The sequence below is a fragment of the Populus nigra genome, chromosome 6, assembly GCF_951802175.1.
Source record: "Populus nigra chromosome 6, ddPopNigr1.1, whole genome shotgun sequence".
Lineage (NCBI taxonomy): Eukaryota > Viridiplantae > Streptophyta > Magnoliopsida > Malpighiales > Salicaceae > Populus > Populus nigra.
This window is the reverse complement of record NC_084857.1, coordinates 21737067-21809155: the sequence shown is the minus strand read 5'-3', so window position 1 is coordinate 21809155 and position 72089 is coordinate 21737067. Positions and strand designations below refer to the sequence as shown.

The following is a 72089-nucleotide window of genomic DNA, read 5'->3' as shown; positions in this document are numbered from 1 at the left end:
AACATGTTGTAAAACCTTATTTTTATAACGTAATATTTTGGAACATGAAATATTTATTCTTTTTTAATTGTCAGCTCCTGTTATTGTGCTGTGTGTGATCTAAGTGTGCAGGAGGATAGAAGAAAATTCATGTAGAAGCCGCATAAATATCGACTGTTTTATCGACGGAACTCACCGATGAAATAGTTCCGTTGGTATTTCACAAAGAGTTGGAAAACAATTACGGGCTTGTGCCACAATTACCGATGGCATCACCGATGGAACTATTCCGTCGGTATCTCACAGAGAGTTGGGAAACAATTACGGGTTTGTGCCACAATTGCCGACGGAATCACCGATGGCTATTACCGACGGAAATTACTGACGGAATGGTGACAGAAATCACACGTCCCAAAGCGCACGCTGTCAAAGGCACACTATTATCGAAGGAATTGTAGGCCGTCGGTAATTCCCGACAGTTAAAAACAAAAGGCGGCAGTTTCGAAAATTTTGGTGCGCATTTCAATTTATTTCCCGTCGGAATTACCGACGGAAATAAATGCCACCGAAAAAAATTAATGTTCCGTCAGTAATTCCGACGGAAATATTGGCATATAAAAACCCCCCCTCCCCCCTACTCATGCTAATTTCCGACAAAACTAGAAATTATAGCCCTCTGGCGACGAGTTGTCGTGTAGGTTTTGAGCTCTTGCCTCTTGCTTACTTGATTTATCCCACAAAAGTGTTTTACATCAATGAACTTAAAATTTTAAATATCTTAAATTTAAATAAATAAACTATACTTTTTTGAAACCACTATCATTGTATTCATTTATCGTGTAATAATTGGTGAAATTGACAACTGGAAAATAAACACCATTTATAAAATTGAACAAAACCCACACAAATAGTCTACCCTATGGATAACTTCAATTAAAACTACTAATTAAATCTTTGAAATCAAATTCAAGTTGTCAAGCTAAAATGAGATTACATGTCCAAGTATTCTAAAAATGTTTTGGTCAATTTCTTTGCACTAGACACTTCGGGAGACTTGATTAATCAATAATCTAGGTTAGTTTGCTTCAATAACTGTTTTAATCCTAAAGCTTTGTTTTTACACCGTAACATATTTTAACCACATCATGATTATTAAGTGATAATCATTGATGTTGGAAGCTTGATTATGATTCGTTGAATGATTCCCATCATGTCTATGCCTTTGTTTTTGTTGTATCTGGTCAGATTTGAAATTCACATTGCTGTGTTTACTTTGCATGTTCTTCTTGTTCTTGAGTTTTCTAGCTTTTGATTCGTTTTTGACAAACAAAAAACTTGTGTTTTTATGTTTTTTTACAAGTTTAATCTGTTTTGAGTTTTGGTTTGTTTTTTCGGGTCAAACTAGTGATCTTCAGATCGATTTATGGTCGAATTAAAGATTTCAAGTCAACCTGATTTGGTCAAATTCGAGTTAGATGTGCAAGGCCCTGTTTGGGTTTTCAACCTTTTTGATAAAGGAATTTTTAGCTTAAAGGTGTGTTTAGAAAACACGTCCTTAAGCTTATTTTGGTAGTTTTATATAAATAAAAAAAGGGTTTTGCCAAATAAATCATCTAAAAAATAATATTTGTTTTTAAAAAAATAAAAGAAGTTTCTTAGTATATAGCCAAAAATCCTCAAAAAATATCTGAGCATTTTTATAATAAAAAAATTCAATACTTTAGCATGTTTTGAAAACTATTACATGGATTTCACAACAAGTTTGTAAAATTCCAAAGGATTTTGGCCTTAATTTAAAAAAAATTAAAAACTTATTTGAGGCAAAAAAAAAACATATATTATTCACTTTTGATATAAAGGATAAAAAAAACCTACAAAAGAGTTAATACCAAAAATATTATTAGATATAGTAATTTACCTATTACTCACCTTTAATATAAGGATAAAAAATCTGTATGAGGTCAGTATCAAAAATATTATTGGTAGCAATACAATTCATTCATTTCTAATATAAAATAAAAAACTGCAAAGAATTTAATCTGAAATATTATTTGAGAATGACGTGACAACCAAAAACAAGATTTTCAGTTTTCCCTTGAAAAAAGCCTCAACAATAATTGATGATATTTCACCTTACTAAATGAAGTTCCTGACATAGAAAATTAGGATTCGTTTATTGTAGTAGACTTGTCATAGCAAGTCAGTAGAGATAGACTTCATCAAACCATAACAAACAAATAAAAAATGATGCAGCTTACCTCAGGTATGACATGTTAGGGGTGTTAATATATTCTCTTTACGCAACGAGTCCCTTACCTAGAATTTCTAAAAAAAAACTATTGATCAATGCAGCTAAAATATGAGCAATAATCACAAATTTGTCAATCTATAACACAACAAATATAAACTTATTTCTTAAATCAATGTAAAACATCAAGCTAAAAAATATTACCACCCCTATCTAAGACCCTAAACTCCGACCTTCACAAAAAGATCAGCTTTCACCTACCAATACCAATCATAACCACGTTTTGAATCTGTGAAGATATACTTTGAAAGATTTCCTTGATAGCTTCAGTATGAACCCCTAAGAAGATCCTTCATTAAATTTGGAGAGGTTAAGGACTTGTTCATTTCTCGCAAAAGGAACCGAGTGGGAGAAGGTTTGTGGACATCAAAATATGTCGATTTTAATAAATTTCCGATATTTGTTAAAATTGATTAATTGACCAATATATCAATAGGACCTAAAAACCTATTAAAATTTGCAAAAAACAATAGCCATGAAAACTGACATTTGGTTCCGAACATTTAGATCAAGCAACAAACGAAGTATAAATATGGAAACGCCATGAAAAAAAACCAAGGAAAAGCCAAAGCTAAAAAGCTTCTTATTTATTTTAGTTTTATTTATGCCTAACACATGATAGTAGTCAATCGAACTCCGTCATACTGGATTGCAGCAGATAATATTACTGATCAATATCATTCTGACACCATTTTAGGTGCTCTCTATGCATCTGGTTCAAACATCACAAGAACAGGGTCGACATTGGGAGCCAAGTGCTTGTCACTGTTGACGCCTACTGGGACCAATGAGCATTCACAGAAGGGTTCGGATATTGGACAAAAAGAAAGCTGATAAAAACTATTATCACCTTCATACTTGGTGATCTTAAACCGATTCAATCTATCAACACCTCCTGTGGTCACAACGAATCCTTCCGATTCAATCATCCCAATAGTGTTTTACTCGTGCTGACCTTCGACAAAACTACAAATTATAGTCCTTTAGCAAAGACTTGTCGTATAGGTTTTGAGCTCTTGCCTCTTGCTTGATTTATCCAAAAAAAGTGTTTTACTCGTGCTTTATAGGTTATATAATTGATCCTATCAATTAGCTTAAAATTTAAATCTTTTAAATATAAATAAATATACTATATTCTTTTGAGATGACAGTTGTTTTAATCATTAATAGTGTAATAATTGGTGAGCTTGACAACTCGAAAATAAACAAAATAGTCTACTCTATAAATAACTTCAATTAAAACTACTAATTAACCTTACAAATAAAATTCAAGATAAAATTCAAGTTGTGAAGCCCATAATCGGTCCTAGTATAAAATGATGATTTTTTAATAATTGTTTTAAAAAATTATTCCTATTTTCTTGCACTAAAAACTATTTCAAAAAAATGATATCTAAAAATTTATTGATTTGATAGAAGTTTAGTGATCTTCATTGTTGAGATCAGTATCAATTAGTTGTCCTAATATTTTGTCCTCTAGTTCATGTGTTGAAAGAGTGCACGCATTTGTAGATGTTCGACAAAACTACAAATTATAGTCCTGCGGCAAAGAGTTGTCGTTTAGGTTTTGAGCTTTTGGACCACTTTATTTACTCGTGCTTAATAGTTTATAAGATTCCATCAATTAAAATATTTCTCATCTTATTTTAAGATAGGTACTGCCATATATATTCACTACAATTATTTTTTCCCACTAACTTTTTAAAATGATTAATGTAATGTTTTAAAAACAACTCATATTTTATTGATGAGTTGATAGAATGCACCGAGAGCATAGATTTGAGTACCTGGTGTGCATTGAAAGAATGACAGATTTTGTCTGCATTCGCTGTATATCCTTTCTGCAAATATTTAAATTGAAAGTGGCATGCACAACACAATAACAACAGTTCACATAAAAATTATAAAATAAATATTTATTTGTACATAATTTCATCCATAAATATTAGATTATAAAAAATTGCATTACATTTTTATGTTCTAATAGTTAGTTAGAATTATCTTCTTCTTCAATTGAATTAGCATTAGCTCCATCACAATTTTCAACTTTAATAACATTGTTATCATCATTTTAATCGACTTGTGCTTGTTCGCTGGAGATTAGAACAACAACTAACTTCTTAGCTTCAACATCAATAAGACTATTATCGAAGACATGAAAATTTAATTTTTTTTAAGTCAATGATATTGCAATTCAATGACCCCTTTTAATTTACCATCATACTCGATTTCAAACTCACTACAAGTCGATCCCTTAACACAAACACCACTGTTATCCCGAACCAGACTGTTAGGACCGACTATGACCGTATATAAAAACATGAACTCCAGCCTCATACACAAAATTTTGTTAGAGGATGAAGTCAAGCCAATAGTAGAGCATCAGAGAAGGCTTAACCCTGTTGCACGTCCCCGCCCGGCATCGATGGCGATTTTCATTTGTTTGTTTGTTCTTAGGAGTCGCCACCTAATATTTGGTTCAGGGTCACTAGAAAACCCGACTATGCTGGTCTTTGTTAGAGATTCACGGGTAAGGGACTGGTTGTGGCTAGGGAAGGGATAGCAGTCGTGAGACGTGCCCCCTGATTGAAGTAGCTCCACTGTTCTTTACTGGTAACATCTTTACTGCCTTCACTGCCAAAACCATAATTGATGAAGAAGACAATGAATAGTTGTCAAGGAAACGACACCATTTCAAAATTCAAAATGAATATTTCTGATTCGGTCATTGGATTGTTTTGTAATTTTGTAATCAAGCCCCCGGATAAATTGTAATTGGATTCCTTATTTTAACATCATTTACAAGACAGTCTTCGGTTTTGGATTCATGTGATTTGACCCTTAATTGATCAATAAACTTCTGATTTCTTCAATTGAACCCCTGACTTGGTCAATTTCAGCCCCTCTATTTACAAATCTCTTCCAGTTTGGTTCTTGGTTTTGGATTTTATCAATCAAGTCCCTAATTCGCCATCAAACTTCAATAATTATGCAATTGAGCCCCTGATTTGACCAAATCAACTCTTTAAAATTGTAATGACCCTAGAAATTTAATTTCTTCCAATAAAAGCCTAAATTGACTTAAAAATTAATTTTTCTTGCAATCAAACCCTCCATAAATTCAATTAAACCTTAGATAAAATTTAATTGGGTCCATAAACATCTGAATTTGGATTTTTTTTTTCAAATTGAATTTCCTTTGTCAATAGGGCTCTCACTAGTCAACGATATACTATCAAATTTCAATCTTTGCATTTTTTAACCTCTTCAACCAATTTTTGGCCCTTTTTTTTGTGCTTCGACATCTTTTCTCACTACTACATATTTTTTTATTTTCTTTTTTCCAAACTTTTTACGACTTTTTTTTGTTTTTTCTCCTTTTTGTATGGGGACCTAAAAATAGGTAACAATAGATGCCCCCTCTTTGCAATTCTTACGGAGCAAAGACTTTGTGTAGTAAGTTTTGTAAAGATAAACAAAACTAAACTTCCAAAACTGATCTCATCAAAACTTTGTTGACCAGAAACTCTGTCTTTACAACAATCTTCTATCAATCAGGAACTAACGATCAAAACTATGTGTAACTCGATTATCTTGAGAACCTGATCTTGGCGCCCCTCTAAATTCTGTCTTCTTCCTTTTCTTTTCTTTTATTTTTTTTAAACCTGAAATTCCATCTAGCAATTTCCTTTAACCAAAGCAAAAATATGTATTGCGATTGGAATAACCTAAGATCCCTTTTGGTGATCCCCTTTAACCAGAACCAAAATCCTCTGCATGGTTGGGCTAACTTGAGATCCCTCCTAGCGATTGCCTTTAACTAGAACCAATGTTTGAGTGTGGTTAAGCTAACCTGAGATCACTTATGGCGATCCCCATTAACTATTACCAAAAATCTTCTTCGTGGTTGGGCTAACCTGAGATCCCTCCTAACGATCCCTTTAACCAGAACTAATGTCTTCTGTATGGTTGGGCTAAGCTAAGATCCTTTCCGGTGATCCCCTTTAACCAGAACCAAAATCCTCTATGTGGTTTGGCTAACCTGAGATCCCATCTGGCGATTCTTTTTAACCAGAACCCAAAGTCTGTGTGTGGTTAGGCTAACCTAAGATCCCATCTAGCGATTCCCTTTAACCAGAACCAAAGTCTGCATGGTTGGGCTAACCTGAGATCCTATCTTCCCCTTTAACCAGAACCAAAGTCTGCTTGGTTAGGCTAACCTAAGATCCCTTCTAGCGATCCCCTTTAACCAGAACCAAAATCCTCTACATGGTTGGGCTAACCTGAGATCCCATATGGCGATCTCCTTTAACCACAACCAAAGTCGGTTTGTGGTTCGGCTAACCTGAGATCCCATTTGGCGATCCCTTTAACCAGAACCAAAGTCTATGTATGGTTGGGCTAACCTGAGATCCCATCTGGCAATCCCTTTTAACTAGAACCAAAATCTGTGTAGTTAGGCTAACTTGAGATCCCATATGGCAATCCCCTTTAACCAAAACCAATATCCTCTGTGTGGTTGGCTAACTTGAGATCCCATCTGGCAATCCCTTTTAACCAGAATCAAAGTTTGTGTGTGGTTGGCTAACCCGAGATCTCATCCGGTGATCCCCTTTAATCAGAACCAAAAATTGTGTGGTTGGGCTAACCTGAGATCCCATATGGCGATCCCCTTTAACTAGAACCAATATCCTCTATGTGGTTGGGCTAACCTGAGATTGCATTTGGGAATCCCATTTAACCAGAACTAAAATCTATGTGGTTAGGCTAACCTGAGATACCCATCTAGCGATCCCTTTTAACCAGAACAAAAATCTATGTGGTTGGGCTAACCTGAGATCTTATATGACGATCCCCTTTAACCAGAACCAATATCCTCTGTATGGTTGGGCTAACCTGAGATACCATCTGGCGATCCCCTTAACTAGAACCAAAATCTGTGGTTGGGCTAACCTAAGATCCCATCTGACGATCCCTTTTAACCAAAATCAAAATCCATGTATTTTTCTTGATAGCTGGGTTTGAACTAAAGACTATTCTTGATGGCAAGGTTGATCTTCTCATTTCTTTGAGACTTTCTTAATGGTATGATTCATCTCATCTTCTTCTCGTTCTAAGGTCATAACCATGATTCTTTGTTATTATTAGCTCAATGATTCTTTTTTTTTGTCCTCAATCTTGCTGGACTTTTTTGAGGATTTTTCTGTAATGAATAAAAAATATATATGCAATGCTTTGAGGTTAGATGACATACATACATCCTTACCTGATTTGAAATATAGGTCCCCCATCTTTGATGTTCTATTGTCATAGGGTGTCTTTGTTTGCTATCCAAAGCCTTCTTTGCTTTTTCAATGTACTGGCTCATTCATTTGTTAGTCATCCACTCAATTGTAAATGTAGTGCCTATCCTAGGTTGTCTTCGATGATTACTGTTTTCGCTATTTATCAAGCATGACTATGCCCCCAAATGTGGTGTTGTTTGATTCGTCATGAAGGAGCTTAACAAATCATTCATCTGCTGGATTCTCTCAAGAATTGTTCTTTGATTAGCTGTGTGCATCCTACCATACTCATCAAAAGGTTTATTAGTGTTGTCCTCATCTTAGATTGCTAATCAGCCATAGACTTGCCTCTAGTTCAAACAATACTTTTCAAGTATATGTTATCATCAACCTTCTTGGAAACTATCCAATAGTACAGACATGCATCTCATAGCTTGCAGTAAAAGGCTCTTGGTTATAGGCTTCATGTTTTTCTCAATAGATCTCTTTCATCTCGTCTAATCAGATTGTGAAAAGGAATGCATTGGAATTATCAATGATGTTCAATCTATCACCCATATTCATGCGGTGAAGTGCACCTTCGAGCCTCAAAACAGATGGTCCCACAGTCAGTCCTGGTGGGTGCATCCTTTCACATTTATCCAAATGCGACTATGCGATAACATCGTTCAAAAGTCATAGCCATGTTGGAGGGTAAACCCCAGATGACAATATGAAGATGTCCTTCAAGTACATCTTTACTCGCAATTATTGTCGGGGTTTACTGGTTCATAGACTGTTCTAGAACATCATTGCCCTTAACAAATCCGAGTGTGCTCGTTCACTGATTCATCATTTGATCATCTTTCTTTACCCCCTAGCTGATCTGAATATTACTTGTTTTCCTTCTGAGGGTCCACTATATTGCCCTCAGGTGGTCAACTATTTAAGGAGTGTCGAGAAGTGTTGATGTCACTTCTGTCAAGGATTTTGCAAATCCGATCGATGCTCTTCTTTCTTAACAATCTTTCTTGTTCTATAATTAAATCCCATGTTTCAAAGATCATATCTATTCAAAGTCTTATTTTTGAAACGAAATTAAAGAAATGTCAATGTTTGAAAGTATTTTTTAAAATCAAGTTTCTTCAATTAAAGATCCAACACACGCCATGCCATTCAATGTAGTCTTTTGATTATCTGATATTTTGAAAACAAAAATTGACCCGTTGTAAAATAGCTTTTTCTATAGTTTTTTTGTATCCATTGTAAACTCTGACTTTGGGTATGTCTTTTGATGGTCTATAATGAGGTGACCTTTTTATGAATTTCAAAGAAACAAGATGCTCAAATCAAAACTTAAGGCTTTACCAAGAAAGATTGTTTCCCTTTTTAGCACTAATTGTGTCAACATGTATAATAACCAGTAGCTTGATTCATGAAGTCACAATCCTTATGGAAAAGCTTTTCAAGTTTTGAGAGCGTCATTTATCTGTTCAAATTGCTTACTTGATTAAAAAAGGCTTTTAGAAGCATGTAATGTAGGCTATGGTTTATGGTTATGAAAGAAAGGGAATTCACAAGCTCAAAAAGGTGTTTGAGGGTTTCAAAGACTTAGGATCAACATCAACTATTCATCAATTCTCTTTCTCTTGTTGTTTTTGTAGAGAAAGTGGCATATAACCTTATTAACCGTAAATATCAGAAGTCTCTTAACATAGATCATAATGCAAATCCAACTTTTTCTTTGATTAATAATCAGTCTAATCGCTTGAAGACATCAGATGCTTTATCATGGATACTAAAAGTCATGTTTGTAGCTTAGTATTTTTTATGGTATTGACCTTTGGCGTTTGTTGTGCCTTTTTTTTTTTTTGCAATGGCTTTTACATAGCCTTCCTCATAGTTTTCTAACATGGCCTAGTCTATGTCTTCTTTCTTTTAGCTCTCTCTCAAACGTTGGACTTTTGTTCTTAGCCTTCTTTTTACCATTGATTTCACTTTTGTCTTCTTCCTTTTCTAATAAAAATCTCTTATTTGCCCCGGTGTGGGGTGTGATCTTGGTCAGGGTTTTTTTTAAAAGGAATATTCTATCAGGCTTAAAATGGGATTACAGGGGATATATTTCAAGTATTGTGAAAGGATAAAACAAAGATAGCCTTTTTTTCATTTCAAGCAAAGTCAGTTAGAACCGATAAATTTTAACCTCGTCTAGTGTAATGATTGGGACTTGTAAAAGTCAATGATTCATAAGTCTATAACTACCAAATCCACTACATGTCATTATGCATACTACTAAAACTTAGTTACATGGTGGGTGGTTCAGTTTCATATGTGAGCTCAAAATATGTTTGGTCACCCTATATTGTTCATCTTGCCATTTTAACAAACATTGAGTCATTTCTGCAATCAAAACACTTTTAATCTTCAAGATTGATTAGCTTTAATTTTGCATGTTGGAGTTTGATCAAAATATTTTGTCAAAAATAAAATGTTAAACATCTCCTGACTTCAGAACAACAATGAGGCAAAGAAAAAGACATGTTTCGTTAAAGGATGAGAAGTGATCCCAAAAAAAATGCAGAAGGGCAAAAATTCATAACAAAATGATTGACAGTTTAACACCTTTCTTGGATCAGCTTTTCTAGCAATATCAGTGTTTTGCCAAGCATTTTCGATTACTTGTCAATCTGAGGATGTCTTGGTGACAATATGGCCAATGAGATCATCTTTCATAAACACAACTCGCCTCTTGCTCACTATCCTCTGGACTCGATTCTTGAAATTCTTGCAACTGTTCAAATGAATGGCCCAGGACCCCACCATGATATTCACATCTCTTGTCTAGATTATACCATATAAGAAACGGTGGTTGCATGAGATTTGACAAACTCGAGTGGCAAAGGAATGTCAACCTTTGACAAAGACATTTAAGCTGTTGATGCTATAACGAGACCTGACTAGACCACATAAATAAGGTTTCCCACCTTCAGAGTAATCTCTTATCATTGTTGTGGAATCCATGACAGAACCTTCAATCTTTCCCCTCTTCATAGCTTATTCAATTCTTTCAGCAATCCTCACAACTTCATGGAAATGTTGAGCTGAGCTTTCTATTAAATGCTCATAATAAAAGGAGTGAAAGGTGTTGGCAAACAACATCACCATTTATGTATCCATCAGTGGAGGTTGAACATATGTTGCCTTATCTTGCCATCTTTGCACATGTCGCACGTGTGCGGCATCGTGGTGATCATCCACCCTTTCAAGGAAAATTTGAAATGGTCTATCTACCAAATGTGGAGAGATAAGGAATTCTTGTCTTTTATCAGTGTAAAATTTGAATGGGAGTCGCCACCTAGTATTCTAGTCACTAGGAACCCTAACTAGTCTTAGAGATGGGGTACGGAGACTGCTTGCGTAAAGGGAAGGTATTAGTACCCCAAATACACCCTACCTAAGGTAAGCTACATTATTTTATTGTCAGATAAAATCTAAGGTCTTGTTGTGGTTTGTAATTGTTGGTCCTGTCTGTCTAAGATTTAAGAAAAGCTCTCCTCTCTAAGGAGGTTCTTATCTTAATGGGGAAAAATCTAACTGTTCTATGTTAATAAAAATACCTTTATAATATCGGGAATACATTTTACGTAAAAATTTGTAATTCCTAATACTAAAACAAAACAAAATAAAATTTTTGTTGTTTTTGAAATTTTGGCCAATGTTCTCTTGACTTTAATAAACTGGTTATCAAAGTCAAAATGCATGCTAAAACATTGTTTTTAGTGTATGAAAAACACGATGATTTTTTAGCTTTGAGACACTTGGCCATATGCACAAAAACATTTTTTTTTCAATTTGTTTTGTATTTTTGGAAGTTTTGATGAAAACCAAGTATTTTAATACTAGATTCGTATTTTTTTGAAATGACAAAAAAACAGATTGAGATTAAACAAAACAACGTAAAACAATACACGCAGGGAAATCACAAATATTTAAACATATATTTATTTTTTTTGCTAGGCCGAACCCGGCCCACCATTGTTGGGTTGGACTGGACTCAGCTGAATATCCATGAGCCCAGCCCACCTTAGCAGGTTACTGTGCATGAGCATAGTAACCAGCTTCACCTCGCCTACAAAGACGTGCACCATGCACGTTCTGCATGGCGAGGGAAGAAACAAAGCATAAGAAAAAGGGGCAAAGTTTTTATCCGGAGAAGTGAAATGCAGCCTCAGTTGTCAGTGATGGCCAGCGGTGGCGGTGGTTCTAGCAGGGGCGGTGTTGGTGGCAGCTCCTTTATTTTTTTCTTCTTCCTTTTTCTCTTCTTTCTTCCTTTTCGGGTCTTCTTCTTTTTTCTTTCTTTTAGTCTGTCCACCCTCTCTTTTTTGTGTGTTCCACTTTTGTGCTCTCCCCCTCTGTATTTATAGGTAAAGCAGAGGGGAGAGAAAGGCAAGGGTGGCCACTGTGCAACCGCCCCACAACCACCCAAGGGGTGCATCCCCTCTATTTTTATTTACCTCGTGGTAGGCCACGGGTCAGAACTTAGGCATGTGGGGTACTTTTGGTCGGCGTCTTTTTGGTGGTTTCGGAGAAAGAGGGAACATGCAAAGCAGGGGAGAAAAGTCTTCTTCTTCCCCAGTCTCAAAATGATAGCTCATGGATGAGCCCAGTTCAAGTTGTGCCAAAGAAAGGAGGAATGACAGTGGTAAGGGATGTAGATAGCAAACTAATACCTACTAGAATGGTAATTGGATGGAGGATTTGCATGGATTACGGAAAGCTCAACAAGGCAACTCGCAAAGATCACTTCCCCCTACCATTCATTGATCAGATGTTTGACAGGTTAGCCGGGCATGAATACTATTGTTTCCTAGATGGTTATTTAGGATACAACCAAATAGCCATCGCACCTGAGGACTAAGAGAAGACCACTTTCACTGCCCTTATGGTACTTTTGCTTTCAAAAGAATGCCTTTTGGGTTGTGTAATGCACTAGCTACCTTTCAGAGGTGCATGATGGCTATGTTTTCAGATATGGTGGAGCAGATCATTTAGGTCTTCATGGATGACTTTTCTGTATTTGGAACCTCTTTTGATGACTGCCTTGCAAAGTTGGCATTGGTTTTGGAAGACAAACTTGATATTGAACTGGGAAAAATATCACTTCATGGTAAAGAAAGGTATAGTGTTGGGGCACCGAATTTCAGAAAAAGGAATAGAGGTAGGCAGAGCTAAAATAGAGGCAATAGACAAGCTTCTGCTGCCAACTACAATAAAAAAGGTTAGGAGTTTCCTTGGCCATGCAGGATTTTATAGGAGGTTCATCACAGACTTCTCTAAAATATCCAAACCACTATGCAATTTGCTGCTAAAAGACACGAAGTTTCAGTTTGACGAACAATGCATGACAGCCTTTATGCTATTGAAAGAGAAGTTAGTGACAATTCCTATTGTAAGTACACCGGATTGGGAGAAACCATTTGAGCTAATGTAGGATGCAAGTGATTATGCAATTGGGGCAGTGAAAAAAACAACGTGTTTCACACATATACTATGCCAGTAGAACATTCAATGATGCCCAGCTTAATTATGCCACAACTAAAAAAGAGTTGCTTGCTGTGGTCTATGCCTTTGATAAGTTTTAGCTTTATCTAATGGGAAACAAGGTGCTGGTGTATACTGATCATATTGCAATTAGACACCTAGTTTCCAAGAAAGATGCCAAGCCCAGACTTATCCGTTGGATCCTGTTCCTGCAAGAATTTGATGTAGAAATTAAAGATAAAAAGGGGACTGAGAACGTGGTGGCAGATCATCTTTCACGGCTGGAATTGGCACAGCAACTAGAGCTTAAATTCATGGTTATAAATGAAAGCCTTACTGATGAAAGAATCTTAGCAATTTCCACTAACAATTTCATTCCTTGGTATGCAGATTATGTCAATTTTCTTGCAGGTAAGATCATCCCGCCAGAGTTTTCTTACCAACAAAAGAAGAAATTTCTTGCTAAAGTTAAACACTATTTATGGGAGGAGCCGATACTTTATCGGCATTATGCAGATCAAGTCATCAGGAGGTGCGTTCTAGAAGAGGAAATGACAAACTCACTAAAGCACTGCCACACACTTTAATATGGGGGGCACTTTGGAGCACCACACACTGCAACCCAAACAGGTTTTTATTGGCCCACTATGTTTAAAAATGCTAATGCTTTTGTTACTGCTTGTGATAGATGTCAACATACTGGGAATATATCTTGCCGAAATGAAATGCCATTGTAGAATATCCTAAAAGTTGAGTTATTTGACATTTAGGGCATTGATTTCATGGGACCTTTTCCTTCATCTTACAACAATAAATATATTCTCTTAGCAGTGGATTATGTATCAAAGTGGATAGAAGCAATTGTAATGCCTACAAATGATGGCAAGGTGGTACTTAATTTTCTAGAGAAGAACATCTTTACCAGATTTGGTACTACTAGAGCCATCATCAATGATGAAGGAACTCATTTTGCAATAAGCAGTTTGAAGCATTGTTATCTATGTATGGAGTCAGACACAAGAGAGCATTAGCTTATCACCCTAAAAAAAATGGCCAAACAAAGGTGTCAAATAGAGAAGTGAAGCAGATTCTAGAAAAGACAGTGAATAACTCTTGAAAAGACTAGGCAAGAAAGCTAAATGATGCACCATAGGCGTATAGGACAACATTCAAAACACCTTTGGGAATGTCTCCATATCAATTAGTTTTTGGGAAATCATGCCATCTTCCCATTGAATTAGAGCATAAGGCATCTTGGGCAATGAAACAATTGAACTTGGATCTGCAAGTTGCAGGTGAGAAAAGAATCCTGCAACTTAACGAGATGGATGAATTTTGAAATGAGTCTTATGAGAATGCTAAGATATACAAGGAAAGAACCAAGACATGGCATGACAAGCACATTGCATGTAAGGAGTTTGTCCCTGGTCAACAAGTATTGCTCTTCAATTCATGGCTTCGCTTGTTTCCTGGCAAGCTTAAATCACAGCGGTCAGGACCATTTACAGTTGTTAAGGTGTTTTCTTATGGAGTAGTGGATGTCACGCATGATGAAAAGGGAACATTCTTAGTGATTCTCTCCCCCTCGTCTCTATTTCTCGTTTCATCTTCTTGCATGCAAAATAATTACTCGGTTACTATGCATGAGCACAGTAACCAGCTAATTATAATGGATTGGTTACTGTGCATGGGCACAGGAACTAGTCCGAGTTGGATCACCAGCCCAGTCCACGCAGCTGGGCTGAGTCCAGCCTAATATAAGATAGATTGTATTTTTATTTTGGGCTGATCTTGGCCCAGTTTCTTTTTGGGTCGGGTCCGGCCCATTCCAAAAAAATTTAAAAATATTTTTCAAAAAAAAATTTGTGATTTTCTCGTGTATTTTTGTTATCCATTATGGTTAATATCAGTTTGTATTTTTATACCGTAAAGATATAAATCCATGATTAAAATACCTGGTTTTCGTCGAAAGAAAAAAAAATGGTTTCATGCATACGACCAAGTCCCTCAAAGCTAAAAAAATCATATTGTATTTTCATACAAGAAAAAAAACTTCAAAAAAATATGTTTTAGCATGCATTTTGACTTTAATAACTATGTTATTCAAGACACGAGAACTTGGCCAATATTTCAAAAAATCCAAAGAAAATATTTTTTTTTGTTTTAGTATCAGGGATTATGAATTTATACGTAAAACATATTTCCGATGTTAAAAAGGTAGTTCTTTTGTTGACGTTAGAACGACTAGGTTTTACCTGATAAGATAAGGATCTCCTTACCGAGGAGAGCTTTTCTTAAACCGTAGACAGACCAATAATTAGAAATACGATGAAGCCTTAGCATATATCAGACAATAAAACAATGCAGCTTACCTTAGGTAGGGTGTAGTTGGGGTGTTAATACATTTTCTTTATGAAACCAGTCCCCGTACTCGATCTTTGAGACCAGTTGGGGTTTCTAGTGACCAAATACTAGGTGACAACTTCCATTCCATTTTCCACTGATAAAAGATAAAAATTTATTGTCTTTCCATATTTGCTAGATAGATACCATATACATACCTGAGGGTGAACAATCATCGGGACGTCGTACACCTGCGACACAAGGTTCATTGTAATTTCTATGGAAATTTCAGCACAGTCTCCCTATATTGGGAAGTCTCAAGTTATCGACCAACAACCTGTACACTTCTATTAATCATTGTCCAATCACGACCTAATTGTCCTGGGTTTTAATCCAATATTTATCGCTCCAACCACAATTTCTCAAATATCTATATTTTAAGAATAAGTAAATAAGAAAAACACACGTGCATGACAAGTATGAATACATGATAGTATAAATTACATTCAAAAATTCAATTTAAAAGATATTATTACAATCCAAGTCATAATAGTTTCTTGAGATATAAGATACACGAGCACTTGTTTAGTTCTAAATGACACAAAAGATAGAGAACCTAAAATATTAATCTTGTTGTGAATATGATGGACCTGGAACAAACATAACATTAAAAAATAATTATGATGAAAAGCAATACAAACATTAGTAATCAAACAATATATATTTAAGGCTACATGCTATCATATTCTTTACAATTTTTCATCTGATTCCATTTTTAATACTTAGTAATCAAACATTAGTAATCATATTCTGTATTATCCCTTCTAGATTCATTAACATTTTCCTTTCCATCCCTAAATTTTCCGACCAATCTTCTTTCCAAAACCTAAAAATATGTAATTCTTTTTTTGTATATGACCAAAAATACTAAATTTATTTTGAGCATCTTTTTAAAGAAAATTTTAAACACTTTTGGCATTGTTTAAAAAAATATATTGCATTAGATTTGACAACAAGTGCATAAAATTCCAATGAATTTTGACTTATCTTTAAAAATATTTTTAATTTTTTTGGCAAGAACATATTATTTACTTTTAATATAAGGATAAAAAATATCGTTAGGGGGTTATTATTAGGGATAATAATATTAATAACTTTTAATAAAGGAAAAAAACATAAAAGGGGTTAATATTCCAAATATTATTAGGGATAATAATTTTATTACTCACTTTAATATAAGGATAAGAAACTTATATGAGGTTAATATCCAACATATTATTATGAATAATACAACTCATTTACTTCTAATATAAGGATAAAATCCAGAAATAATTTTATTTGAAATATTATTAGAAATGATGTGACAACCAAAAAACATAATTTTATTTTTCCCTCGAAAGAAGCCTCAGCAATAATTGAGGATATTTCACCTTACCAGACCAAATTCTTGACTTAGAAAATTAGGATTTGTTCATCATAGCAGACCCGTCATAGTAAGTTAGTAGAGATAGACTTCATCAGAGAATAGCAAACAAATAAAAAACGATGCACCTTACCTCAGCTAAAGCGCATTAGGAGTGTTAATATATTTCATTTACACAACCAGTCCCTTACCTAAAATCTCTTAAAATAAACTAGTTAGGTTTCCTAGTAGCTATAATACTAGGTGATGACTTCCCAAACAAACCAAAGACCATTCCAAAAGACACTGCCCGAGAATTGTCGTTGAAACATCGCTCTCGTGAGGAGGATACGACAATAATAATAATCAAATCTAATAAAAATCTAACATTATTCAGCAATCAAGTTCATGCCATTGATCAATGCACCTAAAAATGCGAGCAATAATCACATATTTGTCAACCTATAACACATCAAATATAAACCTATTTCTTGAATCAATGTAAAACATCGAGCCAAAAAATAATCATGCTCGGAATAGAATCGAATCCAAAACCAATCCAAATTATATTCCAAAATGTAAATGCATTACTGTTTCAAAACATTAATCAGGCTACATCATAAGAGCTTATGCGATCAAAGGAACCACAGATGTCAAGGTCAGAGATGATGAAGCAGGTGAGCTTGAGATGGTTTATTTCTTGTGTTTGGTAATGACAATATTTAGGTAGTAGATGGTAACAATATTTTTCTCGACTAATGACTGGAATACTACTGACTAGTTATTTGTTGATATATAAACCATAATTTAGAGGTGAGCCGTCTCCTGATCCGGTCTGCAAAACAAGACCAACAGATCCTACCACTAATCTACTTAAGTGATTACGAGTTCGAATCTCATCATTTCTTTTTTATTTGATAAAAAATAACGCAGAAAGTAGTATGGATCTATACAAGTTTTAAGCCGAAAGAATTTTTATTTTAGAAAATATATTAGAGAGTAATATAAAATTATTTTTGAACCTCATCTAACATCTTAACGTTTTAGGTTGAGATGCTTCTCTATACTCACTAAAATCATTGTTGCAGCAGCATCCCCTTCCACGCCATCAGCAGCAGCTTGTAGCAGACCTCTCCAACAGCGGCAACTTCTTTGAAACTACAGCAGCAACTTCTTTCAAGCCATTTACCTCATCACCACCATATTACCACCCCTATCTAAGACCCTAGACTCTGACCTTCACAAAAAGATCACCTTTCACCTACCAACACCAATCCAAACCATGTTCTGAATCTGTGAAGATATGCTTTGAAAGATTTCCTTGCTAGCTTCAGTATCAACCCCTAAGAAGATCCTTCATTAAATTTGGAGAGGTTAAGGACTTGTTCATTTCTCGCAAAAGGAACCGAGTGGGAGAAGGTTTGTGCACATCAAAATATGTCGATTTTAATAAATTTCAGATATTGGTTAAAATTGATTAATTGACCAGTCACACTTGAGAAATATAAAATTAGTGGTGAATCATATTCTTTAGTGAGACGCCATGAAAACTAAGGAAAAGCCAAAGCTAAAAAGCTTCTTATTTATTTTAGTTTTATTTATGCCCAATACATGATAGTAGGCACTCGTACTCCCTCATACAGAATTGCAGTAGATAATATCAATACGCATCTGGTTCGAACATCACAAGAAGAGGGCCGACATTGGGAGCCAAGTGCTTGTCACTGTTGACGCCGACTGGGACGCATGAGCATTCACAGAAGGGTTCGGACATTGGACAAAAAGAAAGCTGATAAAAACTATTATCACCTTCATACTTGGTGATCTTAAACCGATTCAATCTATCAACACCTCCTGTGGTCACAATCAATCCTTCCGATTCAATCATCCACATCGTTGTCACGCCCGCCATCCTACATGAGGGTGCCTCAAAGTTCACATTTAGATAAGAGCCTTCACGGATGACACCATCGTTGGATTTTATAGCAGGTGAAAATGTTATTGGGAGGCTCTCGTTCAAAGTGGAAAGTATAACATCTGAATTGCATATGATCTTGCTAGTCGCGGTGACCGCAAGAGTTGTTGTATTGTCAGTCGAGGGGGCTACGATTAAATAACGAGCACCAGCTTGCACCTCATGACCGAAGACATCGAGCACTGCTGCAGCATCTTTGGCATGAACGGCCTCAGGAAATGAAGTTGCTGCGAAGGCAAAGAGAAGGAAGGAGAACCCTAGAAATTTAGTGATCTCCATATTTTTTGAATATGAGTATTAGTTATCTCAGTATTGTGTCTTGTTGATCTTGTGTTGAAACAACGCATGGAGAGCATATATTTATATGGAGCGAGCATTTTTATTATTTGTTACAATTAATTAAAAAATTCCACAAAAATATAAATTATAGTGTTTTACTCGTGCCGACCTTCGACAAAACTACAAACTATAGTCCTTTAGCAAAGAGTTGTCGTGTAGGTTTTGAGCTCTTGCCTCTTGCTTACTTGATTTATCCCACAATAGTGTTTTACTCGTGCTGAGTAGAAATTATAGTCCCATGGCAAGGAGTTTGCTTAAAATGTTATAATTGATCTGATCAATAAACTTAAAAAATTTAAATTTATTAAATAAAATTAAATAAACTATATTCTTTTGAAACGACAATTGTTTTAATCATTAATCGTGTGTAATAATTGGTGAGCTTGACAACTCGAAAATAAACGAAAGAGTCTATTCTATAAATAACTTCAATTAAAACTACTAATTAAACCTTCCAAATAAAATTCAAGTTGTGAAGCTTGGAATCGGTCATTTAAAATGAGATTACATGTCCTAGTACAAAATGAAGATTTTTTTATAAATTGTCAAAAAAATATATTCCTATTTTCTTGCACTAAAAACTATACGATATTTAAAAATTTATTGTTTTGTTAGAAATTTAGTGATCTTCATTGTTAACATCAGTATTAGTTATCCCAATATTTTGTCTTCTAGTTCATGTGTTGAAAGAGTGCAAACATTTGGATTATTCGTTATAATAATTATGCGTGCACCTGTTGGTCGACAAAACTACAAATTATAGTCCTGCGGCAAAGAGTTGTCGTTTAGGTTTTGAGCTTTTGGACCACTTTATTTACTCGTGCTTAATAGTTTATAAGATTCCATCAATTCAAATATTTCCTCATCTCATTTTCGAAGAAAATAATAAATATTTCTCATCTTATTTTAAGATAGGTACTGCTATATATATAGTGAGAAAGGATTTGTATTATTTGTCACCTAATATTAATTCAAACTTGTGCATGCTGACTACAACATAAATAATATTTGTATAGGTTAAAAGTTTCGGGACCACTTTGCTTACTTAGCCATCCCCCAAAACTTGTTTTACTCTTGCTGATTAAATAGTTTTCTACATGTATTGTAGTTGAGAAGATTCACATAATATATGAACTATCCATAAGGATCATAATGAGTAAGTTTTTTTTTCCAGAAAAAGTTGAAGATGCAATTTAAAGAACCCTAATATATACTCTTCAATATATACTCTTCAATCAAGTTGCACAAGGTTTTCTATAGTTAATGAATGAAAGAGATGATGAAATAGTGATAGATGCGTATGTAGCAGCCATCCTTTGTATATATATATATATATGTTTAGGGTTGTGTACAATAGTAATGGTGGAAAACACTACACAAGATAATTACACTATGTATATGATAAGTTCTCCGTAATACGCCCCCTCAAGCTGAAGAGGGAGACTCCACTCGAAGCTTGGATAGAAAATACCCAAACAGTGTAGACGATAGAGGTTTGGTAAGGACATCGGCTAGTTGATCCTTCAAAGAGATGAACCGGACTTGAATCTCCTTCTTAGCAACTCGATCACGAACAAAATGGTAGTCAACCTCAACATGTTTAGTACGAGCATGAAAGACAGGATTTACTGACAGAAACGTTGCCCCTAAATTATCACACCACAAAGTAGTCATAGGTGGAGAGGAAAGCTGGAGTTCTGACAATAACGAACGAAGCCATAGGATTTCAGCGGTGCCATCAGCTAAGGCCTTATATTCAGCTTCTGTGGAGGATCTAGCAATAGTACGTTGTTTTCCAGATTTCCAAGAGATAGGAGTGTTCCCGAGATATACCAGATAACCACCAGTAGATTTCCGATCATCAACACTGCCAGCCCAATCTGCATCAGTAAAGCCATGGAGGGATAGAGGAGATCCTCGAGTAACATGTAAACCATAAGATGTTGTAGCCTGAAGATACCGTAAAATATGTTTAACAGCCGCCTAGTGGTCCTCAGTGGGAGCGTGCATAAACTGACATACCTTATTGACAGCATAACATATATCAGGTCTGGTAAAGGTAAGATACTGTAAAGCACCGACAATCTGTCTATACTTGGTGGAATCTGAGTACGGGGAACCTGACAGGGTGGTCAATGCAGAAGAAGGGGATGAAGGAGTGTCAACCGGTTTACAGGATGACATACTTGCTCGTCTAATGATATCAGTAGCATATTTCTGTTGACTCAGTAGAATGCCCATAGAGGTGGGTTTTACTTCAATGCCTAAAAAATAGTGCACCATACCTAAATCCCGAAGCTTGAATTCTGAGCTCAGTAAATTAATCAGTTTGTGGAGTAACTCAGAATTGCTCCCAGTCAACAAAATATCATCAACATACACAAGTAAATAAAATAGAGCACCACCATAAGAGAGGATGAACAGAGAAGTGTCAGCCTTGGAGGCTTGGAAACCAATAGAGAGCAGAAAATCACTTAATCGTTTGTACCAGGCCTGAGGTGCTTGCTTAAGACCATATAAGGATTTATGAAGACGACACACATGAGTAGGAAAATCAGAATGAACAAAACCAGGGGGTTGATCCATGTATACCTCTTCCTGAAGGATGCCATTTAGGAAAGCATTGTGAACATCCAATTGATGGAGCGACCACCCATTCGAGATAGCAATTGTGAGTACTAGCCGGACAGTTGTAGGCTTGATTACAGGACTAAATGTCTCGGAATAGTCAATCCCCTCTTGCTGAGTAAACCCCCGAGCCACCAGCCGGGCTTTGTATCTCTCAATACTACCATCGGCATGCCGTTTGATTTTATAAACCCATCGACTGCCAACCAAGTTCATAGAGGAATGGTATGGGACTAGGGTCCATGTACCATTATCATGCAAAGCTTGGATTTCCTCTTGCATAGCTTGTTTCCAGGGCAATGAACGTTGTGCCTCCTGGAATGTGGACGGTTCATGAGTAGAGGAAGATGAAGGCTCCAGAGCAGAGGTGACACTGATATTGGTTGTCTTGGCTTTTCGTGGCCTAAGGACCATAGTGTGCTGGCGAGGGGCTAAAGGAGGAGATGCTGAAACATCACTGTCTGAGACCTGTTGAAGATCAAAATGCGAGAGATCAATGACTAAATTCAATGCAGGAGGAGAAACAGTAGGGAGACCTGTTGGGGAATTGGCCAAGTCTGAACCAGCCCGAGAGGAAGTGTGCAGCAGTGGGGAAGTCAACACGGGAGAAGGTTGTTGCAACGCTACTGATTTTGGTGAAGCAGGATGAGATGCTGGAGCCACACCTGTACCTGGACACTGATCAACAAAAAGAGATGCATGTGGAGATAAAAGGGGCGGACTAGCGCTCATAATTGGAGTCAAAACAGGGGCTGGTGCAGGGGATGTAGGTGGGGCAGGGGAAACAGAGGCAGGAAACGGTGATAAATCGAGACAACGATAACCTAAGTGGGAGGTGTTGTAACCAAGAAAGACACACGGAGAGGAACGAAAATCGAGTTTATGGACATTATAAGGACGAAGAAAAGGAAAGTAGAGACACCCAAAAGTACGAAGAAAACTATAGTCAGGAGCCGACCGGAAAAGACATTCAAAAGGTGACTTGTAATTAAGAACAGAAGTTGGCATACGATTTATTAAATAAACAGAAGTTTCAAATGCATAACACTAGAATTTTAGAGGGGCTTTACATTGACCTAGAAGCGTAAGACCGGTTTCAACAATATGGCGGTGTCGGCGTTCAACCATGCCATTCTGTTCATAAGTATGTGGGCAGATCAAACGATGGTGAATGCCAATAGATTTGAAAAATGTATTTAATTTTCGATACTCGCCACCCCAATCTGTTTGAACAGATTTAATTTTAACAGAAAACTGACGCTCAACTTGAGTTTGAAATTGATGAAAAATAGTGAAAACATCATATTTTGCAACTAACGGAAACAACCAAATATACTTCGTATGGGCATCAACAAATATAACAAAATACCGAAAACCATCAGAGGACAACATGGGAGAAGGTCCCCAAACATCACTATAAATTAATTCAAAATGACAGACGCGATGATTGCCTAAAGGACAAGCCTGACAGTCAAAATGAAATTGTTTTGACGTACATGACACTTTTTTATTGGATACTAATAATCTTAAAATCCGTGAACTAGGATGCCCAAGTCGACGATGCCAGACATCAGTAGAAGTGGATCGACGTGCAGTCAAGAAAGCTTGAGGCAACGAGGTGGCAGAGGACTCAGACATAATGTAAAGATCATCTCTACTATGACCGGAAAGAAGCACCACCTTGGTGATGAGGTCCTTAACATAAAACACAAATGAATGGAATTCAAAAAACACATTATTTTCTAAGCAGAACTTCTGAACAGATAACACAGGCTTTTTAATGTGAGGTACGTGTAGAATTTTGGATAAAGTGAATGTACGTTTAGGTGCGTGGATTTTAGAATGAGCAATATGAGAGATAGTCAGGCCCTTACCATCTCCAACATGTAGTTTATCAGTGCCGGTATAAGGTTCTGAGCTTGCCATATTTGAAATGTCGGGTGTCACATGCTGATTAGCACCTGTATCAGGAAACCAAGTAATAGGAATATTTTCAGATTTAGTATGACACACCAGATAAGCATTGGCTTGCGTATTATGATTGGATAGTTGGGGGCATTGCTGCGCTGAATGCCCAAAACTATAGCAGAGTTGGCATTTTATTTTTCACGAATTTGACCACTGATTGGAGCCCCCAAAACGATTTCCTTGTTGCCCAAAATTCTGTCCAGCAAACTGTCCAGACCCAAAACCATTACTGTGAATATTCTGACCAGAGTTATACCCGTGAGAACCATGATTGAGATAGCCACGATTATGAGTCTTCCATCCTCCACGAAAGCGACCCCTGCGACCAGAATTTTGGTTATAGTGGTTACCTGGAGACCATGGCTGACGCTGTGAGAAGAAGGTTGAGGGAGGTTGAGATGGTGTTGGCAGTAGTGGGGCTGCCACAACAGGTTGAAGAGAAGCTTTATGCAGAAACTCATGTGTGAGAAGAAGACTGTGTAGATCAGTGTACGAAACAGGTTCTGCTCTAGTGGAGAGGGTGGTAACTAGATCCCGAAACTCTCCTCTCAATCCACGGAATACATAGAGGTTAAAATCTTCCATTGACAGTGGTCTGCCGGCAGCAGCAAGCTCATCAAATAGCATCTTAGCTTGCTGCAAATAAGCACTGACAGTGCTATCATTCTGCCTTAAGTCTTGGAAAGAACCATGAAGCTGCATTATTTGTGAATTAGATGGTGAAGCAAGGGCAGTGGTAAGAGTCGTCCACAACGCATAAGATGTCTGGCAATCAATGGCAAGATGTAACACTTCAGTAGACAAAGATGACAGAATGGCACTTATAATCAATTGATCTTGTTATTTCCATGACAGATATGATGGATTAATGTGGACAAAGCCATATCAGCAGATGGTATATACGCAGGAGGGCATGGGAAAGAACCATCAACATAGGTGTACACACCTTGGCCTAACAGGTAAGGTTTCATCTGCATTCTCCAGTATAGGAAATTTGTTTTTGATAGTTTTAGAGAGATTATTTGTTAAGTGTTTGAAAGAGGAACAATCATGTGAGGGAATTTTGCTGCTGCTGTGAAATCTGAGGAAGGAACCATTGCAGCAGAGTTGATGTTGGGGAAGGTAATAGCCGTGGTGTTTTTGATGGCTGCAGCTGAAGAATGAACGTCAAGGGAGATTGATTCATTACCAGAGGAAGGAATGGCAACAGCAGCTGATATTGTTGCAGCAGAAGTAGAGAAGACACCATCAGAAGGAAGATTATGTTCAGCAGGAGAGAAGCCCGGTGCAGTAGAGGAGAAAACCGGTGCAGCCATGTGAGAGTCCATATTTTAGGTGCTTGTAGAATCCATGAGGAAGGGAAATACCAAGTCTGCTCTGATACCAAGTTAATGAATGAAAGAGATGATGAAATAGTGATAGATGCGTATGTAGCAGCCATCCTTTGTATGTATATATATATATGTTTAGGGTTGTGTACAATAGTAATGGTGGAAAACACTACACAAGATAATTACACTACGTATATGATAAGTTCTCCGTAATATCTATTGACATGGATATCTATTAGGAGTCGATATTTAACAAATTATAGCTATTATAGGATATTAGGATATTACATATTATAGGCTTGTAGATATTTAGGAAAGGTTTATTATTCTTGTGTTGTAATCTCTATATTAACTATATATTATACATTGTCCATGTATAAATAGGAAAGGTTGGCTAACTAATTGGCTAGGCCTCTTGTTATTCTTAACTTGGTATTAAAGCCCTAACATAGTAAAACTCTTTTTTCTTCTTTGTAAAGGACTCTAATCTAGTTGTTGCCACCTTCAACCCACCACAAACCGCCGCTTCTTTTGAGTCACCAGTGCAAACCTTTTGTTCTTCCTCCACTTTGGAATCCTCCCTTGCTGTTGTCGTGAATCTTATCTCATAGAGACTTCAATTGCCATGATTGTTCCTCTTTCCAATACTCTACAAGTTATTTCTTTGAAGGTTACAAACACCAATTATCTTTATTGACGAATGTAGATGAAGTTATACCTTCTTGGACAAGGTGTTTTCAAATTTCTTGATGGCTCTTTGTCGTGTCCTGCTCCTAATATGGTTGTTGCTAATGGTTCTTTTCTTTAGGCTAATCCTTTTTTTTCTTTGTTGGAAACAACAGAATCAAATTATTTTGAGTGCACTATTTTATTCTCTTTCAATAGATGTACTGCATCTTGTCATCGATTAACAAACCTCGCACTGTGTTTGTCATACTATTGAGCAAGCAATCACTTCTCTGTCTAATTCTCATATTATGCAACTTCATGGATGTTTTTTAGATCTTCGTCAGGGTGATGATTCAATCACTATATATGTTGTTACCCATTTTTGGGTTCCCACACAAAAATGAGAAAATAAAAATTATATATCAAAAAAATATTCAGAAGAAATCCAAGAAGTAATACAAGCGAGAAAAGGATGTTGGAATGCCGAAAAATAGTCAAAACTTGGTTGAGGAGGTTCAAAAATGCAAAGATTGAAATTTGACAGTATATCGTTGACTGATGAGAGCCTTGTTGACAAAGAAAATTCAATTTGAAAAAAAATATATATTCAAAATCAGATGTTTATGGACTCAATTAAATTTTATCTAAGGTTTAATTGAATTTATGGAGGGTTTAATTGCAAGAAAAAATTATTTTTAAATCAATTTAGGCTTTTATTGGAAGAAATTAAAGTTCTAGGGTCAAATTAGAATTTTTAAGAGTTGATTTAAACAAATTAGGGGCTTAATTGCATATTTATTTAAGTTTGATGGCCAATTAGGAACTTGATTGAAACAATCTGAAACCAATGACCAAACAGGAAAAAGGTGCATAAATAAAGAGGCTGAAATTAACTAAATCAGGGGCTAAATTGAAGAAATTGGAAATTGATGAATCAATTGAAGGTCAAATCGCATAAATCAAAAACCAAAGATTGTCTTGTAAATGACACTAAAATCATAGGATCCAATTACAATTTACCTTGGGATTTGATTACAAAAATACAAAACTCCAATGACCAAATCGAAAATATACATTTTGAATAGGAAAACGGTGCAATTTCAGAGGCTTTATTCATTGTCTTCTTCATAAGCTGTTTCAGCAGACAAAGGAAATATAATTAGAAGCACAGTAACAGTCCGACTTTACAACTTGATCAATGTTAAAAGATCCCAACATATCCTCTTAATTTGAGGGTAATTTTTTTTTAATTTACCAAAAATCCGGCAAAGTTTTGTTTGTATTTAGGACATCCCAAGTTATCGACTACTATCAATTTACTCAATCAACCCATCATCACAAGGTCCCATAATTCCGGACCTTATATCAAACATCATAATTCAATACCTTATACAATCCACACTATATATATCTTACGACTAAGTTCAATATAAACATAGTCCACATATCATATCATAAAATTACAAAAGGAATACTAACACGCAAAGAAAGCATTTACAATATAATAATTTGTATTATATATAGATTTTAATATATGTATCCTAAAGATATTTGCCTTTGGTATTTATACATTTAGAAAGTATGAATAAGGAACTAATATTAGAAAACTATTCGAAAAGAATACTTAGTAATTATAATCATGCATGTTTAAAAGATAGATGTATTTTAATGTAATAATTAGTTCAATATGAATCCTTTGAGTTTATATTTGTTTGTAGTTAATGTTTTATTTATTGATGATGTAAGGATGAAAAACCATAATGAAGTATGGTTATGTGAAATATTGTATGATGAGATGGGATATGATCCAGGATGGTTGGATCAAAGTGGAAGATTTGAGTATTGTGATTGAATGAAGTCTAGTCGATAACTTGGTAATATTAAAAAAACAAAGGAAACTCTGCCGAAATTTTAAAAAAAATCTCATAATCTTAGAAATATTATTCAATACTTGACATTAGTAAATAAATGTTTGAGATTTCATGACATTATAATATGAGGGTGTTACACCTCCTTTCAATCCATAGGTGTTGTTGACAGTGCTCCTTTGCTACCCATGTCAGGTCAACCACCATCAACTCTTCTTGCCTAATAACAATTCTCTGGTTCCTATAATATTTTACTAACAGGAAGCAATTCAGTCTTGCTTCACTAATTGTTATAGTTGCTGAGCTTAGAATTTAAGTTTTGGGATTTAGGAGTTGTTCATTATTTTTCAGGCATTAAGGTCCATCCTACCACTATGGGTATTGTCGCACGTCGGAAAACACCCGCGCGCGGCGTCGTCCCATCCTGGAGATGGCGGTTTTTGCTCTCTGTTAATTGGAATTGATTTTGTTTGGAGTCGCCACCTAGTATTTAATTGAGGGTTACTAGGAAACCCGGGTTGACTGGTCTTGTCAGAGATTCGTGGGTAAGGGACTGATTGTGGTTAGGGAAGGTATTAGCACCCCTAACGCACCCTACCTGAGGTAAGCTGCTTCGTGGCTTGATGTGTTAAAGAAGTTTTAAAAATTTTGTCTTTTCATCGGATTTTAGAAATACAACTTCCGTACAAGTTTATACTTCTACACCGTGATCCAATCAAAATATTAAATCCTTCTTTATTCTTTTGCCGTCTCATCATGAAAGGATCCCTGAAATAAATAAAAACATGGATTTTTTTGTTTTTGCTTTTTTTGTTTTTTTCTTTTTCTTGTTATATTTTTTTTATAATTCAATAACATAAATAAAAAATACAAGCACAACACACACATTTTTTATTATATTTTTTCTTCTTTTGTTTTTTATTTTTCGTTTTCTTTTGTTTTTCTTTTTCGTTTTCTTTTTTTTTTTTTACATCCACAATACAAATTATAAAATTCAAAAATAAATTAAAATTACATCAAATAATTTCAAATTTACAAAACAGTCCCTAAAACTCCAGAAATTGCAAGGGAAGTGCTTCAGGAACTGCAGCAACACTGGCGGCGCGTGGGCTCACGGGGGCGGCTTGTTTTCTTCTTCCCTTCCTCGCCGGCAGTAACGCCTTAACTTGCAAAAAAAAACTCAAATCACAAGCAAGTTTCCGATTCTCATTTTAAATCTGCTTCTTCCTCGTCCCTCTTTTCCAGATCTACTGCTCTCTCTCCATGTTTTTGGTTTCCTCTTCTCCTATTTCAAGTGGCTGGTTGTTGGACCATGGAGGGGCTGGTCTGTGGGCGCCGGTCGAAGGAGAAGACGAGGTGGCTTGCTGCCGCCGTTCGGTGGCTGTGGAGACCGAAGGAGAAGAGGATCTGTTGAAATGGGGGGAGCTGGGTCTCGGTTTGGTGTTGGTCTGCTATGTTGTCGAAGCCGCGGGAGGCTGTTCAGCCGACTGCTCCGGTGAGAGAGAGGGAAGATCGGCTGACAAGGAAAAGAGATCGGCTGGTTTGAGCTGTGATGGTCGGCTTGGTCGTGTGTAGGGAAGAGAGGCAGAGGGGGAGAAGGAAGGAAAAATGGAGGTGGACGGCAGCCTTTTTTTATTGGTTGGCTTCAGTGGAGTGAGGGGAGAGAGATGGTGAGTGGCGTGGAGGAGGAGCTGAGGAAGAAGGGAGCCGTTGTGGAGGCTGGAGGCCGGCCGAAAGAGGGAGAAAATTGCCATCGGGGGGGGGCTGTGTGCAGGCGGCTGGAAGTGAAAAATCTGCAAAATCAAAGGAGGGAGGGGGGCGGCGGCTCCCTTTTGAAAAAAATGGGTTTGCAGGGTTAAGTTTTTTTTTAGGGTTTGTTCCCTCTTTTTTTTGTCAAAAATACCCCCCAGTTTAGCAGAAAATGAAGGCTATTTATAGGCAAAATAGTTTTTTCGGACTTCAAAATTGGTCCCTCAAGTTTTGTGTTTGGCCCCTAATTTCAATCAATTCACTTGGTAAAAATTAAATTGGGTCTCTTAAAATTCTGATTTTTCAATTAAGTCCAAATTAAGCTCCCAAACTTAATTTTCACCAATTAAGCCCTCCAATTAATTTTGACCCGCTTAAAGTATAATTAAGTCCTTGCACTTAATTAACTCCTTCAATTGGACCTAAATTAATTCTTAAACATAATTAAAATTCAATTTGGCCCATGATTAAATCAAATTGGCCCATTAAAAATTTAATTATGTCATTGGACTTAATTTTTATGCAAATTCGTCCAATACTCATTTAATTTGACCTTTGAATTTGCATTTTCCTATTTTTGGGCATAAAATGGTACAATTAGGCCTCCAAAAATTGCAGCTTGATTTTTGCCTATTTTTGCAGCCTTTCTTGGTCAGCTTTCTCCGCATTGCCAGCCTCTATTTTATTTTTTTGATTTTGATTTTTTGATTTTTTTGGAAAAAAACGAATTTTGGGGGATCACCCAAAATTGGGTGATGACAGGTATATTCTTGACATCCTTCACAGAGCAGGTATGTGTTTTTGCAAGCCTATTGATACTCCTCTTTCTACATCAAAGGTTGTAATGGTGTCTGCTTGCTTGTTTTAGGATTCTATGCATTTTCGACAAATTATTAGTGCTCTTCAATATCACACTTTTACTAGACCAGAAATTTATCAGAATATGTATACTCCTACAGGTGCACATTAGGCTACAATTAAATGTATTTTGTGTTATCTTAGAGGTACGATTTATTTTGGTCTCCATATCACTCGTAGCTTTTCTTTTTTTATTGCATGGTTTTATAGATGCTGATTGGGCTAGTAATATTGATGATCATAAATCTATGGGTGGATATCTTGTATTTTGGTCATACACTGATTTCTTGGAAGGCAAACAACGCACGGTTGCTCATTCTTCTACCGAAACTAAGTATAAAGCCTTAGCCGATGAAACATTTGAGGTTATATGGCTTCAATATTTATTGTTAGATCTGCATATTACTCCTCCTTTTGTGCATATAATTTGGTGTGATAATTTGAGTGCTACTTATTTGTTTATGAAACCTATCTTCCATGCTCATACTAAGCATTTTGAGGTTGATTATCATTTTGTACATGACAGAGTTGCTACGAAGGTCATTCAAATTCACTTTATTTCTTCCAAGGATCAACTTGTCAATGTTCTTACCAAGCCCCTTTCCACTGCTTCTTTTATCAATCTTAGGTGTCGTGTATGAGTGCACGACATTGGGGTAAAGGATTTACCCCCTAATTTTATAGCTCAGGATAAAGATTCATTTGTGTGAATAAATCTTGTGTTTCAAATTTATTATGGGCTTATGTGCCCAAATGAATTCTTATGGGAAGGGTCTAGGTAGGTGCCTTGACATGGTTCACCTATCTTGAAAGGCAAAAGGATTTTCCACAGCTCGTATATTGTGATAAAAAATTCTTCCAATTAAAAATACTGAATATTTGAAATAATTCTTAGAATTTTATAGTCAATTCCTGATATTTAAATAGCAGCCTACTTATAGGTTCAACATTCATACCAAAATATTGAGCATTAATCTTCATGAATTTAAATTTTAGAGATTATTGAAATATCAGCCAAATTTTCATGGATTCAGTATATTGTGTTTATTCATTTCTTTTTTCTTTTCTTTTCTTTTCTTTTTCACATTTTTTTTTGTTCATAATTTAGTCACCTCAATGATGGAGTTGCTTGATTCACTTGTCATTCTACAAGTAGAATGTCAAAAATATCATTTTTGAATAAACATCAAATTATTTTTGAAATCAAAACGTCAGATCAATTTTTCAAAACTCCAATAGGGAAACTGATTTTGGTAAAAGAGATGAATTGCGTCTATGAGATCGCGCAAGGCTTCAAAGATGTGTTTGTGAGTCTTTATAAGAAAACACTCTCAGAAAAATGAATAAAGCTTAATCGTAAACACGATTGAATGACAAACTCATTATTTCATTGAAACTTTGGAAAATAAGTTCAACCACAAGGAACTTATGACAACATCTTGGGCTAATGAATACTAGCATGATAACTCATAAAGGGGCTAAACATTTAGTGATCATTGATTGAAATTTCTAGAATCTTTCAATCATTTATTCTCCTTGACAAGGGTATCTTTTCAACAGTCAGTTGAAGTCATTTGTAGATCATTCTCGACCTACCATCACCATAGCTTTTCTTCAAAATAGTTGATATCTGGGAGTCGGTATGAAAAAATCAGCTATAGGAATGATAAGTGCCTTGACAACCACCTTCAGTGTCCTTTTCTTTTTCAGTGAAACCGTTCTTTTCAGTTGGATCAACAATTTTACCTAACCCAATGGCTTGTTCAATCCTCTCAGCTATAACAACTAAGTCAGTAAAATGTTGTGCAGAGCTTCTAACCAGGTATTCAAAGTACGGGGCCTTGAAAGTGTTGACAAATAAGTTGATCATCTCCTTTTCCAACAAAGAAGGGTTAACCTGTGCAGCGACCTCACGCCACCTTTGAGTATATTCTCTAATGGACTCCTTGTTATTCTTCTCCATAGCTTGCAAGCTTAACCGATCAGGGCCCACGTCTATATTGAACTTATATTGCCTCATGAAGGCATCAACCAAATCCTTCCATTTCTTAACCTTAGTATTATTTAATCGCATATACCAAGTGAGGGCAGCGCCACTTAAGCTGTCTTGAAAGAAATGAATCAACAATTTCTCATCATCAACTACCTCAGCCATTTTGTTGCAGTATGCCTTGAGATGAGTTATAGGGCATTGGGTTCCCGTATATTTAATAAATTCCGGCACCCTAAACTTCTTAGGAATGACCATGTTAGGCACCAAACACATATTGACAGCTTTCACCAGGTCGCACAAATGGTTTCCCTCAATTGCCCTTATCCTCTCTTCTAAGGCAGTCCATTTTTCCAAACCCTCTTCTTTCACCATCTTGCCCTTTTGAGATTCTTTCTCGGTAGAATCAATGGTAAACGGTATCCTTGAGGGGTATGCTGGCTGGAAATGCATAGCTTGTTGAAATTCAGATGACACCCTATTTGCCCCCAGATTCTGTGGATCGAAATGAGTTACATGCATATCTTCAGGCTAAGCTGTAAGTATTGCTTTTCCAGATTTATCTCTCAAGGCCTGCTCGAGTAGACTAGTAAGCCTTGCGACTTCTTCTTTAAGATTCTCCACCTCTTTTTGATGTTGGGCTTCCAACTGGCCTCTTTCTTCGTTTTCCATTTGTCTTTTTCTCGAACGAGTGTTATAAGCGGGTTTCAATGGGGAACCTATATTTCAACCTGCTAAATGTAAATCATGCAATTATGCAAAAATGCTGAAGCAATTAGAAAAAATGCATATGAAATGCAAACTTGCCCTTCACGGGGTGACAACCTAGTAGGAAGATCCTAATTGTTGAGTGCATCAAAGGGTTGGTCATTATCTAGTTTCAAAGGGTCTCTCGCATGCTCAGTGATCGTCCATGAAAGGTCGATATGAGGCTTACAAGTAGTGTGAAGATAGAGGCCCTGAGTAATATCAGTTTGGCATATCAACCACTTCCAAGTAAACAATCAAGCGAGAGTTGGATGGTTTCACGAGTCTTACCCAGGCTAAAGCCATTGGGGTACCGTTACTCCCCCACTTATCCTAGTTTGTAAAGTGTGTGCTTTTAAAGTGATGCATGACAACATAAATAAGGATGCATGCTAAAGCAGTAAATGCAGGAAAAATAAACAAATAAACACAACAATCAGAATAGCAATAATAAGACAAAAGACAAAGCTTAATCCTAACGTCCCCAGTGGAGTCGCCATCCTGTCGCACCCGACATCGCGACGCCCCACAAATAATTCTCTTGAATATGGAAAAAGAACAGATTTATGGCATCTTGTTCTTTTAGGAAAAATGTCTTATTTAAGGAGTCGCCACCTAGTATTATGGTCACTAGGAACCCTAACTGGTCAACAGAGATTCTATGGCTCGGGATTGGTTACGTAAAAGGGAATATATTATCACCCCTTAAACGTTCTGCCTAAGGCAGACTGCATTGTCGGTTTTGTCTTAAATTGCTAAATATTTATTAGTTTATGCTATGATGATTTGTTTATAATATTCATGACTCTGGCGTCAATGAATATTCGAGCTCGAATAATTCCAACTCTGGCGTTGGTAAAAATTCGTAGCTACGAAAATAAAATTAGATCAATATTTTGTATTCCTTGCTCTAGCACCAATGAATAAATAAATAAAAAAAAAGTAAATTTATTTTTACGCATGCACATATTTTTTATTTTTCTAGCTAAATAAAATAAAATACAACGAATAAAAATAATATAAATTTAAACCGGTATTTTTATTCCTGACTCTGGCGTCAGTGAATAAACCATTAAATTTACATTATTTTTATTCATGCATATACATTATTTTTATTTTTTCTACTTTTTTCTATTTTTTTATTTTTTTATTTTTTTTATTTTTTTTTGGGGTTGGGTCACTGGTCCCGGCTGGGTGGCAGGCGTGCATAATGCACGCCTGCCCAATGAATTATAATTCACTTGCTACAGTAGCAAGTGAATTATAATTCACTGCTATTGTAGCAGTGAATTAAAATGCAAAAGGGTAGAGATGAGGGACGACTTACCTGGTGCAGCAAGGCGTAGCCGGAGACGATGGCGCACTGCTGGACGAACGACGCTGCCTCCTCTTGTTCTTCCTCTCTTCTTCCTTCTCTTCCTCCTTTTCTTCCCCGGTTCGTCCCTGTATTTCTTTCCTGGAGTGCCCTGTTTCTGGTGCAGTGGCTGCTGAAGATGGAGCTCTGGAGATGCTGCTTCTGGAGGCGACGAAAACGGTTGTGAAGCTGGTGGTGACTCTTGTCTACTTCTTTCCTTGGTCTTCCTTATGTGCTTCCTCTGCTCAGGACATCAACGATGGTGATGAAGATGTTAGGTGCTGTCGGTTGAACTGAAGCTTGCTCCCCTGTTTCTGTTTTTCTGCATGCGTCTTCCCTAATTTCCCTTTCCTAAGCTGTTGCTTGTGATATTATTGGAAAAGGAAGACGCAGATGATGACGATGGTCGACGGTGATGGAGGTCTGCACCCAGGAGATGAGGGTTCTTCCCCTGTGTTTTTCTTGTTGTTGTTCGCCCTTTTTCCCCCTGTTTTTCCCCTCGGTTCTGTCCCCCTCTCTACTGTCCTTTTTTCTCCCCTTTCAGTCCAATTCCCCAACTTTGCCCCAGTTTTTTCCTCCTCTTTTTTCTTTGCTGTGCTCAATCTTTATAAGCCACCCAACACCCTTACACCTCCTAGCATGTATTAATGGCACATCGTGGGCAAAAAACGTTACCCACGTTCTCAGCCGTTTCTGTTGAATCGGGATGGAGGAGATGAACAGTGGAGTGTTTAATGGCAATTTGCATTTTGGTACTTCAAGTTTTGGAAGTCTTGTAATTAAACCCCTAGTTAATTTGTAATTGGACCCCTGCATTTCGGTGCCTTTTACAAGTTAGTCCTTGGACTTTAATTTTTGCAATTTGGACCCCAATTAAAACCCCAAACTTTCATATTTCTTTAATTAAGTCCTTGATTTCATTAATTAAATTAATTTCAAACTCAATTAAGTCTCAAAACTTATCAATTATCCAATTAAACCCTTGATTTGATTAATTAAATTAATTCCAAGCTTAATTAAGTCTCAAAACTTATCAATTCTCCAATTAAACCCTTGATTGGATTAATTAAATTAATTTCAAGCTCAATTAAGTCTCAAAACTTATCAATTCTCCAATTAAATCCTTGATTGGATTAATTAGATTAATTTCAAAGTTTAATTAAACCTCAAAACTTCCAATCATGTTGCTCTTAACCCAAATTTTAATCCATTCTTTATTTATTTCATTTTACTTGCTTTTCATCATCATTATTTTTTTCATCATCATTAAAATGGTCAAAAATTGGGTTATGACAGTTGCCCCCTCTTTATAATATTTACTATGCAAAGATATTGGAAAATTTCATTTTCTTTTAGCTTTGTGTAGTAAATTTATAAAGAAAAGTAGATACAGAAAGGATTTTTTTTTGTTTTTTTTTTGTTTTTTTTTTTAAGTCTTGAAAACTTTGAAAACAGCAGATTGACACATGACTTTTACCAAGAGATGTAGAAATCAAGAAACAAGTCATTTGGAAGACGACCCACCCTTTTTTTGTTTTTTTTTGTTTTTGTTTTTTTTGTTTCATTTTGTTTGTTTTTGTTTTTTTTACTGGTTTCATTGTGATGGGTGACCTATCCAAGTATATAAAAAACAAAAATAAGAGGCTCGAAGGCGCACTCAAAAGAATGCGAGAAGAAAGCGAGTGCTCAAAGGCGTGCTCGAAGAGGAAAGCGAGGGCTCAAAGGCGTGCTCGAAGAGAAAAGCAAGTGCTCAAAGGCACTCGAAGAGGAAAGCAAGTAGGAAAGCGAGGGCTCAAAGGCGCGCTCGAAGAGGAAAGCGAGGGCTCAAAGGCGCGCTCGAAGAGGCAAGGGAGGGCTCAAAGGCGCGCTCGAAAGGAAAACGCGAGGGCTCAAAGGCGCGCTCGAAGGGAGAAAGCGAGGGCTCAAAGGCGCGCTCGAAGGGAGAAAGCGAGGGCTCAAAGGCGCGCTCGAAGGGAAGCGAGGGCTCAAAGGCGCGCTCAAAAGGAGAAAGCGAGGGCTCAAAGGCGCGCTCGAAGAGAAGCGAGGGCTCAAAGGCGCGCTCCAAGGGAAGCGAGGGCTCAAAGGCGCGCTCAAAGGGAGAAAGCGAGGGCTCAAAGGCGCGCTCAAAGAGAAAAGTGAGTGCTCAAAGGCACTCGAAGAGGAAACCGAGGGCTTGAAAGCGCCCTAAAAAAATGATGATCAAAGGCTCAAAGGCGCATTTTAAGGAGTTGGAAAAACATAGAGATTTTTCAGAGGGCCTGATTCTCGTGGGCGGCCTGCCTAGAAAAAAAAAATTCTCAAAAATGAAAAATTCTCAACAACAATTTTGATCTTTGGCCATTTCAAGTTGGCCTTCCACTTGATGGATTCCGTTGGAATTTTCTCATCTGAAATTTGCAAAACTCATAGTCCAATGTCTTAAAGTTTAGATGATATGCATGCATCTTTACCTGTTTTGAAATATAGGCCCCCATTTCTTCTTAGTCTTCTTGTTGCTTAACTGATGAGGACTTGCTATCTCTGATTTGGGTCCTCTTTGCCGCTTGGCTTCTAGCCCACTCGAGTTGGCCCATGTAAGTCTATTTCCAGATTTGTTTGCACAATTTAGCCTTTGTGGTGCCCATCGTGACCCATTTGCTTGCTAGAGATTTTCTGTCTTGTCAAATAATTTGAGAGAATCATTCATTACTCCTCGTCTCACTACTAAAAACATTCGGTGTCACTTGCTGAAAGGATCAAACTGTCCTTTGTAGACCAAAATGCCCCCTTGTCTAGTTGAAGGAAATTACCATCTCATTTTCTAGAATTTTTCCTTCTAAACACAATGTTGCCTCTTGTATTGGTCATTGCCCCTAAGTGTGCTTTATCAGCGACTTAGACAAATAATGGTTTTAAAAGGCCATTCTCTCATTTCTCTCCTTTTCAGTTTGGTGAAGGAATATGGGTCTAGAATGAATCTTGAAATCTTGATCTTGCATTTTGAAAACAAAAATCATTTCGATGTGATTCTAAAACAATTTGCTTTTGAAATCTTGCAACTCCTTGGTTATTTTCTTTCTTGAAAAAGAGATTATTTGCCCGTGTTTGGCAATGAGGTCTTTGGTGAAAATACGTCATGAGATGACATTTTTGTTTCAAAGTGACGAGCTCGAGAAAAAAGCTCGAGGTTTTGTACGAGAAAAACTTGTCTCTTTTTGAGCATTCATCTTTATCAGCATGAATAATAATGAGTAGTTTATTCTTGATGTCATGAAAAGTATTCTTTGCATTTTGAGAGCATTGTTTATTATTCTAGGTTGCTTGCTTGCTTGATTAGAAAGGACTTTTATAGGCACGTAATGTAGGTTGTGGTTCTTGGTTTATGAAAGAAAAGGATTCATAAGGCTCAAAGAGTGTTTCAGGGTTTCAAAGACCGAGGATCACTATCAACAGTTTGTCTCTTGACGTCATTCACATTTTCTTTTGCCACTCTTCTTTGATTTGATGCTTCTTCTTTTTTATTGCTTTGCTAGGGCATACTCACTTTATCTTGTATGTCACTTTTTCTAGTGATTTGGGCATGCCCCCTAGCATTTGAGTTTCTTGAGCTCTTATGCCTTTTTGGCTTTCTCACAACTTTTTCTCTTTTCTCATTGAAATTTTCTCTTGCCCCCCAGTGTGGGGTGTGATCGTAGTCGGGATTTGTATTCATGAAAGAAAAATTATTCAGGCTCAAAAAAAGGATCGCAAGGGATGTACTTATTTCAGAAAGTGAAAGGAATAACAAAGATGGCCTTTCCTCATTTCAAGCGCAAGCCACTATGATCAATAAACTTTACCTCATCTAGTGTGATAGTTTGGTCTTTGCAAAGATACATTTCATGGGTCATGAGCAACGAGTTCACTACATACCATTATTCATACATTTAAAAACACATGATTCAAGAGTCATTGGGTAAGGGTGTTTATTCATTTCTTTTTTCTTTTCTTTTCTTTTTCACATTTTTTTTTGTTCATAATTTAGTCACCTCAATGATGGAGTTGCTTGATTCACTTGTCATTCTACAAGTAGAATGTCAAAAATATCATTTTTGAATAAACATCAAATTATTTTTGAAATCAAAACGCCAGATCAATTTTTCAAAACTCCAATAGGAAAACTGATTTTGGTAAAAGAGATGAATTGCGTCTATGAGATCGCGCAAGGCTTGAAAGATGTGTTTGTGAGTCTTTATAAGAAAACACTCTCAGAAAAATGAATAAAGCTTAATCGTAAACACGATTGAATGACAAACTCATTATTTCATTGAAACTTTGGAAAATAAGTTCAACCACAAGGAACTTATGACAACATCTTGGGCTAATGAATACTAGCATGATAACTCATAAAGGGGCTAAACATTTAGTGATCATTGATTGAAATTTCTAGAATCTTTCAATCATTTATTCTCCTTGACAAGGGTATCTTTTCAACAGTCAGTTGAAGTCATTTGTAGATCATTCTCGACCTACCATCACCATAGCTTTTCTTCAAAATAGTTGATATCTGGGAGTCGGTATGAAAAAATCAGCTATAGGAATGATAAGTGCCTTGACAACCACCTTCAGTGTCCTTTTCTTTTTCAGTGAAACCGTTCTTTTCAGTTGGATCAACAATTTTACCTAACCCAATGGCTTGTTCAATCCTCTCAGCTATAACAACTAAGTCAGTAAAATGTTGTGCAGAGCTTCTAACCAGGTATTCAAAGTACGGGGCCTTGAAAGTGTTGACAAATAAGTTGATCATCTCCTTTTCCAACAAAGAAGGGTTAACCTGTGCAGCGACCTCACGCCACCTTTGAGTATATTCTCTAATGGACTCCTTGTTATTCTTCTCCATAGCTTGCAAGCTTAACCGATCAGGGCCCACGTCTATATTGAACTTATATTGCCTCATGAAGGCATCAACCAAATCCTTCCATTTCTTAACCTTGGTATTATTTAATCGCATATACCAAGTGAGGGCAGCGCCACTTAAGCTGTCTTGAAAGAAATGAATCAACAATTTCTCATCATCAACTACCTCAGCCATTTTGTTGCAGTATGCCTTGAGATGAGTTATAGGGCATTGGGTTCCCGTATATTTAATAAATTCCGGCACCCTAAACTTCTTAGGAATGACCATGTTAGGCACCAAACACATATTGACAGCTTTCACCAGGTCGCACAAATGGTTTCCCTCAATTGCCCTTATCCTCTCTTCTAAGGCAGTCCATTTTTCCAAACCCTCTTCTTTCACCATCTTGCCCTTTTGAGATTCTTTCTCGGTAGAATCAATGGTAAACGGTATCCTTGAGGGGTATGCTGGCTGGAAATGCATAGCTTGTTGAAATTCAGATGACACCCTATTTGCCCCCAGATTCTGTGGATCGAAATGAGTTACATGCATATCTTCAGGCTGAGCTGTAAGTATTGCTTTTCCAGATTTATCTCTCAAGGCCTGCTCGAGTAGACTAGTAAGCCTTGCGACTTCTTCTTTAAGATTCTCCACCTCTTTTTGATGTTGGGCTTCCAACTGGCCTCTTTCTTCGTTTTCTATTTGTCTTTTTCTCGAACGAGTGTTATAAGCGGGTTTCAATGGGGAACCTATATTTCAACCTGCTAAATGTAAATCATGCAATTATGCAAAAATGCTGAAGCAATTAGAAAAAATGCATATGAAATGCAAACTTGCCCTTCACGGGGTGACAACCTAGTAGGAAGATCCTAATTGTTGAGTGCATCAAAGGGTTGGTCATTATCTAGTTTCAAAGGGTCTCTCGCATGCTCAGTGATCGTCCATGAAAGGTCGATATGAGGCTTACAAGTAGTGTGAAGATAGAGGCCCTGAGTAATATCAGTTTGGCATATCAACCACTTCCAAGTAAACAATCAAGCGAGAGTTGGATGGTTTCACGAGTCTTACCCAGGCTAAAGCCATTGGGGTACCGTTACTCCCCCACTTATCCTAGTTTGTAAAGTGTGTGCTTCTAAAGTGATGCATGACAACATAAATAAGGATGCATGCTAAAGCAGTAAATGCAGGAAAAATAAACAAATAAACACAACAATCAGAATAGCAATAATAAGACAAAAGACAAAGCTTAATCCTAACGTCCCCAGTGGAGTCGCCATCCTGTCGCACCCGACATCGCGACGCCCCACAAATAATTCTCTTGAATATGGAAAAAGAACAGATTTATGGCATCTTGTTCTTTTAGGAAAAATGTCTTATTTAAGGAGTCGCCACCTAGTATTATGGTCACTAGGAACCCTAACTGGTCAACAGAGATTCTATGGCTCGGGATTGGTTACGTAAAAGGGAAGATATTATCACCCCTTAAACGTTCTGCCTAAGGCAGACTGCATTGTCGGTTTTGTCTTAAATTGCTAAATATTTATTAGTTTATGCTATGATGATTTGTTTATAATATTCATGACTCTGGCGTCAATGAATATTCGAGCTCGAATAATTCCAACTCTGGCGTTGGTAAAAATTCGTAGCTACGAAAATAAAATTAGATCAATATTTTGTATTCCTTGCTCTAGCACCAATGAATAAATAAATAAAAAAAAAGTAAATTTATTTTTACGCATGCACATATTTTTTATTTTTCTAGCTAAATAAAATAAAATACAACGAATAAAAATAATATAAATTTAAACCGGTATTTTTATTCCTGACTCTGGCGTCAGTGAATAAACCATTAAATTTACATTATTTTTATTCATGCATATACATTATTTTTATTTTTTCTACTTTTTTCTATTTTTTTATTTTTTTATTTTTTTTATTTTTTTTTGGGGTTGGGTCACTGGTCCCGGCTGGGTGGCAGGCGTGCATAATGCACGCCTGCCCAATGAATTATAATTCACTTGCTACAGTAGCAAGTGAATTATAATTCACTGCTATTGTAGCAGTGAATTAAAATGCAAAAGGGTAGAGATGAGGGACGACTTACCTGGTGCAGCAAGGCGTAGCCGGAGACGATGGCGCACTGCTGGACGAACGACGCTGCCTCCTCTTGTTCTTCCTCTCTTCTTCCTTCTCTTCCTCCTTTTCTTCCCCGGTTCGTCCCTGTATTTCTTTCCTGGAGTGCCCTGTTTCTGGTGCAGTGGCTGCTGAAGATGGAGCTCTGGAGATGCTGCTTCTGGAGGCGACGAAAACGGTTGTGAAGCTGGTGGTGACTCTTGTCTACTTCTTTCCTTGGTCTTCCTTATGTGCTTCCTCTGCTCAGGACATCAACGATGGTGATGAAGATGTTAGGTGCTGTCGGTTGAACTGAAGCTTGCTCCCCTGTTTCTGTTTTTCTGCATGCGTCTTCCCTAATTTCCCTTTCCTAAGCTGTTGCTTGTGATATTATTGGAAAAGGAAGACGCAGATGATGACGATGGTCGACGGTGATGGAGGTCTGCACCCAGGAGATGAGGGTTCTTCCCCTGTGTTTTTCTTGTTGTTGTTCGCCCTTTTTCCCCCTGTTTTTCCCCTCGGTTCTGTCCCCCTCTCTACTGTCCTTTTTTCTCCCCTTTCAGTCCAATTCCCCAACTTTGCCCCAGTTTTTTCCTCCTCTTTTTTCTTTGCTGTGCTCAATCTTTATAAGCCACCCAACACCCTTACACCTCCTAGCATGTATTAATGGCACATCGTGGGCAAAAAACGTTACCCACGTTCTCAGCCGTTTCTGTTGAATCGGGATGGAGGAGATGAACAGTGGAGTGTTTAATGGCAATTTGCATTTTGGTACTTCAAGTTTTGGAAGTCTTGTAATTAAACCCCTAGTTAATTTGTAATTGGACCCCTGCATTTCGGTGCCTTTTACAAGTTAGTCCTTGGACTTTAATTTTTGCAATTTGGACCCCAATTAAAACCCCAAACTTTCATATTTCTTTAATTAAGTCCTTGATTTCATTAATTAAATTAATTTCAAACTCAATTAAGTCTCAAAACTTATCAATTATCCAATTAAACCCTTGATTTGATTAATTAAATTAATTCCAAGCTTAATTAAGTCTCAAAACTTATCAATTCTCCAATTAAACCCTTGATTGGATTAATTAAATTAATTTCAAGCTCAATTAAGTCTCAAAACTTATCAATTCTCCAATTAAATCCTTGATTGGATTAATTAGATTAATTTCAAAGTTTAATTAAACCTCAAAACTTCCAATCATGTTGCTCTTAACCCAAATTTTAATCCATTCTTTATTTATTTCATTTTACTAGCTTTTCATCATCATTATTTTTTTCATCATCATTAAAATGGTCAAAAATTGGGTTATGATAGTTGCCCCCTCTTTATAATATTTACTATGCAAAGATATTGGAAAATTTCATTTTCTTTTAGCTTTGTGTAGTAAATTTATAAAGAAAAGTAGATACAGAAAGGATTTTTTTTTGTTTTTTTTTTGTTTTTTTTTTTAAGTCTTGAAAACTTTGAAAACAGCAGATTGACACACGACTTTTACCAAGAGATGTAGAAATCAAGAAACAAGTCATTTCGAAGACGACCCACCTTTTTTTTGTTTTTTTTTGTTTTTGTTTTTTTTTGTTTCATTTTGTTTGTTTTTGTTTTTTTTACTGGTTTCATTGTGATGGGTGACCTATCCAAGTATATAAAAAACAAAAATGAGAGGCTCGAAGGCGCACTCAAAAGAATGCGAGAAGAAAGCGAGTGCTCAAAGGCGTGCTCGAAGAGGAAAGCGAGGGCTCAAAGGCGTGCTCGAAGAGAAAAGCAAGTGCTCAAAGGCACTCGAAGAGGAAAGCAAGTAGGAAAGCGAGGGCTCAAAGGCGCGCTCGAAGAGGAAAGCGAGGGCTCAAAGGCGCGCTCGAAGAGGCAAGGGAGGGCTCAAAGGCGCGCTCGAAGAGGAAAGCGAGGGCTCAAAGGCGCGCTCGAAAGGAAAACGCGAGGGCTCAAAGGCGCGCTCGAAGGGAGAAAGCGAGGGCTCAAAGGCGCGCTCGAAGGGAAGCGAGGGCTCAAAGGCGCGCTCCAAAGGAGAAAGCGAGGGCTCAAAGGCGCGCTCGAAGAGAAGCGAGGGCTCAAAGGCGCGCTCCAAGGGAAGCGAGGGCTCAAAGGCGCGCTCAAAGGGAGAAAGCGAGGGCTCAAAGGCGCGCTCAAAGAGAAAAGTGAGTGCTCAAAGGCACTCGAAGAGGAAACCGAGGGCTTGAAAGCGCCCTAAAAAAATGATGATCAAAGGCTCAAAGGCGCATTTTAAGGAGTTGGAAAAACATAGAGATTTTTCAGAGGGCCTGATTCTCGTGGGCGGCCTGCCTAGAAAAAAAAAATTCTCAAAAATGAAAAATTCTCAACAACAATTTTGATCTTTGGCCATTTCAAGTTGGCCTTCCACTTGATGGATTCCGTTGGAATTTTCTCATCTGAAATTTGCAAAACTCATAGTCCAATGTCTTAAAGTTTAGATGATATGCATGCATCTTTACCTGTTTTGAAATATAGGCCCCCATTTCTTCTTAGTCTTCTTGTTGCTTAACTGATGAGGACTTGCTATCTCTGATTTGGGTCCTCTTTGCCGCTTGGCTTCTAGCCCACTCGAGTTGGCCCATGTAAGTCTATTTCCAGATTTGTTTGCACAATTTAGCCTTTGTGGTGCCCATCGTGACCCATTTGCTTGCTAGAGATTTTCTGTCTTGTCAAATAATTTGAGAGAATCATTCATTACTCCTCGTCTCACTACTAAAAACATTCGGTGTCACTTGCTGAAAGGATCAAACTGTCCTTTGTAGACCAAAATGCCCCCTTGTCTAGTTGAAGGAAATTACCATCTCATTTTCTAGAATTTTTCCTTCTAAACACAATGTTGCCTCTTGTATTGGTCATTGCCCCTAAGTGTGCTTTATCAGCGACTTAGACAAATAATGGTTTTAAAAGGCCATTCTCTCATTTCTCTCCTTTTCAGTTTGGTGAAGGAATATGGGTCTAGAATGAATCTTGAAATCTTGATCTTGCATTTTGAAAACAAAAATCATTTCGATGTGATTCTAAAACAATTTGCTTTTGAAATCTTGCAACTCCTTGGTTATTTTCTTTCTTGAAAAAGAGATTATTTGCCCGTGTTTGGCAATGAGGTCTTTGGTGAAAATACGTCATGAGATGACATTTTTGTTTCAAAGTGACGGGCTCGAGAAAAAAGCTCGAGGTTTTGTACGAGAAAAACTTGTCTCTTTTTGAGCATTCATCTTTATCAGCATGAATAATAATGAGTAGTTTATTCTTGATGTCATGAAAAGTATTCTTTGCATTTTGAGAGCATTGTTTATTATTCTAGGTTGCTTGCTTGCTTGATTAGAAAGGACTTTTATAGGCACGTAATGTAGGTTGTGGTTCTTGGTTTATGAAAGAAAAGGATTCATAAGGCTCAAAGAGTGTTTCAGGGTTTCAAAGACCGAGGATCACTATCAACAGTTTGTCTCTTGACGTCATTCACATTTTCTTTTGCCACTCTTCTTTGATTTGATGCTTCTTCTTTTTTATTGCTTTGCTAGGGCATACTCACTTTATCTTGTATGTCACTTTTTCTAGTGATTTGGGCATGCCCCCTAGCATTTGAGTTTCTTGAGCTCTTATGCCTTTTTGGCTTTCTCACAACTTTTTCTCTTTTCTCATTGAAATTTTCTCTTGCCCCCCAGTGTGGGGTGTGATCGTAGTCGGGATTTGTATTCATGAAAGAAAAATTATTCAGGCTCAAAAAAAGGATCGCAAGGGATGTACTTATTTCAGAAAGTGAAAGGAATAACAAAGATGGCCTTTCCTCATTTCAAGCGCAAGCCACTATGATCAATAAACTTTACCTCATCTAGTGTGATAGTTTGGTCTTTGCAAAGATGCATTTCATGGGTCATGAGCAACGAGTTCACTACATACCATTATTCATACATTTAAAAACACATGATTCAAGAGTCATTGGGTAAGGGTGTTTATTCATTTCTTTTTTCTTTTCTTTTCTTTTTCACATTTTTTTTTGTTCATAATTTAGTCACCTCAATGATGGAGTTGCTTGATTCACTTGTCATTCTACAAGTAGAATGTCAAAAATATCATTTTTGAATAAACATCAAATTATTTTTGAAATCAAAACGCCAGATCAATTTTTCAAAACTCCAATAGGGAAACTGATTTTGGTAAAAGAGATGAATTGCGTCTATGAGATCGCGCAAGGCTTGAAAGATGTGTTTGTGAGTCTTTATAAGAAAACACTCTCAGAAAAATGAATAAAGCTTAATCGTAAACACGATTGAATGACAAACTCATTATTTCATTGAAACTTTGGAAAATAAGTTCAACCACAAGGAACTTATGACAACATCTTGGGCTAATGAATACTAGCATGATAACTCATAAAGGGGCTAAACATTTAGTGATCATTGATTGAAATTTCTAGAATCTTTCAATCATTTATTCTCCTTGACAAGGGTATCTTTTCAACAGTCAGTTGAAGTCATTTGTAGATCATTCTCGACCTACCATCACCATAGCTTTTCTTCAAAATAGTTGATATCTGGGAGTCGGTATGAAAAAATCAGCTATAGGAATGATAAGTGCCTTGACAACCACCTTCAGTGTCCTTTTCTTTTTCAGTGAAACCGTTCTTTTCAGTTGGATCAACAATTTTACCTAACCCAATGGCTTGTTCAATCCTCTCAGCTATAACAACTAAGTCAGTAAAATGTTGTGCAGAGCTTCTAACCAGGTATTCAAAGTACGGGGCCTTGAAAGTGTTGACAAATAAGTTGATCATCTCCTTTTCCAACAAAGAAGGGTTAACCTGTGCAGCGACCTCACGCCACCTTTGAGTATATTCTCTAATGGACTCCTTGTTATTCTTCTCCATAGCTTGCAAGCTTAACCGATCAGGGCCCACGTCTATATTGAACTTATATTGCCTCATGAAGGCATCAACCAAATCCTTCCATTTCTTAACCTTGGTATTATTTAATCGCATATACCAAGTGAGGGCAGCGCCACTTAAGCTGTCTTGAAAGAAATGAATCAACAATTTCTCATCATCAACTACCTCAGCCATTTTGTTGCAGTATGCCTTGAGATGAGTTATAGGGCATTGGGTTCCCGTATATTTAATAAATTCCGGCACCCTAAACTTCTTAGGAATGACCATGTTAGGCACCAAACACATATTGACAGCTTTCACCAGGTCGCACAAATGGTTTCCCTCAATTGCCCTTATCCTCTCTTCTAAGGCAGTCCATTTTTCCAAACCCTCTTCTTTCACCATCTTGCCCTTTTGAGATTCTTTCTCGGTAGAATCAATGGTAAACGGTATCCTTGAGGGGTATGCTGGCTGGAAATGCATAGCTTGTTGAAATTCAGATGACACCCTATTTGCCCCCAGATTCTGTGGATCGAAATGAGTTACATGCATATCTTCAGGCTGAGCTGTAAGTATTGCTTTTCCAGATTTATCTCTCAAGGCCTGCTCGAGTAGACTAGTAAGCCTTGCGACTTCTTCTTTAAGATTCTCCACCTCTTTTTGATGTTGGGCTTCCAACTGGCCTCTTTCTTCGTTTTCTATTTGTCTTTTTCTCGAACGAGTGTTATAAGCGGGTTTCAATGGGGAACCTATATTTCAACCTGCTAAATGTAAATCATGCAATTATGCAAAAATGCTGAAGCAATTAGAAAAAATGCATATGAAATGCAAACTTGCCCTTCACGGGGTGACAACCTAGTAGGAAGATCCTAATTGTTGAGTGCATCAAAGGGTTGGTCATTATCTAGTTTCAAAGGGTCTCTCGCATGCTCAGTGATCGTCCATGAAAGGTCGATATGAGGCTTACAAGTAGTGTGAAGATAGAGGCCCTGAGTAATATCAGTTTGGCATATCAACCACTTCCAAGTAAACAATCAAGCGAGAGTTGGATGGTTTCACGAGTCTTACCCAGGCTAAAGCCATTGGGGTACCGTTACTCCCCCACTTATCCTAGTTTGTAAAGTGTGTGCTTCTAAAGTGATGCATGACAACATAAATAAGGATGCATGCTAAAGCAGTAAATGCAGGAAAAATAAACAAATAAACACAACAATCAGAATAGCAATAATAAGACAAAAGACAAAGCTTAATCCTAACGTCCCCAGTGGAGTCGCCATCCTGTCGCACCCGACATCGCGACGCCCCACAAATAATTCTCTTGAATATGGAAAAAGAACAGATTTATGGCATCTTGTTCTTTTAGGAAAAATGTCTTATTTAAGGAGTCGCCACCTAGTATTATGGTCACTAGGAACCCTAACTGGTCAACAGAGATTCTATGGCTCGGGATTGGTTACGTAAAAGGGAAGATATTATCACCCCTTAAACGTTCTGCCTAAGGCAGACTGCATTGTCGGTTTTGTCTTAAATTGCTAAATATTTATTAGTTTATGCTATGATGATTTGTTTATAATATTCATGACTCTGGCGTCAATGAATATTCGAGCTCGAATAATTCCAACTCTGGCGTTGGTAAAAATTCGTAGCTACGAAAATAAAATTAGATCAATATTTTGTATTCCTTGCTCTAGCACCAATGAATAAATAAATAAAAAAAAAGTAAATTTATTTTTACGCATGCACATATTTTTTATTTTTCTAGCTAAATAAAATAAAATACAACGAATAAAAATAATATAAATTTAAACCGGTATTTTTATTCCTGACTCTGGCGTCAGTGAATAAACCATTAAATTTACATTATTTTTATTCATGCATATACATTATTTTTATTTTTTCTACTTTTTTCTATTTTTTTATTTTTTTATTTTTTTTATTTTTTTTTGGGGTTGGGTCACTGGTCCCGGCTGGGTGGCAGGCGTGCATAATGCACGCCTGCCCAATGAATTATAATTCACTTGCTACAGTAGCAAGTGAATTATAATTCACTGCTATTGTAGCAGTGAATTAAAATGCAAAAGGGTAGAGATGAGGGACGACTTACCTGGTGCAGCAAGGCGTAGCCGGAGACGATGGCGCACTGCTGGACGAACGACGCTGCCTCCTCTTGTTCTTCCTCTCTTCTTCCTTCTCTTCCTCCTTTTCTTCCCCGGTTCGTCCCTGTATTTCTTTCCTGGAGTGCCCTGTTTCTGGTGCAGTGGCTGCTGAAGATGGAGCTCTGGAGATGCTGCTTCTGGAGGCGACGAAAACGGTTGTGAAGCTGGTGGTGACTCTTGTCTACTTCTTTCCTTGGTCTTCCTTATGTGCTTCCTCTGCTCAGGACATCAACGATGGTGATGAAGATGTTAGGTGCTGTCGGTTGAACTGAAGCTTGCTCCCCTGTTTCTGTTTTTCTGCATGCGTCTTCCCTAATTTCCCTTTCCTAAGCTGTTGCTTGTGATATTATTGGAAAAGGAAGACGCAGATGATGACGATGGTCGACGGTGATGGAGGTCTGCACCCAGGAGATGAGGGTTCTTCCCCTGTGTTTTTCTTGTTGTTGTTCGCCCTTTTTCCCCCTGTTTTTCCCCTCGGTTCTGTCCCCCTCTCTACTGTCCTTTTTTCTCCCCTTTCAGTCCAATTCCCCAACTTTGCCCCAGTTTTTTCCTCCTCTTTTTTCTTTGCTGTGCTCAATCTTTATAAGCCACCCAACACCCTTACACCTCCTAGCATGTATTAATGGCACATCGTGGGCAAAAAACGTTACCCACGTTCTCAGCCGTTTCTGTTGAATCGGGATGGAGGAGATGAACAGTGGAGTGTTTAATGGCAATTTGCATTTTGGTACTTCAAGTTTTGGAAGTCTTGTAATTAAACCCCTAGTTAATTTGTAATTGGACCCCTGCATTTCGGTGCCTTTTACAAGTTAGTCCTTGGACTTTAATTTTTGCAATTTGGACCCCAATTAAAACCCCAAACTTTCATATTTCTTTAATTAAGTCCTTGATTTCATTAATTAAATTAATTTCAAACTCAATTAAGTCTCAAAACTTATCAATTATCCAATTAAACCCTTGATTTGATTAATTAAATTAATTCCAAGCTTAATTAAGTCTCAAAACTTATCAATTCTCCAATTAAACCCTTGATTGGATTAATTAAATTAATTTCAAGCTCAATTAAGTCTCAAAACTTATCAATTCTCCAATTAAATCCTTGATTGGATTAATTAGATTAATTTCAAAGTTTAATTAAACCTCAAAACTTCCAATCATGTTGCTCTTAACCCAAATTTTAATCCATTCTTTATTTATTTCATTTTACTAGCTTTTCATCATCATTATTTTTTTCATCATCATTAAAATGGTCAAAAATTGGGTTATGACAGTTGCCCCCTCTTTATAATATTTACTATGCAAAGATATTGGAAAATTTCATTTTCTTTTAGCTTTGTGTAGTAAATTTATAAAGAAAAGTAGATACAGAAAGGATTTTTTTTTGTTTTTTTTTTGTTTTTTTTTTTAAGTCTTGAAAACTTTGAAAACAGCAGATTGACACACGACTTTTACCAAGAGATGTAGAAATCAAGAAACAAGTCATTTCGAAGACGACCCACCTTTTTTTTGTTTTTTTTTGTTTTTGTTTTTTTTTGTTTCATTTTGTTTGTTTTTGTTTTTTTTACTGGTTTCATTGTGATGGGTGACCTATCCAAGTATATAAAAAACAAAAATGAGAGGCTCGAAGGCGCACTCAAAAGAATGCGAGAAGAAAGCGAGTGCTCAAAGGCGTGCTCGAAGAGGAAAGCGAGGGCTCAAAGGCGTGCTCGAAGAGAAAAGCAAGTGCTCAAAGGCACTCGAAGAGGAAAGCAAGTAGGAAAGCGAGGGCTCAAAGGCGCGCTCGAAGAGGAAAGCGAGGGCTCAAAGGCGCGCTCGAAGAGGCAAGGGAGGGCTCAAAGGCGCGCTCGAAGAGGAAAGCGAGGGCTCAAAGGCGCGCTCGAAAGAAAAACGCGAGGGCTCAAAGGCGCGCTCGAAGGGAGAAAGCGAGGGCTCAAAGGCGCGCTCGAAGGGAAGCGAGGGCTCAAAGGCGCGCTCCAAAGGAGAAAGCGAGGGCTCAAAGGCGCGCTCGAAGAGAAGCGAGGGCTCAAAGGCGCGCTCCAAGGGAAGCGAGGGCTCAAAGGCGCGCTCAAAGGGAGAAAGCGAGGGCTCAAAGGCGCGCTCAAAGAGAAAAGTGAGTGCTCAAAGGCACTCGAAGAGGAAACCGAGGGCTTGAAAGCGCCCTAAAAAAATGATGATCAAAGGCTCAAAGGCGCATTTTAAGGAGTTGGAAAAACATAGAGATTTTTCAGAGGGCCTGATTCTCGTGGGCGGCCTGCCTAGAAAAAAAAAATTCTCAAAAATGAAAAATTCTCAACAACAATTTTGATCTTTGGCCATTTCAAGTTGGCCTTCCACTTGATGGATTCCGTTGGAATTTTCTCATCTGAAATTTGCAAAACTCATAGTCCAATGTCTTAAAGTTTAGATGATATGCATGCATCTTTACCTGTTTTGAAATATAGGCCCCCATTTCTTCTTAGTCTTCTTGTTGCTTAACTGATGAGGACTTGCTATCTCTGATTTGGGTCCTCTTTGCCGCTTGGCTTCTAGCCCACTCGAGTTGGCCCATGTAAGTCTATTTCCAGATTTGTTTGCACAATTTAGCCTTTGTGGTGCCCATCGTGACCCATTTGCTTGCTAGAGATTTTCTGTCTTGTCAAATAATTTGAGAGAATCATTCATTACTCCTCGTCTCACTACTAAAAACATTCGGTGTCACTTGCTGAAAGGATCAAACTGTCCTTTGTAGACCAAAATGCCCCCTTGTCTAGTTGAAGGAAATTACCATCTCATTTTCTAGAATTTTTCCTTCTAAACACAATGTTGCCTCTTGTATTGGTCATTGCCCCTAAGTGTGCTTTATCAGCGACTTAGACAAATAATGGTTTTAAAAGGCCATTCTCTCATTTCTCTCCTTTTCAGTTTGGTGAAGGAATATGGGTCTAGAATGAATCTTGAAATCTTGATCTTGCATTTTGAAAACAAAAATCATTTCGATGTGATTCTAAAACAATTTGCTTTTGAAATCTTGCAACTCCTTGGTTATTTTCTTTCTTGAAAAAGAGATTATTTGCCCGTGTTTGGCAATGAGGTCTTTGGTGAAAATACGTCATGAGATGACATTTTTGTTTCAAAGTGACGGGCTCGAGAAAAAAGCTCGAGGTTTTGTACGAGAAAAACTTGTCTCTTTTTGAGCATTCATCTTTATCAGCATGAATAATAATGAGTAGTTTATTCTTGATGTCATGAAAAGTATTCTTTGCATTTTGAGAGCATTGTTTATTATTCTAGGTTGCTTGCTTGCTTGATTAGAAAGGACTTTTATAGGCACGTAATGTAGGTTGTGGTTCTTGGTTTATGAAAGAAAAGGATTCATAAGGCTCAAAGAGTGTTTCAGGGTTTCAAAGACCGAGGATCACTATCAACAGTTTGTCTCTTGACGTCATTCACATTTTCTTTTGCCACTCTTCTTTGATTTGATGCTTCTTCTTTTTTATTGCTTTGCTAGGGCATACTCACTTTATCTTGTATGTCACTTTTTCTAGTGATTTGGGCATGCCCCCTAGCATTTGAGTTTCTTGAGCTCTTATGCCTTTTTGGCTTTCTCACAACTTTTTCTCTTTTCTCATTGAAATTTTCTCTTGCCCCCCAGTGTGGGGTGTGATCGTAGTCGGGATTTGTATTCATGAAAGAAAAATTATTCAGGCTCAAAAAAAGGATCGCAAGGGATGTACTTATTTCAGAAAGTGAAAGGAATAACAAAGATGGCCTTTCCTCATTTCAAGCGCAAGCCACTATGATCAATAAACTTTACCTCATCTAGTGTGATAGTTTGGTCTTTGCAAAGATGCATTTCATGGGTCATGAGCAACGAGTTCACTACATACCATTATTCATACATTTAAAAACACATGATTCAAGAGTCATTGGGTAAGGGTGTTTATTCATTTCTTTTTTCTTTTCTTTTCTTTTTCACATTTTTTTTTGTTCATAATTTAGTCACCTCAATGATGGAGTTGCTTGATTCACTTGTCATTCTACAAGTAGAATGTCAAAAATATCATTTTTGAATAAACATCAAATTATTTTTGAAATCAAAACGCCAGATCAATTTTTCAAAACTCCAATAGGGAAACTGATTTTGGTAAAAGAGATGAATTGCGTCTATGAGATCGCGCAAGGCTTGAAAGATGTGTTTGTGAGTCTTTATAAGAAAACACTCTCAGAAAAATGAATAAAGCTTAATCGTAAACACGATTGAATGACAAACTCATTATTTCATTGAAACTTTGGAAAATAAGTTCAACCACAAGGAACTTATGACAACATCTTGGGCTAATGAATACTAGCATGATAACTCATAAAGGGGCTAAACATTTAGTGATCATTGATTGAAATTTCTAGAATCTTTCAATCATTTATTCTCCTTGACAAGGGTATCTTTTCAACAGTCAGTTGAAGTCATTTGTAGATCATTCTCGACCTACCATCACCATAGCTTTTCTTCAAAATAGTTGATATCTGGGAGTCGGTATGAAAAAATCAGCTATAGGAATGATAAGTGCCTTGACAACCACCTTCAGTGTCCTTTTCTTTTTCAGTGAAACCGTTCTTTTCAGTTGGATCAACAATTTTACCTAACCCAATGGCTTGTTCAATCCTCTCAGCTATAACAACTAAGTCAGTAAAATGTTGTGCAGAGCTTCTAACCAGGTATTCAAAGTACGGGGCCTTGAAAGTGTTGACAAATAAGTTGATCATCTCCTTTTCCAACAAAGAAGGGTTAACCTGTGCAGCGACCTCACGCCACCTTTGAGTATATTCTCTAATGGACTCCTTGTTATTCTTCTCCATAGCTTGCAAGCTTAACCGATCAGGGCCCACGTCTATATTGAACTTATATTGCCTCATGAAGGCATCAACCAAATCCTTCCATTTCTTAACCTTGGTATTATTTAATCGCATATACCAAGTGAGGGCAGCGCCACTTAAGCTGTCTTGAAAGAAATGAATCAACAATTTCTCATCATCAACTACCTCAGCCATTTTGTTGCAGTATGCCTTGAGATGAGTTATAGGGCATTGGGTTCCCGTATATTTAATAAATTCCGGCACCCTAAACTTCTTAGGAATGACCATGTTAGGCACCAAACACATATTGACAGCTTTCACCAGGTCGCACAAATGGTTTCCCTCAATTGCCCTTATCCTCTCTTCTAAGGCAGTCCATTTTTCCAAACCCTCTTCTTTCACCATCTTGCCCTTTTGAGATTCTTTCTCGGTAGAATCAATGGTAAACGGTATCCTTGAGGGGTATGCTGGCTGGAAATGCATAGCTTGTTGAAATTCAGATGACACCCTATTTGCCCCCAGATTCTGTGGATCGAAATGAGTTACATGCATATCTTCAGGCTGAGCTGTAAGTATTGCTTTTCCAGATTTATCTCTCAAGGCCTGCTCGAGTAGACTAGTAAGCCTTGCGACTTCTTCTTTAAGATTCTCCACCTCTTTTTGATGTTGGGCTTCCAACTGGCCTCTTTCTTCGTTTTCTATTTGTCTTTTTCTCGAACGAGTGTTATAAGCGGGTTTCAATGGGGAACCTATATTTCAACCTGCTAAATGTAAATCATGCAATTATGCAAAAATGCTGAAGCAATTAGAAAAAATGCATATGAAATGCAAACTTGCCCTTCACGGGGTGACAACCTAGTAGGAAGATCCTAATTGTTGAGTGCATCAAAGGGTTGGTCATTATCTAGTTTCAAAGGGTCTCTCGCATGCTCAGTGATCGTCCATGAAAGGTCGATATGAGGCTTACAAGTAGTGTGAAGATAGAGGCCCTGAGTAATATCAGTTTGGCATATCAACCACTTCCAAGTAAACAATCAAGCGAGAGTTGGATGGTTTCACGAGTCTTACCCAGGCTAAAGCCATTGGGGTACCGTTACTCCCCCACTTATCCTAGTTTGTAAAGTGTGTGCTTCTAAAGTGATGCATGACAACATAAATAAGGATGCATGCTAAAGCAGTAAATGCAGGAAAAATAAACAAATAAACACAACAATCAGAATAGCAATAATAAGACAAAAGACAAAGCTTAATCCTAACGTCCCCAGTGGAGTCGCCATCCTGTCGCACCCGACATCGCGACGCCCCACAAATAATTCTCTTGAATATGGAAAAAGAACAGATTTATGGCATCTTGTTCTTTTAGGAAAAATGTCTTATTTAAGGAGTCGCCACCTAGTATTATGGTCACTAGGAACCCTAACTGGTCAACAGAGATTCTATGGCTCGGGATTGGTTACGTAAAAGGGAAGATATTATCACCCCTTAAACGTTCTGCCTAAGGCAGACTGCATTGTCGGTTTTGTCTTAAATTGCTAAATATTTATTAGTTTATGCTATGATGATTTGTTTATAATATTCATGACTCTGGCGTCAATGAATATTCGAGCTCGAATAATTCCAACTCTGGCGTTGGTAAAAATTCGTAGCTACGAAAATAAAATTAGATCAATATTTTGTATTCCTTGCTCTAGCACCAATGAATAAATAAATAAATAAAAAGTAAATTTATTTTTACGCATGCACATATTTTTTATTTTTCTAGCTAAATAAAATAAAATACAACGAATAAAAATAATATAAATTTAAACCGGTATTTTTATTCCTGACTCTGGCGTCAGTGAATAAACCATTAAATTTACATTATTTTTATTCATGCATATACATTATTTTTATTTTTTCTACTTTTTTCTATTTTTTTATTTTTTTATTTTTTTTATTTTTTTTTGGGGTTGGGTCACTGGTCCCGGCTGGGTGGCAGGCGTGCATAATGCACGCCTGCCCAATGAATTATAATTCACTTGCTACAGTAGCAAGTGAATTATAATTCACTGCTATAGTAGCAGTGAATTAAAATGCAAAAGGGTAGAGATGAGGGACGACTTACCTGGTGCAGCAAGGCGTAGCCGGAGACGATGGCGCACTGCTGGACGAACGACGCTGCCTCCTCTTGTTCTTCCTCTCTTCTTCCTTCTCTTCCTCCTTTTCTTCCCCGGTTCGTCCCTGTATTTCTTTCCTGGAGTGCCCTGTTTCTGGTGCAGTGGCTGCTGAAGATGGAGCTCTGGAGATGCTGCTTCTGGAGGCGACGAAAACGGTTGTGAAGCTGGTGGTGACTCTTGTCTACTTCTTTCCTTGGTCTTCCTTATGTGCTTCCTCTGCTCAGGACATCAACGATGGTGATGAAGATGTTAGGTGCTGTCGGTTGAACTGAAGCTTGCTCCCCTGTTTCTGTTTTTCTGCATGCGTCTTCCCTAATTTCCCTTTCCTAAGCTGTTGCTTGTGATATTATTGGAAAAGGAAGACGCAGATGATGACGATGGTCGACGGTGATGGAGGTCTGCACCCAGGAGATGAGGGTTCTTCCCCTGTGTTTTTCTTGTTGTTGTTCGCCCTTTTTCCCCCTGTTTTTCCCCTCGGTTCTGTCCCCCTCTCTACTGTCCTTTTTTCTCCCCTTTCAGTCCAATTCCCCAACTTTGCCCCAGTTTTTTCCTCCTCTTTTTTCTTTGCTGTGCTCAATCTTTATAAGCCACCCAACACCCTTACACCTCCTAGCATGTATTAATGGCACATCGTGGGCAAAAAACGTTACCCACGTTCTCAGCCGTTTCTGTTGAATCGGGATGGAGGAGATGAACAGTGGAGTGTTTAATGGCAATTTGCATTTTGGTACTTCAAGTTTTGGAAGTCTTGTAATTAAACCCCTAGTTAATTTGTAATTGGACCCCTGCATTTCGGTGCCTTTTACAAGTTAGTCCTTGGACTTTAATTTTTGCAATTTGGACCCCAATTAAAACCCCAAACTTTCATATTTCTTTAATTAAGTCCTTGATTTCATTAATTAAATTAATTTCAAACTCAATTAAGTCTCAAAACTTATCAATTATCCAATTAAACCCTTGATTTGATTAATTAAATTAATTCCAAGCTTAATTAAGTCTCAAAACTTATCAATTCTCCAATTAAACCCTTGATTGGATTAATTAAATTAATTTCAAGCTCAATTAAGTCTCAAAACTTATCAATTCTCCAATTAAATCCTTGATTGGATTAATTAGATTAATTCCAAAGTTTAATTAAACCTCAAAACTTCCAACCATGTTGCTCTTAACCCAAATTTTAATCCATTCTTTATTTATTTCATTTTACTAGCTTTTCATCATCATTATTTTTTTCATCATCATTAAAATGGTCAAAAATTGGGTTATGACAATTAATATCAAAGCTATTTTGTCAGATGCCTTTCCTATATGCGGATTGCAATAAAATTGAAAGAATTTTATATCGAAAATAACAAGCCCAATATATACATAGGACCTAAAAACCCACTAAAATAGGCAAGAAAAAAAATAGCATGTACGTACAAAATTAAATTTTTGAGATCTTACCTAACAATTTAAACTTTTAAGTTGAGATGATTTTTTGATTTTGTATTAGAATCTTGTTGACCAAGCGGTCACAAGTTCGAATCTCACCACCCTTATTCCATTTGATAAAAGTTAAGTATAAAAAAATATGAGATTATGCAAGTTTGAAGCCCATACAATTTTCAATTGATTGTAAGAACCAGATGATTTTCTAGTGACAATATCAAGCAACAAACGAGGTGTGTGTGTGTGTGGAGACAACATGAAAATTAAGGAAAAGCCAAAGCTAAAAAGCTTCGTATTTATTTAAGTTTTATTTATGCCCACCACATGATAGTAGGCAGTCGAGATCCTTCATACAGGATTGCAGTAGATAATAGTTCTGGTTCAAACATGATAATAGGCAATCGACTTCCCTCAATATCATTCTGACACCATTTTATTCTCGATTTTTGGTGCTCTCTATTCATCTGGTTCAAACATAACAAGAAGAGGGCCGGCACCGGGAACCAAGTTCTTGTCACCGTTGACGCCAACTGGGACGCATGAGCATTCACAGAAGGGTTCGGAAATTGGACAAAAAGAAAGCTGGTAAAAACTATTATCACCTTCAGACTTGGTGATCATAAACCGATTCAATCGATCAACACCTCCTGTGGTCACAATGAATCCTTTTGCTGTTGTACTGAATCGGATTTTCCACATGGGTGTCACGCCTGCCATTGCGCACATGGCAATTGGCCCTGCAAAGTTCACATTTAGATGAGTTCCTTCGCGGATGACACTATCGGTGGATTGTATAACTGGTGAAAATGTTATTGGGAGGCTCTCGTTCAATGTGGAAAGTATAACATCTGAATTGCATAAGACCTGGCCATTGATAGTGACTGCAAGAGTTGTTGTATTGTCAGTCGAGGGGGCTACGATTAAATAACGAGCACCAGCTTGCACCTCATGACCGAAGACATCGAGCACTGCTGCAGCATCTTTGGCATGAACGGCCTCAGGAAATGAAGTTCCTATGAAGGCAAAGAGAAGGAACGAGAGCCCAAGAACTTCAGTGATCTTCATATTTGTTGAATATGAGTATTCGTTATCTCAATATTGTGTCTTGTTGATCTTGTGTTGAAACAACGCATGGAGAGCATATATTTATATGGAGCAAGCATATGGATTATTTGTTAGAATTAATTTAAAAAATCCACAAAAATATAAATTATAGTGTTTTACTCGTGCTGATTTCCGACAAAACTAGAAATTATAGCCCTCTGGCGACGAGTTGTCGTATAGGTTTTGAGCTCTTGCCTCTTGCTTACTTGATTTATCCCACAAAAGTGTTTTACATCAATGAACTTAAAATTTTAAATATCTTAAATTTAAATAAATAAACTATACTTTTTTGAAACGACTATCATTGTATTCATTTATCGTGTAATAATTGGTGAACTTGACAACTTGAAAATAAACACCATGTATAAAATTGAACAAAACCCACACAAATAGTCTACTCTATGGATAACTTCAATTAAAACTACTTATTAAATCTTTGAAATCAAATTCAAGTTGTCAAGCTAAAATGAGATTACATGTCCAAGTATTCTAAAAACGTTTTGGTCAATTTCTTTGCACTAGACACTTCGGGAGACTTGATTAATCAATAATCTAGGTTAGTTTGCTTCAATAACTGTTTTAATCCTAAAGCTTTGTTTTTACACCGTAATATATTTTAACCAAATCATGATTATTAAGTGATAATCATTGACGTTGGAAGCTTGATTATGATTCGTTGAATGATTCCCATCATGCCTATGCCTTTGTTTTTGTTGTATCTGGTCAGATTTGAAATTCACATTGCTGTGTTTACTTTGCATGTTCTTCTTGTTCTTGAGTTTTCTAGCTTTTGATTTGTTTTTGACAAACAAAAAACTTGTGTTTTTATGTTTTTTTGCAAGTTTAATCTGTTTTGAGTTTTGGTTTGTTTTTTCGGGTCAAACTAGTGATCTTCGGATCGATTTATGGTCGAATTAAAGATTTCAAGTCAACCTGATTTGGTCAAATTCAAGTTAGATGTGCAAGGCCCTGTTTGGGTTTTCAACCTTTTTTATTAAGGAATTTTTAGCTTAAAGGTGTGTTTAGAAAACACGTCCTTAAGTTTATTTTGGTAGTTTTATATAAATAAAAAAAAGGGTTTTGCCAAATAAATCATCTAAAAAATAATATTTGTTTTTAAAAAAATAAAAGAAGTTTTTTAGTATATAGCCAAAAATCCTCAAAAAATATTTGAGCATTTTTATAATAAAAAAATTCAATACTTTAGCATGTTTTAAAAACTATTACATGGATTTCACAACAAGTTTGTAAAATTCCAAAAGATTTTGGTCTTAATTTAAAAAAAAATTAAAAACTTATTTGAGGCAAAAAAAAAACATATATTATTCACTTTTGATATAAAGGATAAAAAAACCTACAAAAGAGTTAATACCAAAAATATTATTAGATATAGTAATTTACCTATTACTCACCTTTAATATAAGGATAAAAAATCTGTATGAGGTCAGTATCAAAAATATTATTGGTAGCAATACAATTCATTCATTTCTAATATAAGATAAAAAACTGCAAGGAATTTAATCTGAAATATTATTTGGGAATGACGCGACAATCAAAAACAAGATTTTCAGTTTTCCCTTGAAAAAAGCCTCAACAATAATTGATGATATTTCACCTTACTAAATGAAGTTCCTGACATAGAAAATTAGGATTCGTTTATTGTAGTAGACTTGTCATAGCAAGTTAGTAGAGATAGACTTTATCAAACCATAACAAACAAATAAAAAATGATGCAGCTTACCTCAGGTATGACATGTTAGGGGTGTTAATATATTCTCTTTACGCAACGAGTCCCTTACCTAGAATTTCTAAAAAAAAACTATTGATCAATGCAGCTAAAATATGAGCAATAATCACAAATTTGTCAATCTATAACACAACAAATATAAACTTATTTCTTAAATCAATGTAAAACATCAATCTAAAAAATATTACCACCCCTATCTAAGACCCTAAACTCCGACCTTCACAAAAAGATCAGCTTTCACCTACCAATACCAATCATAACCACGTTTTGAATCTGTGAAGATATACTTTGAAAGATTTCCTTGATAGCTTCAGTATGAACCCCTAAGAAGATCCTTCATTAAATTTGGAGAGGTTAAGGACTTGTTCATTTCTCGCAAAAGGAACCGAGTGGGAGAAGGTTTGTGGACATCAAAATATGTCGATTTTAATAAATTTCCGATATTTGTTAAAATTGATTAATTGACCAATATATCAATAGGACCTAAAAACCCATTAAAATTTGCAAAAAACAATAGCCATGAAAACTGACATTTGGTTCCGAACATTTAGATCAAGCAATAAACGAAGTATAAATATGGAAACGCCATGAAAAAAAACCAAGGAAAAGCCAAAGCTAAAAAGCTTCTTATTTATTTTAGTTTTATTTATGCCTAACACATGATAGTAGTCAATCGAACTCCGTCATACTGGATTGCAGCAGATAATATTACTGATCAATATCATTCTGACACCATTTTAGGTGCTCTCTATGCATCTGGTTCAAACATCACAAGAACAGGGTCGACATTGGGAGCCAAGTGCTTGTCACTGTTGACGCCTACTGGGACCAATGAGCATTCACAGAAGGGTTCGGATATTGGACAAAAAGAAAGCTGATAAAAACTATTATCACCTTCATACTTGGTGATCTTAAACCGATTCAATCTATCAACACCTCCTGTGGTCACAACGAATCCTTCCGATTCAATCATCCCAATAGTGTTTTACTCGTGCTGACCTTCGACAAAACTACAAATTATAGTCCTTTAGCAAAGAGTTGTCGTATAGGTTTTGAGCTCTTGCGTCTTGCTTGATTTATCCAAAAAAAGTGTTTTACTCGTGCTTTATAGGTTATATAATTGATCCTATCAATTAGCTTAAAATTTAAATCTTTTAAATATAAATAAATATACTATATTCTTTTGAGATGACAGTTGTTTTAATCATTAATAGTGTAATAATTGGTGAGCTTGACAACTCGAAAATAAACAAAATAGTCTACTCTATAAATAACTTCAATTAAAACTACTAATTAACCTTACAAATAAAATTCAAGATAAAATTCAAGTTGTGAAGCCCATAATCGGTCCTAGTATAAAATGATGATTTTTTAATAATTGTTTTAAAAAATTATTCCTATTTTCTTGCACTAAAAACTATTTTATAAATTGTCAAAAAAATGATATCTAAAAATTTATTGATTTGATAGAAGTTTAGTGATCTTCATTGTTGAGATCAGTATTAATTAGTTGTCCTAATATTTTGTCTTCTAGTTCATGTGTTGAAAGAGTGCACGCATTTGTAGATGTTCGACAAAACTACAAATTATAGTCCTGCGGCAAAGAGTTGTCGTTTAGGTTTTGAGCTTTTGGACCACTTTATTTACTCGTGCTTAATAGTTAATAAGATTCCATCAATTAAATTATTTCTCATCTTATTTTAAGATAGGTACTGCCATATATATTCACTACAATTATTTTGTCCCACTAACTTTTTAAAATGATTAATGTAATGTTTTAAAAACAACTCATATTTTATTGATGAGTTGATAGAATGCACAAAGAGCATAGATTTGAGTACCTGGTGTGCATTGAAAGAATAACACATTTTGTCTACATTTGCTGTATATTAATCTCCCTGCAAATACTTAAATTAAAAGTGACACACAAAACACAATAACAACAGTCCACATAAAAATTATAAAATAAATATTTCTTTATACATAATTTCATCCACAAATATTAGATTATAAAAAATTGCATTACACTTTTATGTTTTAATAGTTAGTTAGAATTATCTTCTTATTCTTCAATTGAATCATCATTAGCTCCATTGCAATCTTCAACTTTGATAACATTGTTATCATCATCTTCATCGATTTGTGCTTGTCCGCTGGATATTAGAACAACAAATAACTCCTTAGCATCAACATCAACAAGACTATTATTGAAGATGTGAAAATTTGAATTTTTTTTCTAAATCAATTGATGAACCAACTCGATATGGTTCAACCAACTCATTAATTTAAAAGACATCATCTCCCACACTTGTTTCTTCGTTTCATCTTGAAACACGACCCTTGGGTTTTATTTTTAAAACAGATAACCAATCAACTCTTGAATGATCATTTCTAAAGGAAGGGGTGTATGTGTAGTGTAATAAATTTACTGGCATTGCTTGACAATAATAAAGACATCATTTATGTTGCGGAGTCTAGTTTTTTAGTTAATTTTGACTAGACCATAGTGGAAATCTACTATGATTTCTCTATTAGTGGTGTCATACCAATAGCATTTGAATAAAAAAACACTCTATTATACTTGCTATGATATTGCAATTCAACGACCCCTTCTAATTTACCATCATACTCAATTTCAAACTCACTACAAGTCGATCCTTTAACACAAACACTATTGTTATCCCGAACCAGACTGTTAGGACCGAGTATGACTGTATATAAAAACATGAACTCTGGTCTCATACACATCTCTGGTGGCAAGTTGTAAACCGTGAGTATAACTGCCCAACAAGAATAAGGAGCAGCAAATGACCCGAATAGGTTGAATTCATTGTACACAACCCAAGATGCACATTCTTTGATTCAGTTGAAAAATCAATCAATAATTTTAAAATAGGCTTCTTAGTAGCTGAAAATGTTGGAAACAAAATTTTGAGTTTTGAATTCTTTTAGGAAGACACTGAAAATATTGAAAATAAATCACATATGTCAAGAACATCTTTTTTGGATTATTTTTTTGTTGTATTTTGCAATTGTTTTGGTTTTCAAAAAAATAAAAAAAGGTCAAAAAATGTGGTTATGACATTCTCATTAGTTCACCTTCTAGTTCATGTGTTGAACCAGTGTAAAGATTTGGAATATTTGATACATTTCCTTAAGCGTGCTCATCTTGTTCAACAAAACTACAAATTATTGTCCTATGGCAAAGAGTTTTTGTATAGGTTAAAAGCTTCGGGACCATTTTGCTTAGTTAGCCATCCCACAAAACTTGTTTTAATCGTGCTGATCAACTAGGTTAAAAGCTTCGGGACACTTGGCGGACGTGAATAAAGATGTGACAGAATGCGTGTTTGCCAAATGGTTGTGATTGTGAATTGTGAATAAAAGCATATAGACACATATTCCGTAATTTTTCTTCATGAATTGCCCATTGCAATCATTAGTAAGAAAAATATAGTATAATATTAGAAAATAATATAAATTATATCTTGAAACCTCACCTAACAATTTAAGCTATTGGGTTGAAATGGTTCTTTGACATGGTATCAGAGCCTTGATAATCAAGCGGTCATGAGTTCGAATCTCACCATTCCTATTTATTTGATAAAAAAATTAAGCACAATTTAATGTGGGCTTGTACAAGTTTCAAGTTCAAATGACTTTCACTTAAGGGAGTGTGTTAGAAAATAATGTAAATCATATCTTGGAACCTCACCTAACAGCTTAAACTATTGGGTTGAGATGATTCTTTAACAGACAGTTCATTTCTACCATATATATTCACACCTTATTATTGTCATACCAAACTTAAAAAGATTGAGAACCATAGAACCCATAAAATTATCCTGTAAAAATCCTACAGCTCACTATATGTAACCGGTACGGTGATTATTGTTGTTACTCTTTTGTTTTTAGCCTCACATAAACCAAAAAAAAAGGAGAAAAGAGAAAATACAAAAAAAAAATATGTTGGAAGAATATCAAAAAATTTACCAATAAGAAGAGTATATTTAAATACCGAGAGAATTGCTAAAGATTGGTCGAGGAGGACCAAGCATGTAAAATTAAAAAATTTAACAGTGTATTTTTGATTGATGAAGGCCCTATTGACAAAGAAAATTCAACTTGAGGAGAGAAATTTAAAATTAGATGTTTAAGGGCTCAATTAGATTTTTTTCAAGGTTTAATTGAATTTATTGAGGGCTTAGTTGCAAGAAAAATTGATTTGTTAATCAATCTACACTTTAATTGAAAGAAATTAAAGTCTATGGGTTGAATTGAAATTTTTAAGAGTTAATTTAGTCATATCAGAGGCTTAATTGCATAAATATGAAAGTTTGATAAGCAATTAGGGACTTGATTGAAGAAATAAAAACCAAGGACCAAGTTAGAAAAGGCACATGAATGTAGGAGTTGAAATTGACAAACTCATGAGCCAAATTGAATAGATTGGAAGTGTGTTGGTCAATTGAGGGTCAAAATATAAAATTTCAGAACCAGAGACCAAAATGAAAGAGGGGTCAACCCAACCCATAATGGGTTATATTTTTACACTGTAAGATACAAACCCGGTATTAAAACACCTGACTTTCTCCAAAATATTTCAAAACTTTTAAATTAGTTTTCCTTTTAAAAAAAAATGTTTTGTTATATATGGCCAAATACTAAAAAATTTCCAAGCATATCTTCATGGAAAAAAAAATCGCATCTTTTTTATGTTTTAAAATGCAAAATGGATATTGTAACTAGCTTATGATTATCTATTAGGGTTTGACTAAAATGTCAAAAACCCTTTTCCAATATTTTTTTTTAGGGTTTAGATGTAGATTTGAATAATCTGTTGGGTGTAAGACTACACGATAGGGTACACTCTCAGGTATTAAAGATACAAAATGCAAAATAAATGTGATGTTAAAATTAAGACTTTAGAATGATTAGGATTTAATTTAATAAGGTAGAGACTCTCTTACGAAGTGAGATCTACCTCGAACCATAAACGAGACCAACAAATAGAAACTTGACCTAGAAAAACAATCAAACAATAATGCAGCTTACTTTAGGTAGGGTGTACTAGGGTGATGCGTCTTTCCTTTGCACAAATAGTCTCTTACCTAGACTTTCGCAGACCATAGGTTCCTAGTAATCATAATACTAGGTTGTGACTCCTGAACTTTAATCATAATTTTATGATTGAACCCAAACCCATTTCTTTTCCCAACAACAATCTTTTGGCAATTTCTTGGGCGTTTTGGTATGTTCTTCTCAACTAATATATATTTTTTATTTCTTCCAACATTTCTTTTATTTTTTTATATTTTCTCTTTTCCTTTTTTTATATTTTATATTTTTTGTTTATGCGGGGCCCCAAAAATGGATAAAAGAGGAATAATTTTTTCTATCCATTTTGTTTAATATCGGTTTGTATTTTTATACCGTAAAGATACAATTCCGGTATTAAAATACATGGTTTTCGTTGAAACAAAAAAAAATTTATTTCATGCATACGACCAAGTCTCTCAAAGCTAAAAAAAAATCACATTGTATTTTCATACAACAAATAAAACTTCAAAAAATATTTTTTAGCATGCATTTTGGCTTTAACAACCAGTTTATTAAAGACACGAGAACTTAGCCAATATTTCAAAAAATCCAAAAAAATATATTTTGTTTTGTTTTAGTATCAGGGATTACGAATTTATACGTAAAACGTATTCCTGATATTCAAAAGGTAGTTCTTTTGCTGACATTAGAATGACTAGGTTTTAATCGATAAGATAACGATCTCCTTATCGAAGAGGACTTTTTTTAAACCGTAGACATACCAACAATTAGAAATACGATGAAGCCTTAGCATATATCAGAAAATAAAACAATGTAGCTTAGCTTAGGTAGGGCGTAGTTGGGGTGCTAATACCTTCCCTTTACACAGCTAGTCCCCATACCCGATCTCTGAGACCAGTTAAGGTTCCTAATGACCAAAATATTAGGTGGCGACTCCCATTGCATTTTTCCATTGATAAAAGACAAGAATTCCTTGTCTTCTCATATTTGCCAGACAAATACAATATACATACCTGAAGGTGGACGGTCATTGTGACGCTGCATACGTGCGACATAATGGTGACTCCACTGGGGACCTTGTGGACTAAACATTGTTTTGTCTGATTTTTGTGTGTGGTTTTGTGGGTTTATTGTTAATATGCATTTTCTTTTGTTGTTTGCTTATACGCTTTAATTCTTGTGCATATTTGTTCATGCAATGTATAGAATTATTTCATGCATCATTCTCTTTTTATATGAGAGTTTATACTGGAAAACTTTAGGTTAGGTGGGGGACTAGCAGCTTACCTTATGACTTTTAGTCAAGGTTTAAGTTTGTATAAACCTCAACTATTCATTGAGTGCTTAGACTGGTGATGATTGGTGCACATGCCATCCCATTACCTATTGGGCCCCTATATTACCTACATAAGGGTGATCACTAGGACAACAAGAGACCCTTTTTAGAGTCTGAGTAGTCAACCTACCTTTTGTCTCACATATAAGAGCTAGAACTTACCTTTAGGATGTATGCTCCCTACACTTTGTTTTGCATCAAAACAAGCCTTTCCTGAAGCATCTTAAAATCAAGACTTGCGGGTGACATAATGGTTGTCGCACCCTCAAGAGCGGAGCGCGGTGTCGCGGCGATCCTCGATTGGTTTCAGGGTCTTTGTTTGTTTTATTGTGAATAAAGGAGTCACCACCTAGTATTATTGTCACTAGGAAACCTAACTGGTCTTTTAGAGATTCTAAGGCAAGGGACTGGTTGCATAAAGGGAAGGTTAGCACCCCTAGTACGCCTTACCTAGGGTAAGCTGCTTGGTGTTTGGGCCTTATAATTGCTATGGTGTTGGTGTTTTCCTAGGATACGTTTTGCTATGATGAATGGATTTGGGCTGAAAGTTTAAAAAGAAATAACCCTTGGTCAATGTGGATCACACCCTTAGATATGTCTACAAAGTACAAAGGAGAACCAATGCAGATCTTTTGAAATCTGTGTTTGATTCAGACTAAATTTATTAAGATAGAAATCCAAGGAGATTCCATGTACTTTAAAAGCTCATTTTTCACTTAGTATTTCAAGAGTTTTGCTACTCATAAATCACAAGGAGGAGGGATAAAAATGTAGAAATCTAAGGAAATTCAAAGCGCTTTAAAAACCTCTTTTTGCCTTAGTGTTTCATACTTCCACGGCTCGTAAACCGTTAAGTCAAAAATTAAAATGTCCTCAATTATAATCAAGGCTTTTTTCAAGGATGTGTAGTGACTTATTATTCCTAGAAAAATATTTTGGATATTAACCACTTGGGGTTTTTTTATCCAAACATTAACAGCGAATAATAACAAGTTATTCCCAATAATATTTTGGATATTCATCCCTTTAGGATTTCTTTATCCAAACATTAACGATGAATAATAACAAGTTATTCCCAATAATATTTTGGATATTAATCCCTTTGGGATTTCTTTATCCAAACATTAAAGGTGAATAATAGATGACTTCCCCCCCCCTAAAAAATAAGATTTTGTATTTTTTTGGAATATTGGCCAATACCCTTTGGAGTTTTACAAACATGTTGTAAAATCCAGAAATGCAAGAAAATAATTTTTTATTGTGTTTAAGAAATCCATGCGAAAACACATTTTCAAACCTTCAAATATTTGTTTTTTTTAAAGAGGAATTTCAAAAAAAGATGTTAGGGTATTGGTCGTATGTAACACACAAAAACATTTTTTATATTTTTTTGTATATTTGCTGTATTTGCGTTGAAAAACCGGGTATTCTAAATGCGAATTTGATATAATTGTTTTATTATATATATAAAAAAATAGACCTTAAAATCATCAATCTCTCTCTCTCTATTTTTTTTTAAAAAATAATTGAAACCTGTACATCCGGTCGGATCACTTGCTTAGGCAAGTGACCCGTACATTAAAAAAAAAAGAGAGGCTACTGTTCAAGTGAATTCATCCAGTCAGATCACTTGCTTAGGCAAGTGACCCGTACATAAAAAAAAAGAGGCTACTATTCAAGTGAATTATAATTCATTTGAACAGTAAACACAAAAGATGATGATGCTGCAGTTTCTTGCGCACAACCGGTCATCGCTGATTCTGAAGACAACGAAGAACGTTGGTAACTGGTGTTGATCTCTGTCTTTCTCTTCTTGCCGATGCTTTCTCTGGAGACGACTGGGACCAGCTGCTGGTGCAGAGACGAGACTAGTCGCACTACTGGATTGTTGTTGCGGCTAGTACCTGCTTCCAGTGGTTGAGGGGTTGCGAGTCAGCGATGGCTGCCGGGGCTGAAGACGACACCACTATTGAAGCTGGAGACGGCCGCGTTCTGGTGCAGGACTTAGAGAAGAACTGTCTGTTTGGAATGTGAAGCAAAGCTCCTAACACTGCTTGTGGCTCACAGTTTTGGCTGATATTAAGAGAGGTTGTTGGACCGTGGGGAAGAATCCGGTGGTGGTGGGGAGAAGCCAAAAAGAAAGAAAAAGAGGATCAGGCTAAGATGGAAAGGGCAGTGTGCGGCTGAAGGTGGGTACGTGGTCGAGAGAGAGTCTGAAAATTTGTGTTGATGAGCGGCTATAGGCTGTTTTTTTTTTTGACCAACGGGAAGGGAAAACTTTGCTGAAGAAAGGGGAAGGTCTTTGAAAAGAGAGATGGGGCTGTGACAGGAGAAAAGAGTATGTGGTGGCTGTCTTGTGGCTGAGTGGGAGAGCAACGGGTGAACCAAAGAGGGAGCCGATTCCAGTGAGGAAAAAAAAGGTTTGTGTTGATGAGAGGGAGAAGGGGACAGTGTGTGGTGGGGTGTCGGGCGCAGTGGCTAAGATGGAGAAATGGAGGTTTCTCTCGGGGAGGGGGTTTTCTAGCTTTGCCCCTTTATTTTTTTGAAATGGAGAGGGTTGCGGCTCCTCTAGAGAGGGTGTAGATTTAGGTCTTTTTTATGTGTGTTTTCCTCCTTCTTTCTAAAAAATTACCCCCTTCTCTTTATTATCATGGCTGGAGGTTCATTTATATAGAAAATCTCTACACATGCTATTCAAGAAAATATTACAATAATTATTGCAGAGATTGTCTTCTATGACTAGCACCAACAGATCCTATATATATGGTATTTTATATTGCAGTGATTATTTTCCATAACCAACACGAATCAAATCATATATATATGGTATTTTATATTGCAGTGATTATATATGATTCAGTAATTATCTCCTTGACATATTGCTTCTTTGATATTAGCATTGATGCTTTATGTTATCGTCACATGTAAACCCTTATTATTATTTTTTTATTTGAAAATTTATCAAAATATGGGTCAAAAATTGGATAGCAACAATAGTCGTAACTCGGGAAATTTCCATTGCAGAGTTTGGGCAAGAATCAAGATTTTTGTTTCATCATACAAGAGTTACGACTATATGTCACCCCTCGAAGGGTGAGTTCATCATATGGATTACATACTCATACATTTATCATGCATGCTCCACGGTTGAAACATTAGTTCCCCCCACCTAAGGTCTACTACACTGAAAAAAAAAAAGAAGAAAAACAAAAGAGGTTAGATAGAGGCTCATTGTTAAAAGAAAATTGAGAGTATCAAAGGTAAGTAGCTAGACTAACAAATCTGCTTGAACAAGTGTTGAGCATCAAGAATGGAAAGTGAATATCTGCATAGTTTTTTTTTTGTGGGAACACCATCAGTCTATGTCCCAAACATAGAAAAAAATAATTGACTCTTCTCCTCAACATAAATTTTATTGATGAGTTGAAAGAATGCGCATAGAGTATAGATTTGAGTCCCCGGTGTGCATTGAAAGAATGACAGATTTTGTCTGCATTCGCTGTATATTCTTTCTGCAAATATTTAAATTGAAAGTGGCATGCACAACACAATAACAACAGTTCACATAAAAATTATAAAATAAATATTTATTTGTACATAATTTCATCCATAAATATTAGATTATAAAAAATTGCATTACATTTTTATGTTCTAATAGTTAGTTAGAATTATCTTCTTCTTCAATTGAATTAGCATTAGCTCCATCGCAATTTTCAACTTTGATAACATTGTTATCATCATTTTAATCGACTTGTGCTTGTTCGCTGGAGATTAGAACAACAACTAACTCCTTAGCTTCAACATCAACAAGACTATTATCGAAGACATGAAAATTTAATTTTTTTTTAAGTCAATCGATGGAGCAACTCCATATGGTTCAACCAACTTATTAACTTGAAAGACATCATCTCCCACACTTGTTTCTTCATTTCATCTTAAACAACCTCGACATGACCCTTGAGTTTTGTTTTTAAAACAGATAATCAATCAACCATTGAACGATTCTTTCTAAAGAAAAGGGTGTATGTGTAATAAATTTGCTGGCATTGCTTGATAATAACAAAGACATTATTTAAGTTGCGGAGTCTAGCATTTGAGTTAATTTTGAATAGACCATAGTGGGAATCTACTATGATTTCTCTATTAGTGGTGTCATACCAATAACATTTAAATAAAAAACACTCTATTATGCGCACTATGATATTGCAATTCAACTACCCCTTCTAATTTACCATCATACTCGATTTCAAACTCACTACAAGTCGATCCCTTAACACAAACACCACTGTTATCCCGAACCAGACTGTTAGGACCGACTATGACCGTATATAAAAACATGAACTCCAGCCTCATACACAAAATTGTGTTAGAGGATGAAGTCAAGCTAATAGTAGAGCATCAGAGAAGGCTTAACCCTGTCGCACGTCCCCGCCCGGTATCGATGACGATTTTCATTTGTTTGTTTGTTCTTAGGAGTTGCCACCTAATATTTGGTTCAGGGTCACTAGAAAACCCGACTGTGCTGGTCTTTGTCAGAGATTCACGGGTAAGGGACTGGTTGTGGCTAGGGAAGGGATAACAGTCGTGAGACGTGCCCCCTGATTGAAGTAGCTCCACTGTTCTTTACTGGTAACGTCTTTACTGCCTTCACTGCCAAAACCAAAATTGATGAAGAAGGCAATGAATAGTTGTCAAGGAAACGACACCATTTCAAAATTCAAAATGAATATTTCTGATTCGATCATTGGATTGTTTTGTAATTTTGTAATCAAGCCCCCGGATCAATTGTAATTGGATTCCTTATTTTAACATCATTTACAAGACAGTCTTCGGTTTTGGATTCATGTGATTTGACCCTTAATTGATCAATAAACTTCTGATTTCTTCAATTTAACCCCTGACTTGGTCAATTTCAGCCCCTCTATTTACAAATATCTTCCAGTTTGGTCCTTGGTTTTGGATTTTATCAATCAAGTCCCTAATTTCCCATTAAACTTCAATAATTATGCAATTGAGCCCCTGATTTGACCAAATCAACTCTTCAAAATTGTAATGACCCTAGAAATTTAATTTCTTCCAATAAAAGCCTAAATTGACTTAAAAATTAATTTTTCTTGCAATCAAACCCTCCATAAATTCAATTAAACCTTAGATAAAATTTAATTGGGTCCATAAACATCTGAATTTGGATATTTTTTTCAAATTGAATTTCCTTTGTCAATAGCGCTCTCACTAGTCAACGATATACTATCAAATTTCAATCTTTGCATTTTTTAACCTCTTCAACCAATTTTTGGCCCTTTTTTTTGCGCTTCGACATCTTTTCTCACTACTACATATTTTTTTATTTTCTTTTTTCCAAACTTTTTGCGACTTTTTTTTTCCCTCCTTTTTGTATGGGGACCTAAAAATAGGTAACAATAGATGCCCTCTCTTTGCAATTCTTACGGAGCAAAGACTTTGTGTAGTAAGTTTTGTAAAGATAAACAAAACTAAACTTCCAAAATTGATCTCATCAAAACTTTGTTGACCAGAAACTCTGTCTTTACAACAATCTCCTATCAATCAGGAACTAACGATCAAAACTATGTGTAACTCGATTATCTTGAGAACCTGATCTTGGCGCCCCTCTAAATTCTGTCTTCTTCCTTTTCTTTTCTTTTATATTTTTTTAAACCTGAAATTCCATCTAGCAATTTCCTTTAACCAAAGCAAAAATCTGTATTGCGATTGGAATAACCTAAGATCCCTTTTGGTGATCCCCTTTAACCAGAACCAAAATCCTCTGCATGGTTGGGCTAACTTGAGATCCCTCCTAGCGATTGCCTTTAACTAGAACCAATGTTTGAGTGTGGTTAAGCTAACCTGAGATCACTTATGGCGATCCCCTTTAACTAGAACCAAAAATCTTCTTTGTGGTTGGGCTAACCTGAGATCCCTCCTAACGATCCCTTTAACCAGAACTAATGTCTTCTGTATGGTTGGGCTAAGCTAAGATCCTTTCCGGTGATCCCCTTTAACCAGAACCAAAATCCTCTATGTGGTTGGGCTAACCTGAGATCCCATCTGGCGATTCTTTTTAACTAGAACCCAAAGTCTGTGTGTGGTTAGGCT

At 36.4% G+C, this 72089-nt stretch overlaps 5 protein-coding genes across 5 annotated transcripts; all 5 read right to left on the bottom strand.

Annotated features, from left to right (window-relative positions):
• Positions 1 to 18388: 18388 nt before the first annotated feature.
• Positions 18389 to 19138, bottom strand: LOC133695667 (wound-responsive protein GWIN3-like). Its single transcript, XM_062117589.1, has one exon. It carries the CDS (start codon positions 19089 to 19091, stop codon positions 18498 to 18500), a length of 594 nt encoding a protein of 197 aa, XP_061973573.1. The 5' UTR covers positions 19092 to 19138; the 3' UTR covers positions 18389 to 18497.
• A 19436-nt stretch (positions 19139 to 38574) lies between these two features.
• On the bottom strand, positions 38575 to 42266 carry LOC133697092 (uncharacterized). Its single transcript, XM_062119439.1, has 2 exons — positions 41273 to 42266; positions 38575 to 39929 (listed from the first exon to the last, which is right to left on the bottom strand). Exon 2 carries the CDS (start codon positions 39718 to 39720, stop codon positions 38860 to 38862), a length of 861 nt encoding a protein of 286 aa, XP_061975423.1. The 5' UTR covers positions 39721 to 39929; positions 41273 to 42266; the 3' UTR covers positions 38575 to 38859.
• Positions 42267 to 45560: 3294 nt separating this feature from the next.
• On the bottom strand, positions 45561 to 49252 carry LOC133697079 (uncharacterized). The gene is made up of 2 exons (XM_062119423.1): positions 48259 to 49252; positions 45561 to 46915 (listed from the first exon to the last, which is right to left on the bottom strand). Exon 2 carries the CDS (start codon positions 46704 to 46706, stop codon positions 45846 to 45848), a length of 861 nt encoding a protein of 286 aa, XP_061975407.1. The 5' UTR covers positions 46707 to 46915; positions 48259 to 49252; the 3' UTR covers positions 45561 to 45845.
• Positions 49253 to 52546: 3294 nt separating this feature from the next.
• On the bottom strand, positions 52547 to 56173 carry LOC133697080 (uncharacterized). The gene is made up of 2 exons (XM_062119424.1): positions 55245 to 56173; positions 52547 to 53901 (listed from the first exon to the last, which is right to left on the bottom strand). The coding sequence occupies exon 2, from the start codon at positions 53690 to 53692 to the stop codon at positions 52832 to 52834; it is 861 nt and encodes a 286-aa protein (XP_061975408.1). The 5' UTR covers positions 53693 to 53901; positions 55245 to 56173; the 3' UTR covers positions 52547 to 52831.
• An 817-nt stretch (positions 56174 to 56990) lies between these two features.
• LOC133695660 (wound-responsive protein GWIN3-like) lies at positions 56991 to 57864 on the bottom strand. The gene has a single exon (XM_062117577.1). It carries the CDS (start codon positions 57790 to 57792, stop codon positions 57184 to 57186), a length of 609 nt encoding a protein of 202 aa, XP_061973561.1. The 5' UTR covers positions 57793 to 57864; the 3' UTR covers positions 56991 to 57183.
• Between the last annotated feature and the right edge of the window lie 14225 nt (positions 57865 to 72089).

Excerpts from the sequence above, each read along its gene's own strand:
- LOC133695667 (XM_062117589.1), bottom strand. The coding sequence starts at position 19,091 with ATGGAGATCACTAAATTTCTAGGGTTCTCCTTCCTTCTCTTTGCCTTC.
- LOC133697092 (XM_062119439.1), bottom strand. The coding sequence starts at position 39,720 with ATGCATGTAACTCATTTCGATCCACAGAATCTGGGGGCAAATAGGGTG.
- LOC133697079 (XM_062119423.1), bottom strand. The coding sequence starts at position 46,706 with ATGCATGTAACTCATTTCGATCCACAGAATCTGGGGGCAAATAGGGTG.
- LOC133697080 (XM_062119424.1), bottom strand. The coding sequence starts at position 53,692 with ATGCATGTAACTCATTTCGATCCACAGAATCTGGGGGCAAATAGGGTG.
- LOC133695660 (XM_062117577.1), bottom strand. The coding sequence starts at position 57,792 with ATGAAGATCACTGAAGTTCTTGGGCTCTCGTTCCTTCTCTTTGCCTTC.